At 46.6% G+C, this 50,885-nt stretch overlaps 5 protein-coding genes across 13 annotated transcripts; 3 read left to right on the forward strand and 2 right to left on the reverse strand.

The window, feature by feature from the left end:
- Positions 1-3,241: 3,241 nt before the first annotated feature.
- On the forward strand, positions 3,242-12,361 carry FOXR1 (forkhead box R1). Of its 2 annotated transcripts, none has more exons than XM_008513430.2 (6): positions 3,242-3,583; positions 9,832-9,906; positions 10,007-10,257; positions 10,501-10,727; positions 11,593-11,831; positions 12,284-12,361. In XM_008513430.2, exons 1-6 carry the CDS (start codon positions 3,523-3,525, stop codon positions 12,310-12,312), a joined length of 882 nt encoding a protein of 293 aa, XP_008511652.1. In that variant the 5' UTR covers positions 3,242-3,522; the 3' UTR covers positions 12,313-12,361. The 2 variants fall into 2 exon arrangements, with proteins under 2 accessions (XP_008511652.1, XP_070479347.1); XM_070623246.1 differs by lacking the exon at positions 3,242-3,583 and adding an exon at positions 3,650-4,176.
- An 8,070-nt stretch (positions 12,362-20,431) lies between these two features.
- CENATAC (centrosomal AT-AC splicing factor) lies at positions 20,432-28,831 on the forward strand. 2 transcript variants are annotated; one of them, XM_008513424.2, is made up of 11 exons: positions 20,432-20,621; positions 20,766-20,929; positions 21,355-21,453; positions 25,379-25,445; positions 25,522-25,584; positions 25,912-25,976; positions 26,131-26,236; positions 27,222-27,252; positions 28,204-28,293; positions 28,367-28,499; positions 28,581-28,831. In XM_008513424.2, the coding sequence occupies exons 1-11, from the start codon at positions 20,457-20,459 to the stop codon at positions 28,651-28,653; spliced, it is 1,056 nt and encodes a 351-aa protein (XP_008511646.1). In that variant the 5' UTR covers positions 20,432-20,456; the 3' UTR covers positions 28,654-28,831. The 2 variants fall into 2 exon arrangements, with proteins under 2 accessions (XP_008511646.1, XP_070479354.1); XM_070623253.1 differs by having other exon boundaries at positions 20,441-20,621; positions 26,107-26,236.
- Positions 28,749-30,602, reverse strand: RPS25 (ribosomal protein S25). Its single transcript, XM_008513428.2, has 5 exons — positions 30,462-30,602; positions 30,129-30,224; positions 29,353-29,536; positions 28,883-28,981; positions 28,749-28,798 (listed from the first exon to the last, which is right to left on the reverse strand). Exons 1-4 carry the CDS (start codon positions 30,462-30,464, stop codon positions 28,887-28,889), a joined length of 378 nt encoding a protein of 125 aa, XP_008511650.1. The 5' UTR covers positions 30,465-30,602; the 3' UTR covers positions 28,749-28,798; positions 28,883-28,886.
- Positions 30,603-30,604: 2 nt separating this feature from the next.
- Positions 30,605-33,630, forward strand: TRAPPC4 (trafficking protein particle complex subunit 4). Of its 2 annotated transcripts, none has more exons than XM_008513429.2 (5): positions 30,605-31,152; positions 31,311-31,485; positions 32,110-32,213; positions 32,882-33,008; positions 33,284-33,630. In XM_008513429.2, exons 1-5 carry the CDS (start codon positions 30,978-30,980, stop codon positions 33,360-33,362), a joined length of 660 nt encoding a protein of 219 aa, XP_008511651.2. In that variant the 5' UTR covers positions 30,605-30,977; the 3' UTR covers positions 33,363-33,630. The 2 variants fall into 2 exon arrangements, with proteins under 2 accessions (XP_008511651.2, XP_070479355.1); XM_070623254.1 differs by having other exon boundaries at positions 30,884-31,152; positions 33,192-33,630.
- Positions 33,631-34,279: 649 nt separating this feature from the next.
- On the reverse strand, positions 34,280-40,854 carry SLC37A4 (solute carrier family 37 member 4). 6 transcript variants are annotated; one of them, XM_070623249.1, is made up of 13 exons: positions 40,713-40,741; positions 40,086-40,254; positions 39,767-39,841; positions 39,451-39,499; positions 39,181-39,321; positions 38,082-38,314; positions 37,520-37,763; positions 36,852-37,010; positions 36,532-36,617; positions 35,907-36,020; positions 35,627-35,692; positions 35,132-35,270; positions 34,280-35,007 (listed from the first exon to the last, which is right to left on the reverse strand). In XM_070623249.1, exons 3-13 carry the CDS (start codon positions 39,776-39,778, stop codon positions 34,841-34,843), a joined length of 1,410 nt encoding a protein of 469 aa, XP_070479350.1. In that variant the 5' UTR covers positions 39,779-39,841; positions 40,086-40,254; positions 40,713-40,741; the 3' UTR covers positions 34,280-34,840. The 6 variants fall into 6 exon arrangements, with proteins under 6 accessions (XP_070479350.1, XP_070479348.1, XP_070479353.1 ...); XM_070623247.1 differs by lacking the exon at positions 39,767-39,841 and having other exon boundaries at positions 40,713-40,854; XM_070623252.1 differs by lacking the exon at positions 35,627-35,692.
- Between the last annotated feature and the right edge of the window lie 10,031 nt (positions 40,855-50,885).

The raw sequence follows: 50,885 nt of genomic DNA on the forward strand, positions 1-50,885 counted from the left end.
CCTGCAGAGAGAATGGCTTGGACTCTACTCCCCCACCCTAACTGCACCAGCCAAGAAAGGTTTAGGAGCCCAATCTTCTTATGCTGTTAGAAGAACATCAGACTGGGAGCCAAATTGTGCTGCACATTAGAATCATCTAGGGGGCTATTAAAAATCCAACACCCAGGATAGCCCATATCAGAATCAGAATGAATGGGGGTGGGGGCCAGGCATTAGTATTTTTCAAAGATCCCCAGGAGATTCCAATGGGCAGCAATGTTTGGAAATGATTGATATAAACATTTTTTTAATTGTGGTAAAAATAAACCTAACATAAAATTTACTATTTTAACCATTTGTAAGTGTACAGTTCAGTGGCATCGAGTACACTCACATTGTCATGCAACCACCACCACTGTGCATCTCCAGAACTTTTTCATCCTCCCAAACAGAAATTCTGTACCCGTTAAATGATAATTCCCTATTCTTCTCCCCAGCCCTTGGCAACCAACATTCTACTTTCTGTCCCTATAAATTTGGCTGTTCTAAGTATCTCATAGAAGTAGAATGGTACAAAATTTGTCCTTTTGTGTTTGGCTTATTTCACTTGGCGCGATGTTTTCAAGGTTCATCCATGTTGTAGCATGTTTCAGAATTTAGCCTTTTAAAGGCAAAATAATATTCCATTGTATGTATATACCACATTTTGTTTACCCATTCACTCACTGACGGACATTTGGGTTGTTTCCACCTTTCAGCTATTATGAATAATGCTGCTATGAACACAGGTGTACAAATATCTGTTCCAGTCCCTGATTTCAATTCTCTTGGGTATACGCCCAGAAGTGGGATGGCTAGATCATACGGTAAGTCTACATTTAATTTTTTGAGAGGTTGCCCCATTTTACATTCTCCCCAGCAATGTACAGGGTTCCAATTGCTCCACATCCTAGTCAACACTTATTCCTTTCTGCGTTTTGTTTGTTTCTTTTTATAATAGCCATCCCAATGGATGTGAAGTGGTATCTCATGGTGGTTTTGGTTTGCATTTCTCTAACGATTAGTCACGGTGGGCATCTTTTCATGTGCTTGTTGGACATTTGTATATCTTCTTTGGAGAAACGTCTATTCAAGTCCTTTGCCCATTTTTAAATTGGGTTGTTTGTCGATGAGTTGTAGGAGTTCTTTATATATTCTGGATGTTAATCACTTATCAGATATGTGATTTATATGATATAAACATCTTAAATGGTACACTAATCTGAAAGGGCTATAAAAGGGTGGTTGCATTACAATAAATTTGTTTAATAAAACCAAAATGAAACACTCATAAGGAAAAAAATTGGAAGAATATACATCAAAATGTAATCAGTTATTATCTCCGGTTGATACAAAGAATGACTTTTTTATCGTTTTTTTTCTTTGGGCTTGCTATACTTTCAAGTTTTCTGCATCAAACAGGTATTATTTTTATAATTACAGAAATTATCGTTAAAATCATTATTAGCATTAAATGTAAAGTCCTAGAAAACTTTTATAAAGGAAGCCATTGTTTTCAATGTAGTTACAACAACATTATTGAGGGTCTCCTATGCGCCAAGTATTCTCAAAGTTTCTAGTCTAGTAGACAAGCACCAGGCAACACAGTAGAGGGTGGATGAGCTCTCATGGGGAACTCAGAACACACAAAGGGACCAAAGGGGGCTGCCTCATCCACTGGCCAAATCTGGGACAATTTGAGGATTAAAGAAAAAAAGGAGGGGGCCGGCTCCGTGGCCGAGTGGTTAAGTTCGCACGCTCCGCTGCAGAGGCCCAGGGTTGGGATCCCGGGCACGAACATGGCACTGCTCGTCAGGCCACGTTGAGGCGGCGTCCCACATCCCACAACTAGAAGGACCTGAAACTAAGATATACAACTGTGTACAGGGGGGGTTTGGGGAGATAAAGCAGAAAAAAAAAAAAAGATTGGCAACAGATGTTAGCCCAGGTGCCAATCTTTAAAAAAAAAAAGAAAAGAAAAAAAGGAGAGCAATGAATTAAAATCTACTTTACGAAGTAAGAATCCTTTGAGTCCATGCTGATAACAATCAAATAAATAAATACAGGATAAGGAAGTGCTCCTTACAATAGAATGCCAACAAAATAGATGGAAAAGGAATGATTGATTTAGAAAAATCATCATTTTACACCCATCATAGTAATTATTGATTCAGGCAAGAATCATAAATGGATGCTAGAATTAGTGGGTCCAAACCAGGATTTTAGATCAAAATATTTCCCTACAGATTGCTTACTAATTACAACAGGGGGAAAAAGGTAACTCTACAGTAGAGAAACCTGGTGGATACCATGAAACCAAGTGATTCAGGTTAACATCACCAATAATGAGACAAACTGACATCATGGGCCTCTTGACGTGATGTTCTAAGAAGGAAATAACATAATTTCTGTGGTATTCTTGCCCAAAATGCCTAATCTAAGTCCAATTATGAGGAAACATCAGACAAAAGTAATCTAAGGGATAGTCTACAAGATAAATGGCCTGTACACTTTAAAAATGTTAATATTATGAAGGATTAAAAAGGCTGAGAAACTCTCCAAATTACAAGAGACATGAAAATGAAGTACACTGCACAATCCTGAATGTGATCCGAGACCAGAAAACAAATTTGTGTAAAGGACATCACTGGGACAACTGTGAAATTTGAATAGGATCTGTATATTAAATACAGTATTGAATCAATGTTAATTTTTTTGATTTTGACGACTTTCTCATTTCTGATTTTCTGGTTATGTAAGCCAATATTCTCGTTTTTAGGAAATACACACTGAAGTATTTATGGGAAAAGGGGCATGATGTCTGCAAATTACTCTCAAATAGTTCAGAAAAAAATGTCTTATATATACAGAGAGAAAAATAAAAATAAAAATGTGATGAAATGTTAGTAATTGTTGTAACGGGTGCATGACAGGATTTAGGTATACAGGAATTCTTTATAACATTCTTGGAAGTTTTTTGTAAATTTGAAATCATGAAAAACAAAATTTAAAAGTCACCCTTCAATCCTATCCCACCACGTACCACAGACGCGGTCCTAGATAAACCATAAAATCTATCAGAACTTCTAGAAAGTAGCTATTAATACTCTCACGGGATCATTCTTAAATGGTAGACCAATATGCTAAATAAAATAAGAGCTTTGTGCAAATGCAGAGGGGGAACAGGAGCTGGGATACCCCCTTCTGGACCCCCAAGGTCCCCAAACCTCAAAATGAAAGCGCAGGAAGGGGCTTGAGGAAAGACGTCGTCGTCGTCTAGAGTGCTCAGTCGAGGCCAGAGGGGATTAAAGGCGTCAAATAGGGAGTCTCCACACCTGAGCGGGCTCCAGCTAAGTCAATCAGCTCCGAGGCCTCAGCCTCAGTCTCTCCGACTCTCCCACCCGCTGCCGGGCTCTCCTCTCCCTAAAGGTGGACCTGAAACTCCGACACCTCGACTTCTGGGCCAGCCTCCATGGCCAGGTCCCGGGACTGTGGGACTGGGACATGGGGAACGAGTGCTTCCTGGCCTTCACCACAGCGCACCTGCCCTTAGCCGAGCAGAACCGTGAGTCCTGGGGGATGGGGGCGGGGGGGGGGGGGGGACGGCGGTGGGGAGGGGCGTGCCCGGGTCGGGGGCTCGCGGGAGCGCCGAGGCCAGTCGGCCCCCAGCCTCCCCGCTGCCCGCTCCCCGAGCGCGCTGGGTCCGACAGCGTAGAGTTTCGGGGTCCCGCGCCCCCTCTGCTGAGTCCGGGAGCCCCCTCCCCTCCCCCACTTCGCCGAAGGCAATTGGGCCCCCTTCTGACTGAACGCCCCCGCAGGGCAGCGGTCCTGCCCCACCCGGTGGCCTTCCTCGCCACTCCGCCGCCCGGTGCCGTCCCAGAACTTTCTAGGCCTCTTCTCCGCCTTTTCTCCATGGCGCCTGTCGCCATTTGGCACGCTACATATTTTACTCATTTTTAAAAAGTTTAATTATTAGTTTTGTTCGGGGCTTATCCCCACCTCTTAATACATTATCTGACCTCCGGAGGTGCTCAGTATTTGCTGAATGGATGGTTGACTGTCGTTGCCTTTAAAAAATTTTTTTCTTTGGACCTCAAGTGCAGAGAGTTGAGGTGATCACCCACATTCATGGTACATCATTGCCATCTGTTTGGCAAGGTACTTGGCTTAACTGCTTTTTCCCTTTCAACCCCCACCCCCACTTCCATCATCTCCCACACTCCCATATATTTACCCTGATCGATTTAATGTCTTTAGCTATGTGTAACTTTGAAAACTATTTAGCATTATTTCGTTTTTCTAGGTGACTTTAATTTACATAATGTTCATTGCTTTTTTCCCTACTCACATTGTTTTTGAGAGCTATTTTGGTTGCTAAATGCTGATCCGGTTCATCATTTCTGACTGCTGTATAATATTCTATCATCTGGATATACTTCCTTGGCATTTTAATTCTTGCTATTGGGGACCTAGATTGCCTCCAGCTCTTTGTCACCATAAGTAATGCTGATGAACATTCCGTATGTTCATTGATTTGAGAAATAATTATTTAGCACCTCCAATTTGCCAGGCACTGTTCTAGACACTTGTGATACATCATGAACAAAACAGACAAGGCTTCATGGAGCTTACATTCTACTGGGGCCGACAGACAACCCACAGAAAAAGTATATATGGTATATTATAAGATGATAACTGAGATGAGAGAGAAAGGACACAGAGGGTTCAGGAATGTGGGGGGAGGTGGTGGCAGCTATAGTTTTTTAAGTGGGGTCATCAGGTTGGGCTTCTTTGGGAACATATATTTGAGCAGAGAGTTGAATGAAGGAGGTGAGATAGTGAGCCAAGAGGATATTTAGGAGAAAAGTTTCCCAGGCAGAAGAAATAGCCAGTGCAAAAGCCCTGAGGAAGGAATATTTCCCTGGAGTTTCTGAGAAACAGTAAAGAAGCCAGTGAGGCTGAATTAAAGTCAATAAAGAGGAGCGTTCAGAGGGTGTGGAGCAGAGATCAGGAAGATCCACTTTAAGGATGTTGGGGTTGACTTCAAGAGTAAGAAGGTGTGGTTAAAAGGTGTTGAGCAGAGGAGTGACGTGATCACCGGCTTCATAACCTCTGCAGTTGCATGGGGTGCCTATACTTGGTTTAATGCTCTACTGTCACTTTCTTGAGAATTTTAATGACTTTTGAACCAAGAGCCCCACATTTTCATTTTGCGCTGGGCCCTGCAAATTATGGGGCCAATCCTGCATGATCTAATTGTGAAAAGATCACTGTGGATGCTGTGTTGAGGGTACATTGTGAATGTAGAGAGACTAGGAGCCTGGAAGCCAAGAGACTGGTTAGGAGGCTACTTATACTCCAGACAAGAGATGATGGTCGAGTGGACCTCCAGGGTGGTAACAGAGCACAGTGAGAAAGTAGAAGTAGCTGGATTTGCTGATGGATTGGATGTGTGGTATAAGAGAGATTAGAAGATGACTCCTCTGAAGTTTTTGTCTGATCAAGTGGGAGGAGGGAGTTGCCTTGTTACTGAGAAGGGGGAAGCTTCTGGTAGGACAAATTTAGGGAGGAAGATCAGGAATTCTGTTCTGGACACGTTGAGTTTGAGACACTTTTTAGATGTGCAAGCAGAAATGTTGAGTAAGCAAGTGGATATATAAATCTGGAGTGCAGTGTGGACTACAGATATAAATTTCACCAGTCTTTGGTATATAGATGGCATTTAAGAAGTGAGAATAGAGAAGACAGAGGACTAAGGATGAGCCCTGGGGGCAGTCCATTGTAAAGAGATTAGAAGAGAGAGAACCAGCAAAAACTGAGGAAGTGAGCATTGAGCATCAAAACTAAGAGACTGTGTTCTCCTGGAAACCAAGTGAATAAAGTGTTCTGAGGAAGGGAGTGGTCAGGCGAGAGGAGTGCTGCTGAGAAGTCAGGTAAGAGGTGGACTGACAATTGGATTTAGCAAAGTAGATAATAGTGGTTTTGGTGGAGTGGTGGAGGCAAAAGCCTGGTTGGCAAGGGTTTCAGAGTGGAAGGAGGGGAAGTGGAGACAAAGTATAGACAATTCTTCCATTAAGTTCTGCATCAAAGGAAGGCAAAAATATGCAGTAGTGGCCTGGCACAGAAAATGGGGCAAAAGAAGTTGGTGTTTTTAATAAGATGTGGGAATTAACAGCATGTTTGAATGCTGATGAGAATGACAAAAAAATTAATAACACAGGAAAGAGAGGAGAGGCTTGTTGGAACATTGTCCTTGAGAAGGCTCCAGAGAGGGAGAAAAGGAGACAGACAGGTGCTATCCTTTGATCCCACTGAGATCACCAGTCTGTTGATCCTGTCACCTTTTCACTGCTCTCACTCACTGGATGTCCTCTTCTTCTTTAACTAACATGGAATTCCCTGGTCAGACACGCTCACTCTCCTTCATCCACTGTCAAGGCCTTTGACCCTCCTGGGCTTTGGACCACTTGCTCTTGGCCAAACCACAACCCTGAGTAAATCCAACTCTACCAAGCAGGTGTTCCAAAGCCATAGATCAATGGATTGGTGATATTGGTGGCATCAAAGGAGAGTTGGGGTTGAGGGGGGCTTAGCTGGAAAGATGGGAGGTGATGCGTTTTTATGTGGTGCAAAAGTGAGAGAGATTGGAGAGCACAAAATGGAGACGTTGCAGTTACTGCTTTAGGTTAGGACAGTGAAAAAGACTGTTTAAAGTAGGATGGAAGGCAAAGCTTTGGAGAAGGGTTCAGGAACCTGATAACCTGGGTTTTTAGGAGAGTCATCGATGTATCTATTGAACTAGCCAAGATTTAAGGCAGGAGTAGTTGCTCCTGAATCTCTTAATTCTCAAGTTAGCTGCTGATGCAGTAAGCCAAACACTGAGACACCTGTGCTTGGAGGTGGAGAAAGGTTTATTCAAGTTGGCCAAGATAAGAAGGCCAGAGCATGGGTTCTCTCAAATCCACCTTAATAAGAGAAGAAAGCCGGAAGTTTTATAGACCTAGGGGGTGTGGCAGGAGGAGTTCAGAAACAAAGGGGTAATCCTGTTTCTTTCACTCCCTATAAGCCCCTGGGCAATCTGACTTCTGGGCACACCTGGGGGCTGGTTATCCGGTGATCCTTGAAGGCATTGTCTTTCATCTGTAAAACAAGGTGGTCAGTCTGTGTGAGCCCTGCAGTTACCCCTCAGGTTAAACAGGAAAACAGCAAATTGGCAAGACTAACTTCTTTTCATAACAAGGTCAAAAGGTAATCTTACTGAATTTTTACAGTAACCCTCAGGTGCTGCCTTCATAGTGTTAGTGACAGGACCCAGGAGCTAAACTCTAAATGAGGGGGAGTGACCCAGAGTTTGGGGGATGACAGTAACAATGATTAGGATATAAGTTCGGATATTAACTTGAATATACATGCTCAGGAGGAGACAGTAAGGTGTAGTAAATTATGGTCCTGCCTGATTATTCTTTGTGATGGCAGCACCAGTTGCTATTCAGATCTCAGTGTGATAAAGGATTCTATTTCCCTGCATCTTTGCCAATACTTGGTATTATCTGTTTTTATAATTCTTGTCAGTTTTATAATTCTTTCAGTTTTATAATTCTTGTCAGTTTAAAATCCTTGTCAGTTTTATGTATCTTGTTAGATGTAAAGTGTCACCTTATTATTCTCTTGTGTTCTTGATCCTAGTAAGGCTCAGCATCTTGTTAGTCAGGTGTCCCTTCCTTGCGGGTACTGATTCATATCTTTTGCCTGTTTATAGACTGGTGTTAGCCTTTGACTTATTGATTTGTAGGAGCTGTCTCTCTCTTAGAATGAGAACTTTATGAGTTAAAATTTTTTTCTGGTTTATTGTCTATTGATTTTTTTCCCCTTGTGATGTTTTACTTTGCAGAACTTTTAAGTTTTTATGTAGTAAAATATCTGCATAAAATGTATAGATTAACTTGAGAGTAATTGGCATCTTTATAATAAATGTTATATGTCTTTGTTTATTCAGATCTTCTTTTATGTCCTTAAATAGTGATTACATCTTTTTCCCATAAAGGTCTAGTCCATTCTTTATTGGGTTAACTCCTAGGTACTTTATAATTTTGGTTGGTATTGTGAACAGTACCTTTTTTAAAAAAAATTTATTTTCCGGTTTCTTAATGCTGATATAGAGGAACCATACTGCTTAGTGTGTTGCTCTTATATCTAGCAAACTTCCTGGACTCTTACTGGTTCTAATAATTTGTATATAGATTTTGTATGGTTAATTATTTTTTTGTGTAAATAATGAGTTTTGCCTTTTTCTTTGCAACTTTGTATCTCTTGCTCCTTTTTTCTTTTTTGAATACTATATTGAACGCTGGTGATGTAATGGACATCCTTTCTGATTACTGAGCTCTTCAATAAGTATATCATCATTTTCCAGACAAAAACCTAGATTCACGTGTAATATGATGACACTCGTGGAACTATGAGGGGGACAGAAATAGTTCCCCTTAACCCCAAGGAGCGAGTAGTGCCAAGCAGATAACTCTTATACCTGATTGACTCTTAGCCCACTATGCATTCATTCATCCAGTTAAGTTGAGCTCCTCCCATGTGCCAGGTGGTGAACAAGACAGACCTGCAAATAGACTTTAAGCAAGTAATTACAATAAAATGTGTGCAATGGGAGTGTTCGGACAGGTGGTCAGAGAAGGCCTGCTTTAGGAAGATGTTTAAACAGAGACCTGATGGGTCAGTAGCAATTAACTAGGCAGGCAGGAAGAAGGAAGAGTGTTTCTGGCAAAGGAAACAGCTTGTGAGAAGGCCTAGGATCAAGTGTGGTCTGTTGGAGATGAGTGGAGAGCCTGGGAGGAATGACTTAACACTGATGGGAGCCAGGGCCTTGAAGACTGTCTCAAGGAATTTAGGTTTGGCCCAAGGGCAATGGAAACCCATCAGTTTTACAGAGAAGGGTGACAAGATTGGATTAACATTTTAGGAAGGACACCCAAACTGCTATATGATAAGTTAAAGAATAGACATAAACAGACCATTCAGGTTGTGGCTTGGACTAGGGTGATAGGACTTGGTGACTGATTGGGTGTGGCTGTACCGGAAAGAGAAGAGTCAAGAATGATTTCCAAGTTTCTGGCCTGAACAACTGGTTAGGTGGTGGTGCCACTTGCTGAGACAAGGAATCCAGGAGAAAGAGCAGGAAGATGGAGTTTAGTTTTAGAAATGTTGGGGCCGGCCCGGTGGCGCAGCGGTTAAGTTCACATGTTCCGCTTCTCAGCGGCCCGGGGTTCACCGGTTGGGATCCTGGGTGCAGACATGGCACTGCTTGGCAGCCATGCTGTGGTAGGCGTCCCACATATAAAAAGTAGAGGAAGATGGGCACGGATATTAGCTCAGGGCCAGGCTTTCTCAGCAAAAAAGAGGAGGACTGGCAGTAGTTAGCTCAGGGCTAGTCTTCCTCAAAAAAAAAAAAAAGAAACGTTGTTCCAAGTGCCTGTGGGTTATTCCAAGTAAAGACATCTCATAGGCAGTTCTACTTAAGGGCGAGCAGAGAAGTCTGGGCTGGAGGTAAAGACTGGGAAGCCCTAAGTTTATGGGTGGTTTACTGAAGCCACAGACATTCATGAGGTCATTCAGGGACAGTACTTGTGGAGCGAAAGGAATGCAGAGGAGAAAGGGAAGGTCAGAGAGGTAAGGAGAAAACCAGTAGAATATGGTGTCATACTTCCCCAGGCAGGACCCACAGCCATCTCTCAAGAGAAGCTTCTGGGACCACATTGGAAATCCTGGGATGTTTTGACCCTCGTCTGTCTTTCCTTTTGCCAGTTGCCAGATATAGACTCCGAATAATTCCGCAACTAAAACTACCTCTGGAAAAAAAACCCAACCCTGATAAAGATGGTGAGTAGAGGGGCATGAGTTCTCTGACGTGGCCCTGTGGCCTGGGCTGGACACCTAAAGCCATTGAGCTATGGCACACAATGCCTTTGTGTCTTCACAGGTCCAGATTTTGAGCCCAACCTGTGGATGTGGGTAAACCCCAACATCGTGTTACCCCCTGGAAAGCTGGAGGTCCCAGAACCTAGTAAGGGAGAGGATCTGACAAACACACTCCCCTCCCCTCAGTCACCTCGAAAAGAAGAAGACTTTGCCAACTTCTCAGAGGCCACAGTGGTGGAGTCGCTGCCGCCTTCCTCCAGCGAGCAGTCTCCCGCTTGGAAACGGTTTGCCTCTTCCTCCAGCAACTGGGAGGTAGGGATTTCTGGGGTTGTGGGCCAGACTTGGGCTGTAGGCAGGGTGGGCACAGGGATGATACACCAGAGAGTTCTATTTTCTTAGGAATAACAAAGGGTTAATGGGTTCAGAAACTCACTGTGCCCTTGTGTTGGGGAGAAGCCCAGATGGTGGCCCTAGACCACTACCCCGTCCTGCCAGTTGCACCCCTGGAGTAGAGGCCGTAGAGTCAGGACCAGTTCCTACTCTGTGCTCCTTTAGCTCACAGAAGAGGAGGAGGCTGAGGACCAGGATGACAGCTCCTCTGTGGCTCTCCCGTCCCCTCACAAAAGGGCCCCCCTCCAGAGTCGGAGGCTTCGGCAAGCCAACAGCCAGGAGGGGAGGCTCTGGTCCCGGCCCCCTCTCAATTACTTCCATCTAATTGCACTGGCATTAAGAAACAGTTCCCCCTGTGGCCTCAACGTGCAACAGATCTACAGTTTCACTCGGTATGTGCCGGGGGGGGGGCCCTCTGAGGAGGGGGAAGGGAGGGGGTCAGGGCGCTTGGTCTGATACCTTCCAGTCTGCCCCAGGCCCTGGGCTGCTGCCTCGGTTCCTCCATCTGGGTCTGAGAGGATAAGTGTATTCCCAGTTCTCCTTGCCCAGGCACTGGTTCTAGGTTGTCCCCCAATATGTGTCTACGCATCACGTGTACAGGCAGATGTCTGCCCTCACCCCCTTTCACATCTAAGCAACCCAACCTTTTTATGTCTTAGTTCCTTAAAACACAAATTCACCTGGGTCATCAATTCTTCCCCCTTCCCTCTCAAGACTATCCAGTATAGAATCTGGTTTCCCCAACAGTTTCTCACATGCTTTCTCCTTGGATCGTCCTGCCTGGCACAGCTCCCTGTGCCCCCAGGGACCAGAGGAGCCCAGTTGAGAAGGGGCTTACATTTAGCTTTGATAGTGATGTACATATGAGTATGAGAGAGTTTCTCAGAAGCGTCTCAGAATATGTATCCTCAAGTGGTGTCCGTCCTTGACCAGGATTCCTCGTACAGGGGTTGGTTGGCCTGATTGCTCTTCTGTTCCTGTTGCAAGTCAAAGTCCTGAGCCCTCAGAGGGAGGGAGGAAAATGAGCCTGGGAATGGGGACAGTAAACTGGGTTTAAAAGATGAGGGTTTGCACAAGCAATGCACCAGCTGGAGGTTTTGTCACGTGCTCAGCCTGCAAGGCAGTTCTAGGCCAGCTTGCCATTCTCCACCTCGAGAGAAGGGCTGAGGCTCCTAGCCCCTGGGGGAGAACATTCTCAAGGGTAGGGCATCTCCCAAAGAAATCATGCCTTTCCTTACCGTTCCTCCCTGTCCACAGACAACATTTCCCCTTTTTTCGGACGGCTCCGGAAGGCTGGAAGAATACTGTCCGTCACAATCTCTGTTTCCGAGACAGCTTTGAGAAAGTGCCGGTCAGCATGCAGGGTGGGGCCAGCACACGGCCTCGATCCTGCCTCTGGAAGTTGACTGAGGAGGGACACCGCCGCTTTGCAGAGGAGGCCCGTGCCTTGGCCTCTACTCGGCTGGAAAGTATCCAGCGGTGCATGAGCCAGCCAGGTGTGAGGCCCTGTCATGTGTGGGGCTGAGGGGACCTGAAGATCCTGAGTGTGCAAGGAAGGAGCCTGGGTCACACCGTGGGGGACACCTTCTGTAGGACGGGGAGAGGATAGCAGTCATCCGAGACCCCTGGGGTGGTGCCTGCTGACGTGGGACCCCCCCCACACACGCATGGGACCTGAGGAACAGGGAGTTGATGGAGAAACAACTGAGGTGCCATCGGCCCTACTCACAGCCCAGCAGCCTAGGGAAATGGTGACCGTACAACGTGAGAAGCATGGTATGAGAGGTTATATGCAAAGGGGGCTTTTTCTTTTCCTGGAGACCAGGTGTCATTTGGGCCTTGGGAGGGGAGGAGAAGTAGATCATCTGCCGTGAGTGAGCTTCCAGGCTTAGGGAACAGCAGCTGCAAAGGGCAGATAGATTCCTTTGACTCTCCTCTTCTCTTCCAGATGTGATGCCCTTCCTCTTTGACCTTTAAGTCCAAGAAGCCAGAGTCAGCCCGTGCCTTATTAAAGTTACCTGCAGCAGCCTTGTGTGTGTGTGGTCTCTGAGGATGGGAGTGGGGTGGAGGTGGTCAGCTCTGAGGTTGGAAATGGGATGGCCTCAGAGCTGACATGCTCCAGAGGCAATGGCGCAGTTGCCTACTGTGCAGCAAAGGGGGCCCATACTCTTCTTCCTGCAAAGGAAGAAAATACTTGACTCCTCAGGATCCTGGAGCAATTCCCACTTTTCTGGGTCATGAAGATAGTTTTGGGAGATGCCAGTTTGTAGCAACCCTGCAAAAGGCCCAAGGAAGCACCACCCCGTCATGGGAGTGGATGTAATCAGTTGGGGACAGTGAAGAGAAGTTTAGGGAAACACCTCATTTGTGGGGCAGTTGTAAGAAAGACAGACCCTCATAGGAGGCCATGAGGAGCAGTGAGAAAGGCAGGAGGAAGGAATTTCCTGAGAGAGGGAGTCATCAGGCTCAAGTCTCATTTCTCCCATTTAACCATTGGGGGTGAGGGATGGGACCTCCGACCCGATATGCATGGCCCTTCCCTGTGCTGTTTGTCTCCACCATACCTCCAGCAGAAGCCAGAGTCCTTAGAGGCTGCAGATCCCAGCTGGGCTGCTGTGGCTTTCCTGGTTGCAGGAGACTGTGTCCAGGGCAGGGCCAGCTGCCGGCCTCAGGTTTGAGGGGAAGAGGGAGAAGCCTGGGGGATAAGTAAGAAAGGAATGAGGTTGGAAGCTGTGTCAGGATGCCATAGACATTGAGACAGTTTTGCAAGAGAATACTGGATTTCCCATGGGGCTGAGATGACCATTCTCATTCCCTGTTCTGCTGTTGCCTCACCCCAACAGGCCTGCGCAGAAACATGGCTCTACCCTCAGACACCAGCGCCCCCACCCCCTCCAGGGGACTGGGCATCCTCCTCTCTGGAGGTGGCAGTGAGTGGTACTTGAGTCTTGAGGGGCTCCCAGGTCTCTGCAGTGGGTTGGGGTTGAGGTAGTCTCGCTTCATCTTTCCTCCCTGTCTCCTAGAGCTCCAGGCTGTCAGCTCTGACATGGCTGCTTCCCACTGCTCCTGCGTCCTCGTTCCAGAGGAACCTACCTCAGGCAGGCACTTTCTCTTTAAGCTTGAATGTCCTGATCAGGAAAATGAGTTAATGATGCCTCTTTCTTAGTACCAGAGTAGAAAACGAGTGGAGGAGAGTGCCTCCTACTGAACCTGGTTCATAGTGGAAGCTAAATAAATGGTAGCTGTTTTATGGTTTATTGTGACATCTAGCTAGGAATGTCCCTGTTCCAGGAGGATGGTGGGCGAATAATGGCCTGGATCTACTTTTAGCACTTGACATAGTGGTAGCCTGGATCTTACTGTTCCTAGTGATGCTTTTTTCAATCTTTGACTCCCAGCTCTGTTCCCTTTCAGTAGAAATCTTGTCCTCCATTACTGTATCTTCTTCACTACAAGTTTTCTCAACATTTCTAAACTTCAGTTTCTTTTGTATGCAAGACAGGGATCATAGAAGTACACACAGATTTGATATGAGAACTAGATAGGACAATGCAAAGTGCATAGTCCTGTGTGGGGCATGTTAACATGGAGTGCTTACTATTGGGCTGGACGTCACCATACCTGCATGTGCAGATTTCCTCCATACAGCCACTGTAAGGAGTAGGTACTGTGATTCTCTTGTCTTTGAGTGTGATGGTCATTATCTTTGAGGAGGAACCTTCATTTCCTGTCCACTTATTTGCCCTTAATCCCTTGCAGTCTGTCTCACGTGAAATTCCACTGCCTCCTCCCTGGTCTCTGAAATGTGGAATTCCTGAAAAGCACGACCCATGCTCTACCAGACCCAAATCTCTACCTTGAAGAAAGGCCCCAGTTCATTTGCTTGATTTGCACATTTCAGTAACAGACACAAAATTCCACCCTGGTCACCGCTCCATCACGGCCACCACCTCTGCTCTACTGGCTGCAGTTTGTGCCTGCCTTCTCAAAAGGGCACCAGAAACTTAGCAGTGCTAAACTGGGGCTCTCACTGACCCTAGGGGACACTATGGTTGTTGCAAGGATTTGAGGGTGATATGGGCATCGGAAGTCAGGCCCAGGAGTGTCAGATGTCCTCAGTGCAGGAGGCAATCTCTCACCTTGAAGAGTTGACCCTCATACCTCAGGCCATTCATAATGAGCTGAGCCAAGAGCCTAACTTGGTTTTATACCTAAGCAGAAAGTATTTGTTGCATCATTTTAATATACACTGAGTTTTCCGGGAATGAACTCTTATATAAAATGAAAGAAGACTACTTTTTTTGGTTTGGAAGTTTACCAAGAGTTGTTTGCCATTTCGGAAAATCACTTCACTGACAGCAAAGCTGCTCTGGTATTTAAGTCACCAATACCACATGCCTGTGTCCCTTGGTGCGTGTATCTGTTGTACTCACAGGGATTCTCATGTAGAAACAAATATTTAGCTATTTCAAGGTAGCCAATATAAAGAAAAAATATTTAATAGTCATTTGAATATCATCTCAAATCTAAGCTATTCATTATAAGTGTGGAAATTTCTGTTCTCAAGTATAGTTTATCCGTTGAAATACATTTTATTTTAAACTTCTCTCCCTTTACTTTTCTGTTATATTAGCGCATTATATTGCTCTTTTTAAAATTACATGGGTGGGTAGGTTATTTTATCAGTTAAGGTTCGTTTCAGAGTAGTAAAGACAGTGTTACAAAATATTTGCTCTATTCCTCGGGTGTTAGGGCTGATGGGGTAGAGAACCAATGAACCAAGCAATGTATAAAATGTAGTCCCTGTCCCAGAGGCCCTCACCCACAGCGACACTGGCAACCAGTGAGGACAATCTAACGGAATAAGTCACATTCATGTCCAAACCCCCAGAGCCTAGCATGAGGCCTGTTAGGTAGTGAGAAGGCACTGTTTGCTGTGGATTGTCACTAGTAACTTCTCTAACTGGCAGGTTCCATATTCTCTAGAAGCACAGAGAAGAGAGCAATTAGCTCTGTCTGGAAGGGCTGGGGAAGACTTCTCACAGGAGACATTAGCACTGGGTCTTTTTTCTAGGTCTGGAAAACAAAAGCTAGTACTCCTCCAGAAGTGCTCAAAGGCAGCCCTGCTCTGTCGGGGAGCTGCTGATGCTCCCCGGAGGCCGAGGTGGAGGCTGGGGAGGTGGGCAGGGGCAGGGATGGGATGGGAAGAAGAAGTGACTACTGCCAAGGAAAAGACAGACAGACACATGCAGATGCCCCGTGGAAGCAAGTTGAGAACTGCCTTCCCCTAATCCACCTGGAGGTGCTTTGTGCTGATTTTCTCATCCCGGACTGTCTGGATGCTAATTGTTATGTGACATCTACTAGAGGAGTCGGGGGAGGGACCAGGTCATTAGTGTCATTCACTCTGGGCCCACCCAGGACTCTCTGCAGCCAGAGCCCCCTCTGCTCCCACCCTGGTCTATCCAGCTCCCAGGAAGAAGGAGATGGTCCTGAATCCTAAGCTCTGATTTCATCTGATTTGGCCTCAACTTGTTCACCTCATCTGCACTTTGTGCGCATCCTTATCCCTGTCCACATTCTTGTTGCTGTCTGGTTTAAGTTGCAAGTGAATCCCAAAAGGCAACAGGTCAGAAGGAAAGAACAAAACAATATAGCCTTTGTGGAAAAAGGGACCCTGAGAAAAATCCACCTTTGCCCATTTTGCCCTCCAATAGAATATGATACTCCTACCCTCACATCCTCTTTTTTGCTCATTCAGCAATTATTTGCTTTGAGTTTTCAATATGCCAGGCCCTGTGCCAGGTGCTAGGGGTAGAGTGAAACCCAAAAGGGTTCCTGCCCCACAGAGTTTTCAGTCTAGATGGAAAGACAGATACTAAACAGACACACTAATAGTGTACAATGATAATAAATATTAACAAGGTAAGTTTAGGTTATTGTGAGGGAAAATAACATGGGTACTTAAATTAGATTGGAGAGAGGGTCAGAGAAGGCCTTTCTGAGAAAGACATGTTAACTGAGACCTGTATAATGGGTGTCCAGGCTGAAGAATGGGAAGGAAAATTATTCTAGTAGAAGGAACAGAATGGACAAAGCCTAGGAGGTAGGGAACCTCCTCAGCTTGGCCTATTGAGAGAATGGTGGTAAGGCCGTGGAGGACAGAATGCAGTAAGCAAGGGGAGGGCGATCCCAGGGGAGGTGGGGAGGGAGGCAGGGACTAGACCACACAGGCCTTTCTAGGCTATGATAAGGGATTTGGGTTTTTTTTTCAAGTATAGTGAAAAGTAATTGAAGTAACTGACATAACCTGATTTTATTTTTTTAATCATGCTTAGCCACTCATTGAAAATGGCTTGTAGCGGGGCAGATGTGGAAGCAGGCAGGACTGTTAGGAGGTGATTGCAGTTGTCCAGAGGGAGAGGCATAGTGGCAGTGGCAGAAGAGATGCGGAGAAGCAGACCAATCTGATGATGTATCTTGGAGGTAGAATCAACAAGTGAACAGGACTGATTGGATGAAGGAGGAGAAAAGATGGCTGAGGCTTCTGGTTTGAGCAGTTGGGTGAACGGGGAGGAAAGGAAGCCTGTAGGACCAGCAGGCTGGAGCAGTTCTGTGTTTAGAATCTGTGAGGCATCAGGGTGGTTATGCCAAGTAGATAATTGTTATAAGTCCGGAGTTGAGAAGATAAGTTTGAGCTAAAGATGAAAATACATTCGACAGTCATTGGGATATAGATAGTATTTAAATCATGCTGTATGTACTGACATAGAAAGATACCCACAACAGATTTTTTTTGGGTAAAAAAGCCCAGTAGCAGAATAGTATGTTCAATATGATTCCAAATGTGACAAAAATTATTCTTCATATATATAAATATGTTGTCTAAGCATAGAAAACAGCTTGAAGAATATAGCTATCAAACAGCAATAGTCATCTTTGAGGATTGGGGGGTAACAAGATATGGAGGACAATCATTTTTTATTTATAGCCTCTAGTTTTTTTTTTTAACAAGAAATTACCTTTTACAATTTTTAAATAAATAAAACTCCCATTAGGCTGTTTTGTGGTATGATACTATTAATTAGCAGGCCATTAGCTGTATGCTTCCTAGGCTCCTTCCTGGCACAAATTCCCACCCCAAGGGCACCCTAACTTTCCAGGGAGTTTTGATGGTTTTAATTTAATTTGCCAAAATGCATAGAAGACCACTTTATGCTAGTTCTAGGGGGCCAGGCACGAACAAGACACAGCTCCTGCACTTGAGGAGCTTTTCAACTGACTACTAAACAAAAATGGCGACAGGATGAGCAAAGGACCTTGGAATCGAGAAATTAATTCTGCAGCGACAACTTTAGAAGGCTTCACAAACGGGGTGATATTTCATTAATTCAATAATGAATTGATGTGAGAGCTTAGGAAAGGATTGAGAGCTTACCATGTGCCAAAGTTACCAGCCTCATGGAAATTCCAATCGAGTTCATATTTCAGAGCCTTATATAATAGAAAGAATTTACCAGGCAGAGCTAGAAAGAAGTAAATTCCAGGCAGAGGAAACCAAGGGCTGGAGATACTAGAATGCACAGGTGCAATAGGACTGCTGGAATATTGCCTGGAGGAGGTCAGGGAAGGAGGAGGGGAGCGGTGGGAAACAAGATGAAGAGGAAGGTGGGAATCATGTTGTAAAAGACTTTGAAAGTCATGCTGGCAAGTTTAGAGTTTTCCTGAAGGCAATTTAGAGGCATTAAATTAATCAGGAAAGTCATTTTAGAGACTTTCTTAAGACCATAGTCTGGAGGATAAATGGAGCTGAAATAGACCAGACACTTGGAAACCTAGTTAGAAAGAGTTTACATGAATCCAAGCAAAAGAGGAAGGGAATTAAAATAAGGTATGTTTTGAGTATAAAAGATGGAGAACAGACGTTAAATATCACAGAAATTCAAGGAAACAACTTGTGCAGGGTGGATACGGGGACTGAGTAAAAGGGAATGTCAAAAGTAACTCACCCCAAAACTCCAGGCTTTAGGTTGTGGGTATCATTCCCTGGGAGGATGAAAATAGGGGATATTCTGAAGAGGCGGATGTTGAATTCCATTTCACACAAGTTCAGATGGCAGCTGAATGAATACTTGGTGGTGAGAACTTTAGAGAAACTGCAGAGGACTAAGAAGTTAGTAGGAGTGAAAGCAGATAGTGTAGACTACTCTAAGCAGCTTTGAAACAAATGAGGGGAACAGATGGCTGGGTTGATCCACAGTTGGGGTTTGACAAAATGAGAGGTCTTAGAAGGTCAAGTGATATAACAGGTTGCCGTGAGAGTGTGGTGGAAATATTCCTGGGATCAAGCGGGTAAAGTGAAGCCAAGAGGACCTGAGACCTAGACCAGTGATCCTCAAACTTAATTAAGCATCAGAATCACCTGAAGAGCTCATTAAACCACAGATTGCTGGGCCCCATACCAGAGTTTCCGATTCAGTAGGTCTAGAGTGGGGCTCAAGAATTTGCATTTCTAACAAGCTCCCGGATGCTGACGCTGCTCACCTGGAGGCCACACTTTGAAAACCACTGGCCTAGAACAAAGCATCTGGCAGCTGGCAGATGCTGAATAATTTTCTGAGAAAATGAATAAGAGTAGTCATCTTCAGGAATGGAGCGCTCCCTGTAGTTAAAGACGAGACAGAAGGTAAGGCCACATGGGAGGGTGGAAGAGGCTGGTCAGAGTAGAACATCAGAGTTTGGGTTCAGAGAAGGAAAAATTTGGGGTGGACAAGGTCTAGGCTTGACCCTGCTAAGGGAATAATGGGAGGTCAAGGAATTGACTGTTGCAAGGGTCATCAAAATGGATCACATCTGGCAGAGGCTTGGGTTTAAAGGGAAGCTCCCACAGCAAATCAAGATCTGAAGGGAAGTCTGGCTACTTTCTGAGCCTGGATTATGTACAGTTGACTGTGTATACACCTACAGACGTCGTAGCCATCCAAGTTAGTGTACCAGTACTGGCATGAAATCTAAGGGAAGTTCAGGACTCTGTGCCAGCTCTGCCTGCTCATCCATAAGTAAGGTCTGGGCTAGGCCCCAGGCTTTTATGGGGGAGCTCTAGAGCGGAGATCACAGCCTGGAGATTTCAGCCCTGTAAGGAAGCAGTTCACCTTAGGCCCTAGGGCTTAGGGAAGCAGGACTGACAGGGAAGCTGCTGATTCTGTGAGAAGTTGCTAACCCTGGGCAATGATTTTGCACCCTTTATAGCTTCCCCTTTACAGCTTTACAGGAGCAATGCTCAGAAGACCCCAGTGGGGGTATGATTGTGATTACATCTTAGATTATGGCCACCTCCAGCTTGTGTTCTCCGCAGCCTGCTGGTACTGAAGATCATGGGGCCCAAGGTGCTGCCTCTACTGCTTAACATCTGTGCAACCGTCCACAAGGTTACTGCCTCCTCCCTGCCTCAGTTTTCCAGCCTGTAAAATACCTATAATAGGAGCCACCCTGTGGGCGAGTGGCTAAATTCATGCCCTCCACTTAGGCGGCCCAGGGTTTCACGGTTCGGATCCTGGGCGCGGACATGGCACCACTCATCAGGCCACGCTGAAGCGGCGGCCCACACGCCACAACCAGAAGGACCTACAACTAGAATATACAACTATGTACTGGGGCGCTTTGGGAAGAAGAAGAAGAAAAAAAAAGATTGGCAACAGATGTTAGCTCAGATGCCAATCTTTAAAAAACAAAGTGCCAATGATAATAGTATACTATATTGGGTAATTGTGAGGATTAAGTGACATAGTTAATGTAAAGCTCTGGACACGGAGTGAGCACTCTATAAATGCTAGTTATGATTCGTTACATTGTCTAATAGGGTCCTTGTCAATGCCCCAGCACGTGTGTGGTTTGTGGTCCTGCAGTTACACCTAACTATTGCGTGCGCTGTTTCCCCCGCAGCTGCACCATTTTTTTCCTGGCTAAACAGCCTTCACGGTTACCGATGACTCGCGGGGTTTGCAAGCAGCAAGGGAGCCAGGGGAAGGCCCCGCGCAGCCGCAGAAGGGTTTGCAGTGGCGCCTGCCCGCCGCTAGGGGCCGCTGGGCTCGCCCCGCCCCAGAAGGGTCAGGGGTCACCGGATGGCAAAGATCAGGCTGCACGTCCGGTTACCGAGAGCTGGGCCGATGGCGCCGGCGGAGCGCTGCGGTTTGTGCCGCCAGACCTTCTTCTGCGGTCGCGGACACGTCTACAGTCGCAAGCACCAGCGGCAGCTGAAGGTGGCTTTGGAGCGGCTGCTGCCCCAGGTGCGGACGGGAGGCCGGAGTGGGCCGGGGGCGGCCTGGGAGCGGGGATGCGGGCACTGCGGTGAGGGCCCGAGGGGGTGGGATTTGGAGGTCCCGCTCCGGGTTCTACTTGGCCTCTGCCCGGTTACCCCTTCTCCGCCGCAGGTGGAGGCCGCCCGCAAGGCCGTCCGCGCGGCTCAGGTGGAGCGTTACGTGCCCGAGCACGAGCGGTGCTGCTGGTGCCTGTGCTGCAGCTGTGAGGTGCGGAAACACCTGAGCCACGGAAACCTGACCGTGCTGCACGGGGGCCTGCTGGAGCACCTGGCCAGGTGACAGCCGCATTGGGAGCTTCATCCAGCATATTTGCATACATACGTGGGAGGGAGGGTTTAGGGTGGGTAAGAGGAGGAATGCTTTTGTGATTTGATCGGGGTGGATGGATTGAGCCACCTTATAGGCTTTGCCAGCCTTGAGGGGTAGAGGACTTATGGCTGCCATGGTCCCGGGAGTGTTGGTGGTCCGGCTGGAAAGCCAGCTGGCTCAAGGCTACTCCCATGCCCTCCTCTCAGACTCTCACATTTTTATTGAAAGAGGGAGACTCGAGATCAGGAAGAGACTAGTACGAATATTCCTCCTCTAGCCTTGTCCAGAGGCAGAAACCCAGATGTCAGTTTGCATTACTTATCTAATGCCTAGATATCTGAGTAATATTCTATAATCTATCATTGAGATTACTCATCCTCTCCACTTTCAGCCCAGAGCACAAGAAAGCAACCAACAGATTCTGGTGGGAGAACAAGGCCGAGCTCCAGATGAAAGAGAAGTTTCTCATCTCGCCCCAAGATTACGCACGGTAAGTCACTGGTTACGAAAGGTGAAGTAGCAGGGGGTGCATCCTCTGGATCTGTGGGAGGCACTGGAGCTTCCTCTATTAACTGGAAAGTTCAGAAAGGACTTCATAAGGATCTATTGTCTTCATAGCCCCTGTTATTCTAGGCACTATATTGGACACAAAAGTATGACAGAGTCCTTGACAGGTTTATAATCTAGTTGGGGGATGGGATTTACGGTGCATTTACCAAATAGAGAGCAGTATATAGTAAAAGTTGACTGTAATCAACTACTTAAATGCGTGGCACAGAGAATACTAAGGTCCTTTAGGAATAGAAGAGGCTGTTTGCAGTGTGCGAAAAACTGGTGCTCACACAGTGCCCACTTTTAATTGTTTTAGACTCTATTGTAACTGGCCTCTGGAGGACCCTTAGAAACTAAAGTGCAGGAAGCTGGTCAGCATAGAAAGGGTGTGAGCCCTGACTGCCTCAGGAAGAGGGCAGGCTGCCTCACGTCACCACTTTTACTGGGACTGTATTGAGATTATGAGGTGTGAAGGGGATCCCAGAGCCAAAGTTACAGAAAAACTCATGGTCCTTTCTACTCAGTGTGGAGAATAATGAGGGAATGATAAGAAATGCCTAAATCCCACCAACTTGCCTTCAAACTTGTGGTTCAGACTGGGAGGAGACAGGAATCTGAGGACGAAAAGCACTCCTCACACCCTGTCCCAGCTCCATATGGTTTTTGGTGGATGAATAAAGGATAGTTGGGGGGCTGGCCCCGTGGCTTAGTGGTTAAGTTTGCGCGCTCCGCTGCAGGCGGCCCAGTGTTTCGTTGGTTCGAATCCTGGGCGCGGACATGGCACTGCTCATCAAACCACACTGAGGCAGCGTCCCACATGCCACAACTAGAAGGACCCACAACGAAGAATATACAGCTATGTACTGGGGGGCTTTGGGCAGAAAAAGGAAAAAAATAAAATCTTAAAAAAAAAAAAAAGGATAGTTGAGCAGAAAAGGTTATGATTGAGAATTGTGAGGATGGGCTGTTTGAACTTTTTATTTAAATAGAGTTTTGACTTTTATTTTTATTTTTTTGAGGAAGATTAGCCCTGAGCTAACTACTGCCAATCCTCCTCTTTTTGCTGAGGAAGACTGGCCCTGAGCTAACATCCATGCCCATCTTCCTCTACTTTATATGTGGGATGCCTACCACAGCATGGCTTTTGCCAAGCGGTGCCATGTCCACACCTGGAAATGGAACCCGTGAACCCTGGCCTGCCGAGAAGTGGAATGTGTGCACTTAACTGCTGTGCCACCGGGCCAGCCCCCCAACTAGAGTTTTGACTTTTAATCTTAAAAATTTCAAGCTCACAAACACAGGACAAGGCAAAGCCAAGCTTGACTGATTTGACAGGTAAAGATCAAATGAGCCACTTTTAGATTTAGACAGTTGTTTGGTTTTTGTTTTTTTTAAAGATTGGCACCTGAGCTAACAACTGTTGCCAATCTTTTTTTTTTTTTCTGCTTTTTGTCCCCAAATCCCTCAAGTACATAGTTGTATTTTTTAGTTGTGGGTCCTTCTAGTTGTGGTATGTGGGGTGTCGCCTCAATGTGGCCTAATGAGCGGTGCCATGTCCCCACCCAGGATCCAAACCAGCAAAACCCTGGGGTCACCAAAGCGGAGTGCTCGAACTTAACCACTCAGCCATGGGGCTGGCCCTGATTTAGACAGTTTATTACTTACATGGACAGCAAAGAGAGTAAGCTCAAGTGCCAGCTTCCCAGGTCCTTGACCCCACACCAAAAAGGACCACACTGAAACCAAGAGGCCTGGATGACTGCAGTGTGAGCTGTGGGATACCTTCTTGCTGGGGAGCCGAATGTAGACTGCAGCTCTCGTCTGAGAGAGGTGGCGTAGAAAGCCCATTCCTCATCAGAACCCGGGAGCTGATGAGAAACTCTCCTGACAGCCTCCCAGGGGAGACAGGGAGGCAAGCGGGAGATGGCCTCATAGCAGCTCCTTTCAGGCCTCCCATCCTCGCAAGTTCTGGGAGGATCACACGGGCAGGAGGCGAGACTGACAAGCTGTGGTTCAAGGCTCTGCGTGTGTGGAGAAGTGCAGGGCTGCCAGGGCACCGTGCTAGAGCCATTTCTCTACATAAGTGTTCTACATAGTAAAATTAGGTCACAAGACAAATCCTAAAATTGATTGCAAAGACACATTATCTTAATTATATATAAAACTGATAATAACCACAAACAATAAGAATTGAAGTAACTTTTTTTTTTGCTGGGAAAGAATTGCCCTGAGCTAACATCTATTGCCAGTCTTCCTCTCTTTTTTTTCCTCCCCAAAGCCCAAGTACCTAGTTGTATATTCTAGTTGTAAGTCCTTCTAGCTCTTCTACATGAGCTGCCACCACCCCATGGTTGCTTTTTTTTTTTTTGAGGAAGATTAGCCCTGAGCTAAATCTACCGCCAAACCTCCTCCTTTTTGCTGAGGAAGACTGGCCCTGAGTTAACATTCGTGCCCATCTTCCTCTACTTTATATGTGGGACGCCTACCACAGCATGGCTTGTCAAGCGGTGCCATGTCTGCACCCGGGATCCAAACCAGAGAACCCCAGGCCACCGAAGTGGAACGTGCGCACTTAACCGCTGCGCCATGGGGCCGTTCCCCACCTCATGGCTTCTGACAGATGAGTGTTGTGGTTCCATGCCCAGGAAGTGAACCTGGGCTGCCTAAGCGAAGTGCACCAAACTTTAACCACTAGGTCATCAGGGCTGGCTCTGAAATTACTTTTGAACACAAAATTCTGGTGAAGAGAGATTGGCCCTGAGCTAACATCTGTTGCCACGCTTCCTTTTTCCTTTCTCCCCAAAGCCCCAGTACATAGCTGTACATCCTAGTTGTAGGTCATTCTAGTTCTTCTATGAGATGCCACCACAGCATGGCTTGATATGCAGTGTGCAGGTCCATGCTGAGGATCCGAACTGGTGAACCCCAGGCCACTGAAGCAGAGCATGTGAACTTAACTACTTGGCTACCGGGCTGGCCCCTGAACACAAAATTCTGACTGTATACATTTAGAAGGATATTTTCTAAGGGCTAAAGAACTGCAAAGAAATCTTGAGCTTTCCTTAGTTGTCATGATGGCGGTATTGGTATTATTCTGATGCCTTTTTGTGTGTGTTGTAGGATAAACAACTGCAAGTATATTGATGTTGTTGGGAACCAGGGTTTTCACTATGGCAGAAGGAAGGTACCAGTAAGGAATGGAGAGATTTGAATGGGGAGGTAGCAGTATGAATTATTTATTTAAGGAAAAAGAGCTCTCTCCTCAGAAAGAGCTAGAAGCATGACACCTGTGGAGCAGTAAGAGCTCTGCTAACTCTCAGCTCTTTGTTTCTAAATAATACTTCCTAGTAAAGTGAAGCAGATTTCATTGGAGAAATCATTGATTTCAGGTTTGGAGCAGGGAAGGGACATGGTGAGTCTGGAATATCTTGCGCTGGAAATGCTCAGATTGATGGAACGGTCGAGAGGACAAAGGAGCTGGTTTGAAGGGGTTCTCACGAGCCAAATATGGGGTAATTTGAACATCAGAAAGAGTAATTGATTTTCTTAATGTGGTAATGGTTTCATGATTTCATAGACTGTTCCTGTTCTCAGGACATGTATGCTTAGAGTTAAGTCTCATGATGTCTAAAACCCATTTTTGTTTTGGCACAAAGGAAATGTGTACATAAAAGAGAAGTGGAGCCAGTATGGCAAAACGTTAACAGTGAACCTGAGTGAGAGGTACACAGATGTTCATTGTACTATTTTGTTTCTGTGAGTTTGAAATTATTCAAAATTTAAAGAAAAAATTATCTACTGAGGATCTTTTCACAACTGGCAGGGACTGGGGTTCTGGGCTGACTTGCCCTTTTTCTTTTTAGATTCAAGAAATCCATGGTGAAAGGTTTGGATTCCTATGAGGAAAAAGAGGATGAGGTGATCAAAGAGGTAAGTTAAAGGAAAGGCCTCTGAAGGACCCAGCCCCCGTGACTTTGTAGCTATCTAAGCAGCCTCTCTCCCACAGATGGCAGCTCAGATCCGCGAGGTGGAGCAGAGCCGGCAGGAGGTGGTTCGGTCTGTGTTAGAGGTTGGTTTCTCTCGGAGGAGCCAGAGCAGTATCCAAATCCACTGATCCCTGGTTCTCTCAGGTCCAGCATCTCACCTACCAGCTCTTCTAAGAGAACTGATGGACTCCATGCTTCACCTGCTCGGCTTGAATTCCCTTACCTGTCAGCCAGGGGGCAGGCCTTGTCAGTGGAGATGGGGCAAGGGCTGGGAGGGAGGGAAGGGAAGAGTTTGCAAGATGGGCAGTACCCTTCATATGCTAATTTGCTTCCTTCTGGAGGGTGGGAGCATGGCCAAGGCAGACTCTTAAGCATCCTAGACACATTTATTTTTCCTGAATCAAACTCAGCCTCAGCCAGTGCCAGACCCAGAAGAGGGCTCTTCGGCACCTGGAAGCTGGAAAGGGACAAACAGGTAAGATTATTTGGGAATTTCTTGCTGGGAGTTTGACACCTGTTTTAGAGCATTTTGTAACCTTTTGGCTGTGAAATGAGAGCAAATCTCATGTTTGCTGTACTCATGGCTCAAGGACCTTGTCTGCCAGCTGGCTGCTGTTTGTCTTTTTCAGCCAAGTAGCTTCCATCTCACAGCAGCCCTCATACTTGGACCTGCCACCAGCCCCAGAGCTTGACTGGATGGAAACAGGACAACCTCTGACATTCATTGGCCATCAGGTACAATGGATAAGGAAGCCCGGAAAGGGGAAAAGGCCCCGTCAGTCAGCACCCACCTCTGTTTTTTCTACCTATTCTGGCTGCTCCTGTCTTAACTCAGGCTTTTCCCTCTTGCTGCACCGTTCCACAGTAGCATCTTCTCAGACCTCTTTCCTCACCCTCCATGGTGAGCTTCTCCACACCTGTTGCCCCCACTGTCACTCCTAAACCTCATCCTCTGCAGAACCCAGGGCCAGCTCAGTATAGATTCTAGATATCCCATAGGCACCTGAATCTACCCCCTCTACTCCTGTATTTCCACTAACTGTAGATGCAGATCCTTATCCCCTTCTGTCTCCCACATCCTGTCAGTGAGTATGTCTGCTTTACCTCCTGAATACAAGTTGGCCTCTATTCCACCTTGGAACAATTTTTCTCCCTGTGATCCTGTCCCAAACACAGAAAATCATTACATTACCTGCAATCTTATATTCTATAGTCCAGCTGTACTGTGCTTCTCCCTACTTTTGTCTTATGTTGTTGCCTTCGCCTTTAATAATGCGTTTTCCTTCCCTCATCACCTAGTCAACACTTACTTTCCTTCAGCTCTTAGCTCAAATGTCAGTTTTTCACAGGTGGCTTATCTGAACAGGCTGTCTCTGTTATAAATGGATGTAGTACCATGTAGAGCTATGCATGTGATTTAATTTATACCGAGTTCTCTTTCCCAATGATCTGTATGCTCTGTGAGGAAAGGTTTTGTTTACCTGGCACGTAGTAGGCAGTCTGTTTTTGGAGATCAGTATTAAGATCATGAGTCTCCTGAGGACAAGACTGTCTTTCAATGACTTAGTGTGCTCTGAGATTTAACATCAGTCCGTGTGCAGAATTAACATCGTGGCAGTGGTTCCATCCACCTCCTGTAAAGTTTGCCCTTTGTCTAGCTGTGAGTATCCTATCATCTCTTGGCTCTTATCTAGGATTTTCCCCCCATTTCCAACTACAGGATACACCAGGAGTTGGTAACGTCCACTCAGGTAAGGCCCACGGCAGTTTCTCAAATTTTAAGAGGCAATTTTTCTTTTTAAAAGAATAAAGTTGATTAAGATAAAGCACTATCTGATGAAGGACTTGTATGAATAAAAACTCAACAAAGGCATATACAAAAGATGTTCACCCGAATGGCTAAAGGTCACTGCCCATGTTTGTGGAGGAACTCTCATACACTGCTGGTGGGAATATAAAATGGAACGACCACTTTGGAAGACCGTTCAGCATTTTAAGAAAAGTTAAGCATACACCCAGCATTAGGATCCAGCCATTCCAAGAGAAAATAAAGTCTGTCCACACAAAGGCTTGGACACAAATCATCACAGCAGCTTTATTTGCAGTAGCCTCAAACCGGAAACAATCCAAATGTCCCTCAACAAATGAACAATGGAATAGTAAACAACAAAGGAACTTACTGATACATGCAACACAGACAAAATCTCAAAACAATGCTAAAAGCCAGACCAAAAAATATATATATATACACTATATTCCATTTATATAAAATTACAGAAAATGCAAGCTAATCTACAGCAACAGAAAGCACAGCAGTAGCTGCCTGGCGCTGGAAAGGGGTATGTGGAAGTGTAGGAAGAGTATTATAAAGGGATACGAGGATACATGGGGTTGATGTTCAGTATCTGGATTATGGTGGTTTCACACAAAACGTTTCAAATTGTACACTTTAAACGTGTGCAGTTTGTTGTATGTCAATCACACCTCCATAAAACTATTAAATACTAGCACGTCACATGTAAGATATGCTATTTTAATTTAGCCAAGGACCTTCAATTTCCCATGGTCCAGGATTCCTGGGTTTTGCTTTTAAACATTTCTAGGTCTTAAGTAAGAGCTTAAAGGCATGTTTCACAGTAGACTGAAGGTTAAAAAATTTTTTAAGTGCCTTAATTTCTACTTGATGAGTCTTCTCTTTTCAGGTGCTACACCTCCCTGGATGGCCCAAGATGAGGAATACAGCTCTGGGAACCAACAAATAGGACCCTCCTATGAAGAATTTCTTAAAGAAAGTAAGTAAACTAACTCCAGAATGACAGTGGGTTCCTTAAATCTTCCTACTCAAAACTCTTTACTTATCTGTAGAGGAAAAACAGAAATTGAAGAAACTGCCCCCAGACAGAGTTGGGGCCAACTTTGACCACAGCTCTAGCACCGGTGCAGGGTGGCTGCCCTCTTTTGGCCGGGTCTGGAATAACGGACGCCGCTGGCAATCGAGGTAGTATGGGTCCGGCCCCCTACCCACCACCCTTTTGGAGACCTTAAGCCTTCATCCTGTTAACCCTTCATTTCCTTTCAGGCATCAATTCAAAACTGAAGCTGCGGCAAGGAACAAACAGTCACATAAAGAAAAAAGGCTAATGATTTCCTGATATGTTTTCAACTACCATCAGAGCTCAAAGCCAAGTCAACAAACCTGTACCTACTATCCTTTGTAAATTACCTTTCTCAGGAAACACACAGTCACTTATTTGATTTAATAAAGTTTTATTTTTCAAAATGTACAGCTGATGGGACCTGCAAAAAAAATAAAGAAGAATCAGAACTATAGAGCCTTGTTCAGGGGATGCATACACCATGAGCCCCTGGGTTCTTGCTCACCTGTTCATGCATCTTCACCAGCTGCTGGGGCATCTCCACCTTTCGTGTTTCTGGTATAAATTACTTGAGCTCTGTGCTTTGAAACCAGTTTAATAAGTCCTAGGGAGAAAAGAAAACGTTTTCACATAACAGTACTATGAGATACTTATTTTTATAAACACTTTTGGAATTTTAATACTCATATTTCAGTGTAATTGGGTTTCTTCTGTAATTTTATGTATGTATTTTATTTATTTGGAAACATAAGGGATCCCTGGGTTTCACCAAACTGCCATAGGGGCCTACGGCACAAAAATGGCCAAGAACCCTGCTTTAGGTTTTATCCTCGAGATAACATACTAGAATTATATTGCTAATGACCACTGGTGAGCTTACACCTGTTTTTTAAAATTCCATAAAAGCATTTAAGAAGGCTAACATGGTCAGGGCTACTTTAACATGCACCAGCCTACCAGCACAACACTCCTCACCTTTACTAAGGAGCTCCTGAAGGGCTGCCCTGGCCAGGGAACCGCGAATCTTCAGTCTCTCTGAGACAACAGCTGGGGTTATAAGCTTATAGTTGGGCACTTCCTTACACAGTTTGTCATATGTCGCTTTGTCAAACAAGACTAGGTTATTGAGCTTGTCCCGAACTTTGCCTTTGGACCACTTCTGCTCACAAAAACAAAAAGGAAAAAAGTCAGTGCTCCCAGACGAATCGCGCTCTCTCTCCTAAACAACCTGTATCAGAGAAACGTCTTCCATGGTTGTAGGGCTATAACCGAGAGGGTGGCTCCGTTCCTTCGCCTGCAGAAACCTATGAGATTCAGAATCTGCAGAAACCCTGCAAATTCAAATAAATATATCCAGGTAATTAGAAAGCCACGATATAAAATAAGATTAAAAAATCAGGATTACCGTTAATAGCATCAAAGATAATTAGATTGGGGGGAGAAAACCCCAACACATCTTTGAGACTTTCGGATATGAGCTGAGTCCCAAGGGACTAATTAAAGTAACATCATGTGGCCAGACATCAGAACAAATGCTTTATACAACCTTCTTTAACTTCCAAGTAATATGTACCACCCATTCTTCAAATGAGGAAAAGACCAGTAACAACGAATCGTGATGAGAGCTTAAGCTTTAATAATGTAACTCTAGACCCCACAACCTCACGAGCCATTTACTGTACACGTCACTTTTACTAGCGCTATGGGACCGGCGCCCCCACTCTCCCTCTTACGGGGGGACTCACTCCTACCTTCTTTTTGGCTTTGCCCCCAGATTTGTTCACTGGGTCTTTGTCTTTCTTGGCCGACTTTCCGGCATCTTTCTTCTTCTTGTCGTCCTTGGGCGGCTGTAGAAGAAAAGCGGGAATGCAGCCAGGTCATAAGGCGGCGCCAGGCTCTCCCTAGCACTGCGCCCCTCACCCCCGCAAACCCGAATGCCGGAGCACATGGGCGAAGCAAGACCCTCGCCCGCCTCGAGATGCAGCCAGGCAGTTCTGGGGGCCCTCCTGTCCGATGTCGCCTCAAACGTGCCCTAGCACCGCCCCGCTCTCGGAACCGCGCCGGCTTCAGACCCCCGGGCTCACCATCGCGCAGCTCGGACAGCAGCTATCACCACTGCAGCCTTGCTAAGATGTCGGACAAAAAGGAAGCGCCGTTCACCAACAAGCCCAGAAACCTCCACCCGCGGCGAGTGCTTCCGGGGCAAGGGGCGGAGCCCGCGATGGAAGTTGGGAGGCGGCGCGCTCTCGCTGGAGCCGGAAGCCGGCTGGGGGCAGTGGGCTCCGGCTCTCTAGCCGCACACGCGGGACGCTGCGCCGCCTTGCTGGGCTCTGCCGCTAGTTGCGAAGCTGCCACGCGTTGCTACGTCCTGGCGCTAAGAACCGGGAAAGAGAGACAGAAAACAATTCACCCCGTCCCAGCAGCTCACTTGACGGCATTACTGATACCCGAGCCTGTTGCTTCAAGTGCGCAGGCGCCGCAGCCAGCCGCCCGCCGGGGCTGGGAGGGGAAAGCGGCGGGGGGGGCGGGCCGTGACTGCGGTTCCGGGGCGGGGCCGTGGGGAAGAGGCTAGTTACCGGTGTCCGCGCCGCGGCGAAGCAATGGCGATTTTTAGTGTGTATGTGGTGAACAAAGCTGGCGGCCTGATTTACCAGTTGGACAGCTACGCGCCACGGGCCGAGGCTGAGAAGACTTTCAGCTACCCGCTTGATCTGCTGCTCAAGCTACACGACGAGCGTGTGCTCGTTGCCTTTGGCCAGCGCGACGGCATCCGGGGTGGGCTAGGCTCGGGCCCGGGGGGCGGGGCCGGGTGCTGCGGGAGTGGGCTGGTGTCTCTGCAGAGGCGCGGCGTGAAGGGGTGCGGCCGGGTCCCTTGTCCCCTCGGCCGAATCCCCACGCTGGGCCTTCGTTGACCCTTAGCTTCACTTCTGCAGTGGGCCACGCGGTGCTGGCCATCAATGGCGTGGACGTGAACGGCAAGTACACGGCCGATGGGAAAGAGGTGTTGGAATACCTGGGCAACCCTGCTAATTACCCGGTGTCCATTCGATTCGGCCGGCCCCGCCTCACCTCCAATGAGAAGCTCATGCTGGCCTCCATGTTCCACTCGTAAGTCCCCCAACCCTTCCTAGTGCTTGTTGGCCTGCACTTGGTTGTTAGGCTGGCTGGATTAGTGTGGTTCTGCGGGCAGTCTCCTGAGCTGCAGTGCCTACGTTTCTCTACCTCGTTTTAAATCGTCAGTGCTTGTGCTATGAAAAGAAAAAGAACTGATCCAGTGTAACTAGGTTTTAGGTGATACTGGCAGTGGTGTGATCTTGCTTAAGCCAACTTCTCTTCTCTGAGTCTTAGTTCCTACATCTTTAAAGTAAGGCAATTGAACTAAATGATCTTTAAGATCTTTTCCTGCTCTCAGCTATGGTGTGAGATGTGCTAGGGATCTATAGCCACGGGGTAAGTAACCGTGGCACATATTCCCAGTGTTAATTTTACCCAAAGTTTTTCCATATAAAATGTTTTATAGCAAAGTATGAGTGTAAAATATATGCAGAATTCAAGTGAATTTTAAAGAAATTCTGATACTGCTGCTGGGCAGTTCACACCGCCTCATCTGCCTGTCTCAGGCTGTAATGTGAACTCCTCAGCAGACAGGATCTCTTCAGTGGAAAAGGTGGAGAAGCACTCCTCCCCTGCAGCAGTCGGGTGCATTCCCAGCTTTGCCTCCTTTGCAAATAGGCTGTTCGCAATCGGCTCCCAGCTGTCTCCGGAACAGGGCAGCTCAGGCATTGAGATGCTGGAGACAGACACGTTCAAACTGCACTGCTTCCAGACACTGACAGGTATGCATCTCCAGCTAGGCCAGAGGGATTCACTGGGGCAGGTTGGGGGGAGGGACTGACCAAAGACAGCTTTAGTAAGCAAGGGGGCTGGTGGTTTGTTTTTCCTATGACACTTGCACAGATACATCTATTTATTTGTTTTGTGAATCCAAAGCCAATATTTAATCTGATGTGAGTTTTGTTCACGTCACCCAGTGTACTCAGCCCTGGTTATCCCGTGTGGAGATGAAGCTCACCTTAAAGTTGTCTCATGTTCCACACATTTTGGAAGGTGTGTTGTTCTAAAATGAAATTCAAATGCCAAATGGAAGTAACCTTTGGATTGTGTCATTGCTTCACTCGCTTAATGCAGATAATTGAAAACTGCCAGAGTTTGTCCCCTGCCTGGCGCTTTCTGCTGAGGGACCCTAAGCAGAAGTAAGCGACAGAGCTAGAATTCAAAGCCTGGTCTCTCAGTCAACTGGGTGATGTGATAAAGTCACTTGACTTTTATGGTCTCACCTGTAGATTCAAAATCTTGCCTTTCTTGCTTTATGGAGCAGTGAGGATAGAATAAAAATAGGCTTGTGAAAGTGCCTTGCAAAACTGAAAGTGCCGTACAAACACAGGATGGCATTATTTGCTGCATTCTCTGCCATTTGGTAACCATTCCCCGCCCTACTCTCCAGGGATCAAGTTTGTGGTGCTGGCAGATCCTAGGCAAGCTGGAATAGATTCTCTTCTCCGAAAGATTTATGAGATTTATTCAGACTTTGCCCTCAAGAATCCTTTCTACTCCCTGGAAATGCCAATCAGGTAGGTGGCCCCACTCCCTAGATACTGGTCATAGCCTCCTTGCCCCTCCCCATGTGCTCTTCCCCAGAGTCATTTTGAAGTGTAATAGAGTTATTTTTAAATAAAACAAAACTGACTAGCCTTTTACTTATTATTTTGAGAAACCAAAGACTTTCCTTGGGGTTCATGTCCTTCTTCATGCAGAGTTTCCACTGGCTCTCCTCTGTACCTAAAGTGGAGAAAGAGCCTGAGGCCTCACCCTTTGTCCTCATTTGTCCCTCCTGGGCCTGGCCTAGGTGTGAGCTGTTTGACCAGAATCTGAAGTTAGCCCTGGAGGTGGCAGAGAAGGCTGGAACTTTTGGACCTGGGTCATAGGCTGAACCTGCAATGGACACCCCCAATTCTGAGAGATCCTGCAGCAAGGGTCCTGCTGTTTCCACTCTGATGGAGATCCCAGCAGCCTTGTTAGTGCACTTGAAAATGGGAGGATGACGAGCCTGATGACATGTACTGATCCCCGAGCCTTAATACTTTGCTCTCTTCCCTCCTGTATCTATCGTGGTCCTACTTCCCAACTCTGTACAGATTTATTTATGGAGGAGGTAGGCCCATAAATGCTGTAATAAACATTCCTTTGATCTCAGTGTTTGCTATCCTAATTGATGGTTTTAGGGGAGGGGCTTGGGAGGTGAGACAGGAATGATAAGGGAATTCTGGGAAGACGTAATGCTATGTTCTAGTAGAAAACAAAATAAATATGTGTTCATTAAATAAATGAACATGGGACTTTGAATCAGGAGCCTTGGATCTAGTTCCAGAATTGCCGCTGACTTCCTGAGGTGCTGGTGGTGGTGGTGACGATGATGATGGAACATTTATCAACTGTTTATAGCCAGGCTGTATTGCTTTAGCTCACTTAATTCTCAGTCTAGCCTTGGGGTACATTCTCTTATTGACAAGAGATTTAGCAAGGTATAAATTCTGTGCCTCAGTCTCAAACCTGGTTACTGACAGCCTGAGCTTGAACCCAGGCTTTCTGCCTACACTATCAGTGAGCTCCTGTTACACCGCCTCCCTCCATCAAGTTATTTCATCTGCCTGAAACCCCGTAGCTTCATCTCTAAAATGATCATTGATTAGACAGTGTTAAGTTGAAGGGAGAGAAGACATGAGCTTAAAGGAGTCCACATCAGCTTTCCCATTCCAGGGAAACGAAGCTTTGGAAGAGTATTTTCCAAAGAAAGCTGTCTCTGGCTTGTGTTACTCCTTTTGAAAGAATGACTCACTGACTGTTTAGTATCAAATCTAGTTTTAATCTTCTATAACAAGAACAAGTCTTCCTATCCTCCCACCCATACCCCACTACTGTACCCAGGGTATCGATGGGAGTGATGGCCTCCTGTCTTCCCCTGGAGTCTGAGGTATTGATAATGGCATTTGCCCCCTGCTGAGAGGCCTTAGGACAGAAGTCATGGGCCACTGGTGCCCTACAGCTGCAGGAAGAGCCTCAGCTCAGGTGGGGATGGGGTGGAGTGGGGGCAGGGAAGGGCCCAGGAGAGGAAGAAAAGTATAGGAGACTTCCTTGACTGCAGGGGTTTCCAGTTTGAAGGCAGGAAATAGGAGCTAATGGAGTCCAAGAATAAAGGTTGTCTTAAATAGAGCATAGGATGGGGAGCTGGGACCTCATTAGCCACTGATAACTCCCAGTGCCACCTGGGCGAGGAAAAAGGAGCAGAAAAGGGAAAGTCAATGGTTCACTCCTAGCCGGAGCTGCCCACTTCCCTCTCTCCCATCACCCCTGTGCAGGGGAAAGGCCACAGATGGAAGAGGATACTCCAGAGCCTGCACTCTCTTCATTCAGCCTTCTTTGGCACTCGGCCCATCTTGGTGCGGATGTTTCGTAGGAGGAAGAAGGCAGCTGTGCTAGCTGCACAGATCACTTCAGCTACCCAGAACGCTGTGCTCCAGCTGTAGTGCTTAGCAATGGTGCTGAAGGGCAACCCAGCCAGAAAGCCGCCCACTGCCAGGGAGGAGGAGAAGAACCTGAGTCATTTGTGAGGCTGGAGCCAGTGGCGCTTGCTCCAGACAAGCTGGCCTATGTGCACAAGTGGGGGTGAAGTGAGACTCTAGAGGGTATCACTTACCATTGGCCATGAGCCCCACAACAGCATGGGAGGTGCCACACAAGTTGGGAGGGGCACTCTCGTTGGCTATAACTCCAAACAAGGCAATGGGACCATAAGAGGAGAAACCAAACACAGCTCCCAACACGAGGATCCAGAGCTGCAAGGGCAGTGCAGGGTAGCACTTAGAGTGAGAAAGCTTACCTCCCTACCCCTGCCAGAGGAGAGAAGCATGCTTGGCCCCCAGGAACGAATAATTGTAGTAAGGACACAGTAAGTGAGCCCCCATCCCACTTCCCAATACAACTGACAGTGCAGAGCTAGAGGAGTGGGTGCCACGCTGAGCAAACCCCAGGGCCTGTGTGGGTAGGAAAGGGAGGTACAGAGGCCATCCCTCCAAGTTGGAGGTGCTCTCTTCTCAGACTTTGCGCAGCGTGGATTGGCTAGGGGCAAGGCAGAGGGGTAGGACAAAGGTGAAACAAACCAAGAGAAAAACCAGACATAAAGATAAGGCACCTCATGCTCTGTAAAGCCTGTGAGCTCAGCGAGAGGGTGAAGAGCTGGAGTCCAGAAAGCAACATCCTAGAGGAGCACAGGGAAGAGAAGAAAACCAGGCCCAGAGTCCAGGAGGGGCACCAAAGTACAGAGGAGAGCTGAGGTACAAACAGAACTGAAAAGGGAAATCTGAGAGGCAGAGACAGGCCTGGGTCAGGCCGGAGCCATGGAGAGGGAGACAGAGTCAGTAGTCCCTGCATTTCTCCTCGTACCTGCCGTGCGCCAGGCCCTCCTTATTTACCTTAGGAGAGTCACTGGTCACAGTTACCCGGAAGAGGTACATGGACACTGTCATGCCAGCCATCATGAACAGCAACAGTCCATGGCGAGGGTTCCCATAGATCGATCGCCCTGCCTGTGGACACAGTCCCAGCAATGTCAGGCCCTAGGAGTAGCAGAGAACCCCCACCCCTGGACTCTGACACAGCAGGCTTCTGCTGACAGGTCTTTGGCAATCCCACCCCAGTTCTTGGCCCAGGCAGCTCTGGGAGGCCCTGGGACGTGCTCATTACGTCTGAGGCCAAACTCCACATCCCGTCCTCAACTTGGGCAGGCTCAGGACACGTGCTGGCGAGCTGCACCCAGCCCCTCCCTAACCCCAGTTTCCCTGGGGCTTTGGAGAAGCCCACTGCTAGGCTGAGAGAAATTCTGGCTCTCCTTGATGTCAGTTAAAACCTTTCCCTAAGAGCCTTATCTCCACAGCCCTAGCAAAGAAGAGTAGCCTGGAATCATTCCCACCACATTCAACCTAAACCAGCATATGCCAACTGCCTGTGCCCCAGGGCTCCCACCTCTGGTGCCTGTCCTAGTCATGCTGGGAAGATTTAAAGGGACCCTCCTCCTTCCTGTTCCTTCTGCCCACTCACCTTTGCCATGGCCCGGTCTGACAGATAGCCAGCTGCGATGCTGCCTATGAGGCCACCAACCTCCAGGGCACTCATGTAGGAGCTACCTGCAGTGGGAAGTTGTGGTGGGAAGAGAGAAAGGAAGGGTGGGAGGGTATGGAAGGGTGTTACACATTGGAGTTATCCCAGATTGGCTTAAACCTAGAGAGGTACAGGGTCCCCAGCAGTGTCCGGCCTCAGGGAAAGAAGAACAGGGATAAAGGGAAGCTGAGCCTGAATTTCTCATCCCCTGCATTGGTTCCTGTTCCCTATGCCCACCCCTGTCCCAACACTCATCTTACCCACAAGGGCTGACTGTCCTTTCTCCTGGATAAGGAAGAACTGGCCCCAGTCAGTACAGCAGGTCTTTACTCCAAACACCACAAGGTAGCCAGTGGAGAGCACCCACAGGTAGGGGGACAGCAGCAGCTCCCTTAAGGTACTCTCCTCCTTCAAGGAGCCTGGGAGTGGGAGAAGGCCAGACCTCAGGCTCTGCTCCTGCTCCCCTGCCCCCGCTAAGCACCCCCACCCACTTCATTAACCAGCCACAGGGGCAGAGTCCGTCTGTACAGCCAGGGATCAGCAGGAAGGTACCCTCACACCTACTGTTCTGCCCTCTCCCTTCCACCTCAAGCCTTAACAAATGAAAGAGTGAGGACCAGGGCGGACGGAGGAAGGCACCCAAGCCGCTTAAGCTTAAGATGCTGCCCTGAACAAGAAAGCCTGGCTCTGTTGTGAGGAAGGACCAGGATATAACGAGTCACAACACTTGTTGGCTCTGCCAATTGTCTGGTACTTAACTGCCTCTTGGGATGGAGTTTTATTTACTCCCCACCCACTCTCCATCGCCATCCCTCCCCTGACATCCACTGGCTCGTACATGGCCAGGTCTACACCAGTCCTCAATGAAAGTCTGCCAGATGAAGGATGAACGAAGGTGCCCCAGTGGTCGGCTTGGGTGGGTGCTCACCCTTCTTGCCCTTGGAGGGGGTGGGGTCCAGGTTGCGGAGTCCAACATCAGCAGGTTCATTGTGGATGAGGAGGAGACAGAGGAAGGAGACAACCACACACAGTGCCCCAGACAGGGCCAGCGTGCTGCGCCAACTATAGCTCTGGGCGAGGATGGTTGCCAGGATAGGGCCCAGCCCTCCAGCCAGGTTCATGCTGGTTGACAGGATGGCCCACCAAGTGCCAAACTGAGATGGCTCAAACCACTGTGGGGCAGAGGGGGACAGAGTAGGTGCCCAGCCTACAGTCCATGTTGAAGGTGGGGGTCACGTGGGACAGTCCCAGATGCTCACATTACAGGGATGAGGGAGATGGCACTTCTACTTGGCAGGGCCAGTTTCCCTCATCTGCCACCTGATCCCACCACGTTCAGGTTCCTAAAATATCTTGACAAGCATTAGGAGCTGGACTGGAACTCCTGAGGAACCTGCTGTGGGTTGGGGGTGGAGGTGCAGGTGCTCCCACATGCTCCTTAGGTATCCTCAGTGCCAATCTAAACAGGCTTCTTGGAAGCAGACACTCACCTTCCGCAGGACCTTCCCACATGGGGGCCAGCCCAGCCCCTGTGCCAGGCCATTGAGGAACCAGAGAGCAGCGAAGACAGGCACTGTGGAGCTCCAGGAAAAGACTATGTTGACCAGGCCAACCAGGAGCAACCCAGAAGAGAAGAGCCAGCGAGCACTCATCTGGTCAGACAGCACCCCGCTCACGAACTTGCTGATGGCATAGGCTGCTGACTGGCTGCTGGTGATGAGCCCTGCAGGAGAGGGGAGCAGGGAGAAGGACACGTGGGGGGTTAGGGGCGAGGGCAAAGGCCAGGAGGGGTGAAGCAAGGCTTGGGATCAGGTGTGTAGAGGTGCCTGGCAGGGTGAGACAGATTCCTTCCAAGAGGAATAGGAGCCTGTGCTGGAATCCTAACACCCGTTCATGTTCACGGGCCCACTCCTCCTGCCTCACCATCAGCACTAGCCCCAGGCTGACCCATGACTTTTCAGCCTGTTGGAGAGTTCCAGCTGCAGCTGTCAGAGGGCAAGAAGGGAGCAGGACAGGGCAGGCCCCTCCCTGGGGTTTACACATGCCTCGTTTCCCCCTCACCCTGGATGCTGACCCAGGGCCTCTGGGAAGTTCTGTTGCCCCACATCTGAACATGGGGTGAAGAGCTCAGAATTGGAGTCAGGGACCTTATTCCTCCTGAAAGGTAGCCTTCTGGGCCACATGAAGTCATTGCGCCAGCTCACCAGTTCCCAGTGCTCACAGTGTCAGTGGCAGCACACAGCCTGTGGTCTGAGGATGCACTCACACAGATGTGGAAACTGCTCAGAACCCCCCTAAACACTAGGAATAAACAGTGCCTCTGGGGGCACATCTGGGGCACAGACGCGCACAGACACATGAGATAAGCAGCCCTCCTCAGACATGCATAGTTCACACTCATAGTCCTTCGTCTATACCCACATACACGGATCTGAGCCTCTTCACCCAGCACATGCGGACTCCCTTAGCCTCTGCCGTGCCCAGACACTCAACACACACTGAATGCCTGTACACACCACACTGCCACAAACAGCCAACTTCTCCTGCTGGCCTGTTTCGGGGCGCCCCCCGCGCCCTCCCAGGGCTCACCCAAGTCATCCTTGTCCAGAGGAATCTCCTCCACCACCGACGGCATGACAAAGGAGAAGGTCTTGCGGTTGAAGTAGTACAGGCTGTAGCCTCCAAACATGGCCAAGAAGATCACAGCGCGGTAATAGCTGTAGCCTTGGGCTGCCATGGTGGGACACAGAGCCCCTGACCACAGCTCCTGCTTGCCGCTGTCTCAGTGCCCAGATCTGCTGAGGTAGGCTTTTTCTGCTCCCTCCTCCACCCAGCCTCCCAGGCTCCCTTTATAGCCACCTTCTGGACAATCATTAAGCCTGGGGACGCTCCGAGGGAACCCAGTGTCCTGAGGGAGACAAGAAAACAGGAGATTACTGACTGCCAAGCTGTGAGGGCTGGAGGGGGTCCCAGAGGGAGGCAGTGCCTGTGAGCCAAGCCAGCACCCAGTGTCCCCAGAATTGCTCCCTTTCCCTGCTCTTCCTTGTCCTCCTGCCTGTGAAACCAGCTGTGATTAAAGGCTCAACCTAATTACTTTTGTCTGCAGGAGCCCAGGGGAGGCAGGGGTGGGACGAGTAGAGCTGCCCTCTGTAGCCCGGCTCCCTCAGTCACCTACCTTCTCTTTCATTCCATGAAGGTTTACTCAGGGCTGACGGGTTGCCAGGCACTGCACCAGGTTCTGGGTTAGTTTCTACACACACACACACACACGCTCAGACACATACCACCCAAAACCCCGCTTCCCCGTCCTCTAGAGCCGACCTCAAGCCCTGTAACTCCCCATGCTTGGCACACATGGGGGGTAACTGTTTATTGTTAGTTGCAGAATTGTAAACATGGGGAAACTTCCCGGTTCAGGCCCACAGTGTCACACCGAAAGCCCTACTAGGGTCTGGGTCGTGGTGGGGTCACTCAGCTGCCTCTGGTCTCTTTACCCTGTGATTCAGGGTGGGCTCCCGTCTGGCTGGCTGGGGGCTGCAGGGTCGGTGCCTGTCGGACGGACGGCCTGCGGATGGGAAGGTGCACCGGCGGACCTCAAGCGGCGGGGCCGAACCGCCCTGCTTCCCAGGGCCCGGGCAACGTGCCCCCGGCTTTTCCGCTCGGCTGGGAAAGCAATTGGAGCAGAAGGCGTGGGCGCCAGCGGAGCGGGCGAGCGCACGTAGTCTTCTCCCTGCGGCCCCTCGCTCCGGGCGCCCGGCAGCGCAGCCCCGCAGGGTGGGGCTGGCGGCGGGCTCTCGGCACCTGCCCAGCCCCGTGTCCTCAAGCTACCCGACTCGGGCTGGGAGCCGACGGGGCTGGGGGGCAGGCGCCGGAGGGGTGCGGAGACCGAGGACCGGAGCCACAGAAAGGAGCAGGCGTGTGCTGGTCACCCGCAGCGCCTCGGCGGCCCCCAGCCCCAGGACCTGCCCCCTCCCCGGAAGGGGCAGCCGCAGGAGCAGCTCCGGGTTGTATCGGAAGTTGGGGCAACCTTCGTTGAGGCGCCAACGAAGGAGCCCCGAGGCCCGAGACTCCCCCCAGCCCCGCCCTCCGGCGACGCCCCTCCCCCGCGTGCCGCCCCCTACCTGAACGGAGGCGGGAGCCCGACTAGGACGGGGCGGGGCCGGCGGGCGCATGCGCGGGCTCGCTGGCTGGGGCGGGGCCTCCGCCGGCGTCTTTTCGGCCCGGGAGTCGAGTCGGTCCCCAAGGTTCTGGGCTTAATCATGCCGGTCACGCTGGCGCTTGGGGGGGAACAGCGCCCCTTAGGGGCTGGGCTTCTATGGTCCCTTCTTAACTGATGGCCTTCAACGAACTTTTTTACTGAGTGCCTCCCACTGCCAGTCACAGTCTGGGAAAGGTCTTATAGAAGACTGTGGTATTTTCGGTAAGAAATTAGTACCGTTCTAAATAAGCACAATTTGAATATTTAACTTATGGTCAGACTGTTGGGGACAGAGTTAAAACAAAATAGACAGTGTTTAAAGTAACGGGCCCGAAGTAAACCTTCAATTCTGATCCAGGACCCACTGCATTCTAACACTGTGACCTTGGCTAATAATCTCCATGACCCCTAGCTTCTTATCAACCTCATAGGTTGGTTGTGAGGACTCAAGAGAAGATTTAGGTAAGAGTTCAGAAAATTTAAATAATCGCTTTCACAGAGCCCACCAGAGGATTGCTGAAAGAATTTTTAAGTGCTCCAAAGTTGAGAGCAAAAATCTTTTAGAGTGGGAAGGTGCTCAGAGAAGGGAGAGGTGGGCGCGAGATAAAATGGGACACCCTGTGGCTGAACTTCCCAATTCACCAGGTGTCTGCTCGGCCAGAGCCTACCGCGGATCAGGCACCGCGCTTTCCTTAAGGTAGATCAGAGGACCAGGAAAATGAGTTTCTCCAAAACCAAACCAGACCGAAGAATTCCTATTTTACCTAATAGACAGCCATTTAAGCTTTTTCCCCCCAACTTATTTTTAAGGTATAATATGCACACAGTAAAATACAAAAATTGCACATATCTTCAGTGTACAGCTCAAGGATTTTTTTGATGTATATGAATGCCCCTGTAACCACCACCTAGATTGTTAACTGTCCTATCATTTTATTTTGTAAATTTTCAAATCTATAGAAAAGTTGCAAGAATACTCTTCAACTTGCAAATGTTAATATTTTGCTATATTTTCCTAATCTCTCTGTATAAATATATGTACGTGTTGTCAGGGAGGGAGAAATTCCCCTTTCTACCCTTCTTATGTTCTTATGGCTGGACTGATAATAAAACTGACACAAGACCAGATTAACAGGAGAAAACCCCAATTTAATTACATACACACGGGAGAATCATGAAAATGATGCTCAAAGAGGGAACGAAGCGGGCAGTGTGTATATCTTTTTTTTAAAGATTGGACCTGAGCTAACATCTGTTGCCAATCTTTTTTCTTCTTCTTCTTCTTCTCCCTAAGCCCCCGAGTACATAGTTGTATATTCTAGTTGTAGGTCCTTCTGGTTGTGCTATGTAGGACACTGCCTCAGCATGGCCTGAGGACTGGTCCTAGGTCTGTGCCCGGGATCCCAAGCCTCGAAACCCTGGGCCGCTGAAGCGGAGCACGCAAACTTTACCTGGCCATGGGGCCGGCTCCATGTATATATCTTTTTACATGAAGAAACAATAAATTTGTGAGGAACTGCCAGGGCAAAGAAACAGATTTGGGGTACATAATTAATGAGGAATTTAAACAGAATTTAGGCTTGAAGTAGTAAATAAACAGGGTTTGTCTATGCAGGCTTCTTCGCCCTGCATCCCGCAGCTCTGGTGATAAGGATGCAGGAGAGCACCTTTCACACGGGAGATTTACTTCCAGCTTTCAGAGAGACAAAGGAGGGTCGGAGCGCTCTTCTTGTATCGGGCGCTTCTCCAGTGACTTTAATTTGAAATAATCAATATGCAATCGTGGAACATTTTGACGCAGCCTGTCCTGGGCCCCAACGATGTATTTGTTGTTGAACCATTTGCAAGTTAGTTGCAGACACTGTGAAACTTCACCCCTATGTGTTTCGGCCTGTGTTGCCTTAAAAACAGGGATAATCTCCTACATAACCACATACAATTTCTGACACTCAAGAAATGTATTCGTTAATATATAGTCCACATTTAAATGTCTCCAATTTTCCCAAAGATGTCTTTTAAAGCTTTTTTTAAAATCCAGAATCCAATCAAGGATTATACATTACATGTAGTTATAATTCTTTACTCTCGTATAATCCCCTTTTAAAATCTTTCATGAGGCATTCTGCAGTGGTGCCGCTTGGCCGGTGGCAGGTTGCAGGCTGCTGGCGTGCAGGCTGAGGAGAACAGCAAGTGGGTTCAGCATTTCCCTTCCGGGTCCCCAAAATGATGAGTGCTGTCAGGGAGTCCATCCGCCTGAGGTGAAGCATTCAGCCTTCCCCAGACGGCAATCTTGGATCTTGTAATTAGGAGGCAGCAGACTTAGGGGAAGAGGACAAGAAAATTAATGAAGATGAGGAGTCTCAATATCAGCAAAATATGGACAGTAAATTCTCAGGAAGATATAGATGACATTGTGACCTTGGCTTCAGTGAAGTAGAAGGTCATCATGGAGAAGGCGATGTGGCTGGAGACGATGATTGACCTGACCCTGAAAGTCCAGATGGCTCTGAAAGTGATTCACAGAGAAAAACGAATCTGTTGAAGAACACCAAGCTGCTGAGCGCCCTGATGAAGTGGAGGTTTCCAAAAGCAAAAAAGGTACAAAAAGCAACTGTAAAATGATGTTTCTTAAGTCCAGTGGTTCATAACTCCCAAACACTTAGTCTTTGCATAAAAAGCAAGCCTTATTATCATAATGCACAGTGGAGGACTACTTATAGAGCATAGACTTTTGTATTATGTATATATACTTATTTTTTTGGTGAGGAAGATTGGCCCTGAGCTAACATCTGTTGCCAATCTTCCTCTTTTTGCTTGAGGAAGATTGTCACTAAGGTAACATCTGTGGCAATCTTCCTCTATTTTGTATGTGAGATGCCACCACAGTATGGTGTGATGAGAAGTGCATGGTCTGCTCCTGGGATCCAAAGCTGAGAACCCTGGGCCACTGAAGCAGAGCGCAGGAACTTAAGCACTATGCCACCAGGCTGGCCCATGTATTATAACTTTTTTTAAGTTACTTTTAAATCATTACAAAGAGTGTTTGCTTTCAGAAGTCATGCCCACACTTCTATGGGCATGACTATAACCATTTTTGTAAAGAATAAGAGTTGTATCAAATAAAAAATAAATACGATAATCAATTTCCTTTCATTTTACCATCACCAAACCTCTACTCTCACCTTTTTACCCATTCATACTCAGTTATGGGGGAGATATTATTTTCTGTTTGTGGTAGCTGTTTCATCTTTTTTTGTTCCTTCATCTTTTTCTCTTATAAAAAAGTTTATCTGGGGGGCTGGCCGAGTGGCATAGTGGTTGGATTTGCGCACTCCGCTTCAGTGGCCCGGGGTTCGCAGGTTCGGATCCTGGGTGCAGACCTAGCACCACCATGGCTTGGCGGGATCCCACAGAACATAGAGGAAGATTGATACACATGTTAGCTCAGCGACACTGTTCCTCGAGCAAAAAGAGGAAGATTGGCAACAGATGTTAGCTGAAGGCCAACCTTCCTCACAAGAAAATAAATAAATAAAATAAAGGAAATATTTGAAGCTATCAGAGACCTACCAAAGCAGAAAGTTATCAATTAGCTTTTGCAATTAGCTATTATTATACAACAAAAGCACCCCAAAACTTAGTTGCCTGAAACAATAATAAGCGTTTTATTATGGCTCACAAGTCCATGGGTCAATTGGACAGTTCTGCTGATCCAAGCCAGGCTCAGCTTATGTGTCTGCAGTCAGCTGGTGGGTTGGCTGGTGTTGGCTGATCTAAGATGGGCCCAGATGAGACAACCCTCTCTGCTCCGTGTGATATTGCATATTCCAGCAGAGTAGCGTGGATTGGTTATCACGGCGAGGGTCTGAGACAGAATAGAAGCATGCAAGCCTTCTGAGGCCGAGTTCCAGAAGTGGAACAATATTGCTTCTATTGTCTTCTATTGGCCAAAGCAAGCTATAGGATCACTCAGGATTCAAGGGATGGGGAAATAGACTTCACCTATGATGGGAGGAGTTGCAAATTCACATTGCAAAAGTTGTGCGTGAAGAATTGTAGCCATTTTTGCAATTGATCTTCCACAGGGTTAAGATCCCAGAGTAAAGAGAAGCCCAGAGAAGTAAGGCCAACGTTTGGTGGTGTTTGCATCAGCACTGCATTTACCAATTCAAAAGAAGCTCCTGAGAGGAAGGGACGCTCAGCACAGCCTTCAGAATTCTAGGACTGGGGGGATGAAAATTGGGGTTCAACTCCCACCAGGAAGGCATCCTGAAAAACAGCCCAGGCATTACATTTGGACCCCTGAGGGGTTGTATTCTAGGAACAAAGATAAACGTGAAATATACCAACCTTGCCGAAGAATATAGTCCAGTCAAATCAGCTCAAACTCTGGCTGGACTAAGGCAGTGGTCTCCAAGTGTAATCTTCAGATCCCTGAGGGGTCAGAGAGATCAAAACTATCTTCATGATAATATTGAGATGTAATTTGCGGGGTTTTTTTTCAGCATATCAATGTCTTCGCTGATTGTGTAAAAGCAATAGACTAAGCAAAAGATAAAAGTAAAAGATTAAGCTGCTGGCCCTTTGAGTGAATCAAGGCAGCGGCATCAAACCATACTAATAATCGTTGGTTTCTTCACCACCACACGCTCAAAGTTATTCTTTTTAAAAAAAGCCAGTTTCACTTAAGACTGTCCATGATGAATCAGGAAAAAATCGTTAATTTTATTAATTTTCAACTCTTGAGTACACGTGCTTTTAATATTTTGTGTGATGAAATGTGAAGTATGCCTAAGACACTTCTGCTGCTTATGAAAGTACAATGGTTGTCTGAGAAAAACTATGTAATTGTTTGAGTTGTGAGCTGAACTAGCCTCTTCTTTCATGGAACACCACTTTTACTTGAAAGAACAATGGAGAGACAAACTATGGTTGTCCAGACTTGGGTATTTGGAAGGCATTTTCTCCAAAATGAACAAAGTTATCCTGTCACTTCAAGGAAAAAGAACTGGTAGTATTTGTTGCCAAAAATAAAATTTGAGCTTGACGGTTTCCCACTCTTTTAACACTTTTCCAATGAGACCAGTGGTGATATTATCAAATATCAATTTTTAGTATTGTGTAACGAAACGTGCTAGCATTTGGAAGAGCTGCATGATGCAGTAAACCAACGTCTTCCGCGTGACCAATGCACGATGTTAAAAAATCTTTTATGGGTAACACACCCATTCAAAGTGCAAGATAGACCAATAGATTTTAATTTAACAAAATATGAAAAGTTTATTGGGACCGGCCCTGTGGCCAAGTGGTTGGGTTCGTGTGCTCTGCTTCAGCAGCCCAGGGTTTTGCCTGTTTGGATCCTGGGCGCAGGCGTGGCACCGCTCATCAGGCCGTGTTGGGGTGGCATCCCACATGCCACAACTAGAGGACCCACAACTGGGAATACACAACTATGTACTGGGGGGGGGGGGTGGGGTGGGGGGCGGGCTTTGGGAGAGAAAGGAAAAATAAAAATCTTTAAAAGAAAAAGTTTATTGGCTTGGTTTCAGATTTCACATTGTAACCAGTCTTTAAGAAACTACTGCTTGTCTAGTGTAGTATCAAAAAAGAATATTCACAAAAGTCAGAAAAAACTGTTAAACTACTCCTCAATTTCCACCTAAATATCTCTGTGAAACTGGAAATTCTTCATATACTTCAGCCAGAACAACGCCGGCTGTAGCTTGAATGCAGAAGCAGGTATGAGAAAACAGCAGTCTTCTTTTAAGCCAGACATTAAAGAGATGTGCAAAAATGTAAAACAATCTCACTTTTCCCACAAATTTTAAAAATATAATTATTTTGCATAAAAATGTTATTTACATTGACATTTAATAGTAGATTTATTAGTGTTACTCTAAGATGTATTCATAAGTAAATATTTTTTAAATTTCTCAGTGTTAATCTTGTACTATGAAAGCTATGGATAGATATAACCCACAGAAGCAATATTTCTTTGGAGCCCTCAATAATTTTTAAGAAGGTGAAATGGTCCTGAGGTCACTGGATTAAGATCATCTTCCTTTACCCTTAAAAGTGTCTCTGTTTTCAGATGACATGATTTTATACATGGTGTTGACCTTAAAACTGAAAGTTATTTTACCAGCAAAAACAGGTTTATTCGGGAAAGCAAAGAATTGCAATTCAGAACATGTAATCTATGGCAAACCACAGACAAGTCCAGAGAAGAAGGAGAAGAATGTTCTTTTATAGAAGAGAAGGTGGAGTTGAGAGGGGCTGTTATAAACCAAAGTCCACTGGAGGAAACTGGGAGTTCAAAGTGTGGTGGGTTTTCATTGGCTGAGTTGTGACAGTCTCTCATTGGCTGGGCTGTTGCCAGGCAAGAAGAAAATCTTCCTTCCTCCTGCTGGGGTAGCAAAGCTGACTACTTTCTGTTGGGCCTGCACTCGACCTCAAAGGGTTGGGTATGAGAGCTCTCCCTTCTGGCCTCCTAACTCCATTTTTTTGTGTATGTGAGGAAGATTGGCCCTGAGCTAATATCTGTTGCTAATCTTCCTCTTTTTGCTTGAGGAAGACTGTTGCTGAGCTAACATCTCTGCCAATCTTCTATTTTATGTGGGATGCTGCCAAAGTATGGCTTGATGAGTGGTGCTAGTTCTGCACCTGGGATCTGAACCTGCAAACTCTGGGCTGCCAAAGTGGAGCGTGCAAACCTAACCACTACACCACTGGGCCGGTCCCCTAACTCCATTTTAAATGAAGTTTCTGTTTGTTAATTTTCACATTTATTCCTTTTGATCAAGATCTTTCTCTGAAAGCATCGCTGATCAAGAGGTTTCTCCAGATTCAGGAAGGACCTTTCCTGGGTGTCATGTCCCACACTGGACGGAAATTGTACAGATTGGAAACCTATGGAGGTCACAGTCAAGTAACAAGAAAGGGTAGGAGGGAGAACTCTCAGGTCTTCCCCTCTATAGTCCATATTTATCAAGATTGTAAGCACTAGAGGTCATTTGCCTGTTGGGTACATCATTTTTACAAAGGATAGGCAACAAGTACAGAATCAAAAGTAACGTGACAATTCAAAATTGTATAATGGTTCTAAACCAGGACCCTAGGCCTAAAGGTAGCCAACTGAATAAATACTTATTAGCATTTATTCCAACTTAGGGGAGAAAAGTTCTTCCTAGGGAGGCAAACCCAGAGTTGTGTATGCCTCAGGAAGTCCCCACTTAAAGCAGCCATGAAAGCAAAATAAAACAGTGAATACAGCAAGAACACACTCATACTGAAAGAATTAATCAAAATACATTTGGGAAGATACAGTGCAGGAATAAACATAAAGCAGTAGCTGATAAACTCTTAACAAAAATAACAAAATTTCAAAGTTGCTTTCAAACACTGTTGTTATCAAAGAGAACTGTTTGGAACCAAATGGATTATCAACAATACAGCCTGTAAGGTTGTAAATCCAGAGACCATGAATCTCGATAAGAATCCAGAGTCTGTTAATAGTCCAGATGGAAGAAAAATTTCTGCGAATCCTGACCTTCTAACCCTTCAGAAAGGGCAAGTGAAAAGATTAATTTGCCATGGGATTGTGATGATGTTTTTTCCAAAAGGCTGCCATCAGAAGAAGAGGTCTCCCCCTTTCATAAAGGATTGAGAAATGCAGACAAGAGTATTCCCCGTCCAAGGAGGAGACGGAGAAAGTAAGATAAGAAGCAACAGTGAGTAAAAGGTGTAGAGGCCTGAGTTGTTCATCTTGGGAACGCTGTCCACCTCAGATTTACACTGCTTCTCTTCCTAGTCAATCTGACTTGGAGGTTTCCAGTGATTGTACAGGACCAGATGTCAGGTGGAGCCTCCATTAGCTGTGAGATGTGAACCCAAGGTTCAGGTTCCCTGAAGTTTGGCTGCCATCTGGGTAGTGAGGAGGACCTGGTATAGTCCCTTCCAAGGATTCAAGGGCAGTAAGAAAATTGGAAATATCAGTTTGGAGAGTCATAAGTCAGACATTTAAGGAAACCAGGAGATTTTAGGATCTAGTCCAGCTTACAGGTATATAAAAAAGTCTTAAAGATAATTCATAGAAATAGAATTTAATATCTACAAAGGTGTAAACATGTTGTTTCTCTCCATGATTACTCCCATTTATCAAGGATAATCATAGTGAAACTAAGTCTATGTAGATCTTTCTTGAATATGACATTCCATTCAATAGCCAATGTTTCCTATTGCATCCTGTCATAAGGAGAACAGATTCTCATTGAATTTATGTGAATACATGTATTGTCATGAAAAGAATCTTCAGAGTTTCTGAATTCTGGAGGGATCAGGTAAGGAGAAAAGATGAATATTTTAACCCTCATTGTAAAGATACATCTTCTCAAAGGAGAGGAGAAAAGAGGGTTCTTCAAATCCAGTTCAGGGTGATGATCTTAAGGTGATCATACACCTGCATTTTAAAGTATTTGTCAAGATCTTTTCCATGAATTTCTCTGAAGATAAAACATATTTGTAAAACGCCAGAGTAAAATGAAAACTGTCTGTAAAAGACAAAAGACTTAAAAATAGCAATGGTTAGAGATCTGATTAGACAAGTAAATTTGGTCTTTTCTGTGAAAATATGGAAGGTCACATAGCTGTAAAGAGCCTTAGCTTTTCTTAATAGATAAGACTCAGCTTTTACCATAAAGCACAGGAAATAATTTTGATACAATACTAAATGGTAAGAAAGAAAACCTTTCAGTCTTTAATGGGATCAGACCAATAACTCAAGAAAATTTTGTCCTTTTAGCAGATGAAAGAAAATTAAGTTCTAGTTTTATGTAAGTACGCTATTGATAGTAAAGCTTACTTTAAAACCTTTATGTTTGGGGCCACCCTGTGGCCAAGTGGTTAAGTTCGTGCACTCTGAATTGGTGGCTCAGGGCTTCACCAGTTTGGATCCTGGGCGTGGACATGGCACTGCTCCTCAAGCCATGCTGAGGCGGTGTCCCACATGCCACAACTAGAAGGACCCACAACTAAAAAACATACACAACTATGTACTGGGGGGCTTTGGGGAGAAAAAGGAAAAATAAAATCTTTAAAAAAACAAAACAAAAAACCTTTATAGCAATTTTATTTAATCTTTTCCAGCTTGATCACATATAATATTTTTTTCCAAAGATTTCTGTTTCACAAATCTTTCACAACTTTCTTTTTCTTCAACAAAAATATATCTCCATACCTCACATCTTTTTTAACCAAAAATGCACGTCCTACTTTCTTTGCATATGGAGATATTTCCCCTTATTCTCTAGAAGCTTTAATCACGTATATTAATTAGAATTCTTAACCATTAGAATCCTTGATTCCAAGTGAAAACTAAGAAGTAAGCAATTACAAACTGGCAAATTTAGAAATACATGTCATAATTTTTAGAAGCATATAACCCTTTAAATAATGTAATCTTTCAATGTCACACAGGAAACAGGACAAGGTTACTAACAGATTGAAATTTATCTTTAGTTTCTTTGTAAAGGAAGCCAAAAATGGATAAACTTATCTCGGAATGATTTAGACATTCAATGAGTTCCCATCATTTAATTTAACTTAGCAACCTTTAAGGTTTCAGGTTATCTAAAAAGATTTGGGGAAGCTATTTAAAAGGTTCACCTAGAAGCTTTGTCCTATTTATATCCACTTAATTTACTTGTTTTTAATAATTATGTTTAGATTTCTTACAAAATTTTTATCATACCAAGTTATTTTTCTTGCTGATGAATTTTTTAACAGAGATAACATGAGGGGCTGGCCCTGTGGCTGAGTGGTTGAGTTCGCGCACTCCACTTTGGCAGCCCAGGGCTTTGCTGGTTCAGATCCTAGGCATGGACCTGGCACTGCTCGTCAGTCCATGCTGAGGCGACATCCCAGATAGCAGAACCAAAAGGATCTACAACTAAAATGTATAACTATGTACTGGGGGGCTTTGAAGGAAAAAGAAAGGGGAAAAAAAAAAAAAAGAAGATTGGCAACAGATGTTATCTCAGGTGCCAATCTTAAAAAAAAAAAAGGAGAGATAACATGAATTTATTTGACTAATAAGCCC

Source organism: Equus przewalskii, chromosome 6 (assembly GCF_037783145.1).
Source record: "Equus przewalskii isolate Varuska chromosome 6, EquPr2, whole genome shotgun sequence".
Taxonomy (NCBI): Eukaryota; Metazoa; Chordata; class Mammalia; order Perissodactyla; family Equidae; genus Equus; species Equus przewalskii.

Coding starts and splice junctions, on each gene's coding strand:
- FOXR1 (XM_008513430.2), top strand. CDS start 3,523: ATGGGGAACGAGTGCTTCCTGGCCTTCACCACAGCGCACCTGCCCTTA. Junction 3,584..9,831: donor GCCCTTAGCCGAGCAGAACC/GTGAGTCCTGGG, acceptor TCCTTTTGCCAG/TTGCCAGATATAGACTCCGA. Junction 10,728..11,592: donor CAGATCTACAGTTTCACTCG/GTATGTGCCGGG, acceptor CCCTGTCCACAG/ACAACATTTCCCCTTTTTTC.
- CENATAC (XM_070623253.1), top strand. CDS start 20,457: ATGGCAAAGATCAGGCTGCACGTCCGGTTACCGAGAGCTGGGCCGATG. Junction 20,622..20,765: donor TGGAGCGGCTGCTGCCCCAG/GTGCGGACGGGA, acceptor TCTCCGCCGCAG/GTGGAGGCCGCCCGCAAGGC. Junction 27,253..28,203: donor AGTTGGTAACGTCCACTCAG/GTAAGGCCCACG, acceptor TTCTCTTTTCAG/GTGCTACACCTCCCTGGATG.
- RPS25 (XM_008513428.2), bottom strand. Junction 29,537..30,128: donor GGGGCAAAGCCAAAAAGAAG/GTAGGAGTGAGT, acceptor TTTTGTGAGCAG/AAGTGGTCCAAAGGCAAAGT. Junction 28,982..29,352: donor TCAGGAGCTCCTTAGTAAAG/GTGAGGAGTGTT, acceptor TTTTCTCCCTAG/GACTTATTAAACTGGTTTCA.
- TRAPPC4 (XM_070623254.1), top strand. CDS start 30,978: ATGGCGATTTTTAGTGTGTATGTGGTGAACAAAGCTGGCGGCCTGATT. Junction 31,153..31,310: donor CCAGCGCGACGGCATCCGGG/GTGGGCTAGGCT, acceptor TCACTTCTGCAG/TGGGCCACGCGGTGCTGGCC. Junction 31,486..32,109: donor CTGGCCTCCATGTTCCACTC/GTAAGTCCCCCA, acceptor CTTTGCAAATAG/GCTGTTCGCAATCGGCTCCC.
- SLC37A4 (XM_070623247.1), bottom strand. CDS start 40,852: ATGATTAAGCCCAGAACCTTGGGGACCGACTCGACTCCCGGGCCGAAA. Junction 39,322..39,450: donor GCTTAATGATTGTCCAGAAG/GTGGCTATAAAG, acceptor CCACCATGGCAG/CCCAAGGCTACAGCTATTAC. Junction 35,008..35,131: donor TGTGGGGCTCATGGCCAATG/GTAAGTGATACC, acceptor CCTCCCTGGCAG/TGGGCGGCTTTCTGGCTGGG.